We start from the raw sequence: 56,650 nt of genomic DNA, 5'->3' as shown, positions 1-56,650 counted from the left end.
TCGATTAAGGAGGCCAAGGACCCTGGTGGGTAACGGGGATGACGGCCGGGGGCAGGGGCAGGCTGAGGCCTGGGGGTGATTTAGCAAGAGTTAAGGGGTCTGAAAGGGAAAGAGCAGGGCTGTCGCCCCCAGGAGAACTCTGCAGTGAGAGCCCAGGGGCCGGAGTGCAGGAGGGACAGAGAGGCCCAGGGGCTGGGCCACCAATGACTTTCCTTAATCAAGAGCCAATGCCTTTTGTTCCCCTCTGGAAGGTCCTTGAGTCCCTTCGAGGCCCTGGCTTGTTCACGACAGTGGCGGCTTTGTGCTTCTCTCTGAAATAAAACTTTTATCTTAAAAAAGAAAATGTATCCAATGCAGTCTGTCATAATCACAGTATTCAGATCTTCCCTGGCTCTGGGGGGGAGGGTGAGGGGTGCCTCGGGTTCACTGGGGCACAGGCGAAAAGTACCGAAGAAGCTTGTTCCTAAATCTTTTTTCCCCTCTGGATTTCCGTTGTAACGGATTGAAGCTACAAAGGAAATTTAATCCCAAAACTTGGCTTTGATTTTTTTTTTTTTCCCAGCTAACCCTTTCAAAGTTGGGAAAGACCTGGCTATGCGGCCAGGGAAAGTAACGTTTGGATTAGATTCCCCAGTGTTTGGGGCAGCGTGACAAAGGGGCCGGGCACTCCGAGCGGCCGCAGCGCCGGGAGCATCGCGGCTGGCACAGGTGCGGCCTGCGTGGGAGAAGATGCTTCCGGGTGTGTCTCCCACGGGCTGGAGGGAAGCCTGACGCACAGGCCCCTCTTTGTCCTCCGAGCACCCGGTGGGAGCGGAAGACTTTGCACAGCTTCCCCCGAGGCCCTGGTCTCCCTCAGCAGATCCGGTCAAGCCGTTTGGACCCGACTCGCACTGGAGCCGGGCAGCAGCCTCAGCCCTCGCGGGCCGCGGGCTGGGGACGTGTGTGCAGACGGCGGGGAGGGTCTCTGCGCGGCGGCCAGGGTTTGCTCTCGCCTGGTGCAAAGTGCGAGAGGGCCTTGGGCGTCCCGCGACACAGCACCGAAGTGAGTCTGTCAATGCTCTGGGCTCCAGTGTCGGGAAGGTGGCCTGGGCCACACAAAACTACGGTGTCTCTAAAGACAACCCGAGGCCGCCCGCGCTGCGCGTGCCTGCAAATGCCTGGGCCCGGGCGGCGGTCTCACCCCGCTCCCCAGCCTGGGAATGAGGTCACCGCTGGGAGGGGCCGGCGGGGCGGGCAGGGCCGGGGAGGGAGGACCTGCTCGCCGGGTCGGGACGCTGGGGTTTGTGCCACCGGACACCGCAGGGAGCACGCAGGCCTCGGCGGCCGTGCCCACGGAGTCCCGGGGTCCCCTCCTCGCGGCCCCCGGTGCAGCCGCGCTGCGCCGGGGGGAAGCCCGTCGGTGACACGGGGACAGATGCCCGCGACCGCGCAGCCAACGGGAACCATCTTAGGAAAGACACCAGGTCATCCCTCGTCCCCTCCCGGGGGGCGCCGGGCTGCACCGGGTCAGGCCCCCGGGCCGCGGGCGGGCTTGGGCTGCGGGTTCGAGGGGGGGAGGGGCGGCGCTGGGAGTGGGGGCCACTAGGCCCCGCCCCCCCGGCAGCCCACCTCGGCCCCGGGCGCCGCCCCCATTTCCCGGCTCTGGGCTGTGGGCCTTTGTCTCGGCGGGGCCCGCGGCGCCCCCTGCTGGCAGGTCTGGGCCGTGCCTCCTCGGCCTGCTCCGGATCCGGCTCCGGTTTCTTGGGAGGCCGCGGCCATGCGGACTGAGGTGGTCCCGCCTTCCTCGGTGCAGCCGGGATGCTTCGTGCAAGTGCCCGCAGCCTTGCAGCGCCCGCAGCTCCCCGCGGACCCAGAGGCGGACAGATGGGAGGAGAGGCTGGGCCGGGAGAACCTCGTTTCCCCCCGCTTTTTCAGCAGGGCAGAAAGTCCTGTGTTTGTGCCCTCAACGGCTTTAGAAAATGGCCTCATCTAACCTTTCCAAAGATGTTATCCAAGCTGTAAAGTCTTGGCCATTGGAAGACCTTTTAAGTCCCGATACCAAAGCGCTTTAGTCTGGATTAAATGCAAAATGCCAAAATTTCACTTTTAAAAGCAAGCACAAGGGCTAAGTGCAACCTGAGCGTGTTTGTAAACCGTGCAAAACAGGCACTTCAGAGAGCCCCCCCACGCCCATTTTGTGCAAATGCTGTTTGCCCCGAGCATCAGGAACCGAAACTCCTGGGAACTCTCTTTTTCTGGCCAACAGCGGGAAAGTTTGGGCTCACAGAGGGGATTTTTAAATCTCTGAAGGATTTAAGTCAGTGTGTGTCATGGAAAAGCCGAGTCCCTCCCAGCTCAAGGTGGCCCCAAGAGGTGGGCCAGGGGCCCCTCCTCTCTGCATCCCGCTGCCAGTAGCCAGCACACCTTAGGAGCTCCATGATGAAACAAGGATTCTGCCGAAGAGATCCACTGCAATGCACCTGGCTTTCTAGAAGCAATAAATGAAAGTCTCTTATAGTAAAAAGAAAAAAAAAAAAGATTGATGAAGTCGTGAGGGAGAGGCAGAGAACACAGCATAATCCAGCGATTGGAGACTGGCTTCTGAAACTCCAGCAGGAGATGTTTTATCCCTTCCTGGCAGCTCTGCAGTGGCCAGCAAATAAATATTTCCACATGAAAGGCAATGGTCCTTCAAAACGTAGCTTGTTCCATTCAAGAGAGATACAGCAAGGTCCCCAGCTTTAGTGGCAAAGGGCATTAGCCTTGCCTTTAGGATTCGTGGATGTAAACACTGAATCCCACTCCCACCCCCCTTGATGCTTCAGGAAACAACGGAGGGACCTCCGTGGACAAATTACGCCTGCATTTAATGCTCTGATTGTCTGGTACAGTCATATTAAAAGCCTGGACCTGCCTCCTGTTTAATCCGCCCTTGTTACTCTTCCCTCTCCTCCATTTCTGTTTCTTCCCCAAAGATTAAAAAAAAAGAAACAATTCTGACTTGTGTTGCTTGTGCCCTGAGTTTGAAACCAGCACATGACCAGGTGGAACGTGAGATGGGTGGGTGGCAGAAGCCAGTCACCGGATATCATCGCTTGTGATTTTTTTTCCTTAATAAAAATATTCTGATGAAGGGCTGTGAGTTAGGGCTTCATTCTGCCTATGGCCAGGTTGGAGGCTCTCCAGGGAGCTGGGCAGTACAGGAAACTTCTGCTCTAAGGTTTCAGAAGGACACTTTTCAGCCAAGCTTCCAATCACTGAAATGAAAGTGAATTATGCTGGGCACAGAGGAGTCATGTTTAATTCAAGTGAAATTCATTCACTCATTTGTTCTATAAATATTTATCGAGAGCCTGGTTTGCGGCCCCTCCTGAAAGGCCAGGATTCCTTGGGCGGGGGGCAACCCCGACATGGCACAGACCCCCGGCCTCCCTGTGTGCTCAGCCTGGCCCTGCAGTGTTTCCACACAAGCCTGATCCCAGAGTTCTAGGGTGGTGTGTTGTTTTTGTTTTAAAAATCAGACTCTACCTGCTTGTTTAATCTAAAATTTCACACTAAACCTAGATCTATCTAAAATGTGTTAGTGGCATTTAACAGATGGTAAATATAGCGTCTTGGATGGGTGGAAGGACTAGAAAATATGAGCATTGTCTTTCCTTTTTCGGGCCTGCAGTTCCCCAGTTATCAACGTCCCCTGCTCGTTAATGAAGGAGGTTTCCTCCCCTCCCCCCTCTGTGCCCTCATTCCTATAATGTAAACAGCTGCTAATAGCTCCTATTTCTCTTTGTTCAAACAAACAATAGCCTTTATAACTAAGAAGAAAATTAGTATCAGGTGAAAGCCTCATTTTAGGGTGCTTAAAGCGTTCTCTTTTTTTTCCAGAAGAACAAAGTCCAGCAGTAATCTTGAGAAGAAGAATTCACATTTAAAGTTCGGAAAGTGACAGAACAAAGGTCTGTCTTTAATGATGCATAGACACTCTTGTGATTGAATTTTAAATATTTTTTTTCTTTCCTTCTCTTTAACTTCCTAACTGAAAAGCTGGAGCTTGGGGCAAAAGGGTGGTCAAAGGTCTGGGGAGTCCGCAGACCTTCCCCACTTTGGGGCAGACCTGCTCTCTTTGTTAGAGCCCAGGAAAAAGCCTGGTATTGGGGGGCTGGGTTTCTTCGCCAAATTAGGGGATTATGCTTATTAACGTCTGAGGAGTGCTTGAAAATGAAAGATGAGCTAAAATACGCCCAGAATCCCTGATTCCTTTCCAGCATAAAAGGAATCTCTTCCTGCTTGACCTCAAGTGCTTAAAAAAAGCACCATGTGATTTGAAACTTACATCTCTGGGGGAGATGTAGGACGGACTTTGTAAACATTTTATGTTATTCTGTGAAATAAATTCAACTGGGGGCCAGATTTCCGGAGTAATCCACGGATGTGCATGTCGGTGGGTAAACCTGAACCACTGTGTTGTTGCACTTTTATACATTTTGCTCTTTGTGTTTTTAACAATTATTATTCTGGAAGTCTTTGGAACAAGACCAACGAGCTGATCCTCTGCTTATCAGTGTTTTCAGGGTCTGAAAAACCTTTACCCTTTATTATCACACATTCTCTCCAAGGATTTGATGTAACTTTTCTTCAGGTTTGTGGTAGAATTCAATTTCCTCATTTTGTATTCTAATATACCCATAGAAACATAGTATTAAGAAAGAGTGAAGGTTTTTTTGGCCTCAAAATGGCATTTAAGATCTGGTGTTTGGTGAAGTTAAGCCACTCTGATGGATAAGCATTATCCTTTATTTCTTTAAGGCACAGAAATTGGGACTAGGTTAGAGCAACTTCATTTTTGTTGTTGTTAGCATTTATTTTTATTATTTATTTATTTTAAAATTAATTTTTATTGGCGTATAGTTGCTTTACAGTGTTGTGTTAGTTTCTGCTGTACAGCAAAGTGAATCAGCTATACATATACATATATCCACTCTTTTAGATTCTGTTTCCATATAGGTCATTACCAAGTATTGAGGAGAGTTCCCTGTGCTATACAGTAAGTTCTTATTAGTTATCTATTTTATATATAGTAGTGTGTATCTGTTAATGCCAATCTCCCAATTTATCCCTCCCCCCCCATCCCCTGGTAACCATAAGTTTGTTTCCTACATCTGTGACTCTATTTCTGTTTTGTAAATAAGTTCATTTGTACCATTTCTTTAGATGCCACGTATAAGCGATATCATGTATTTGTCTTTCTGTCTGGCTGACTCACTCAGTATGACTATCTCTAGGTCCGTCCATGCAACTTCATTGTTTTTTAATGGAAAATATGGGCTACATGAGGGATGGACTCTCATACCTTGTAAACGCTTTTCTTCATCTAGAGTGAAGAGAAGCCCACGTTAAAATGAGGTGGGATGAGAAGAAGAAGAAAGAAGGCAATCTGTGTGATCCTGGAGGAAAACCCTTTGAATAGAACCAAGGCAGAGATTGGAGGTGAAACCCTGGGGCCCTTTAGACAGACTCTGCCCCAGGCTGTTTGGGCTGCATCCCTTTGGGGCGGGTCTCACTGTGGGTCTCAATGTGTGATCCTAAAATATGACCCGTGTGGCTCTGGCTTCCAGAAGTTTCAGGCTGCATAAGGCCAGGGCCACTGTCTTCCCATTAATATGATTTTCTGGGGGACCAGTGGGCAGACAAAGAACACTGGATGGATTGCAGAACCGGGGCACTTGCAGAGATCCCCCCCCGGGCATGGCGGGGACATCTGGAAAGGGCGAGCCCCTCCTTCTCACGAACCCTGGGGCCAGGCTGCGCTGGAGAGGGTGCCATGTCCCCGTGGCCTCAGGAACTAGGGAATGACGCAGAGAAAAAATGACGGAGCGGAGTTGGGAGCAAGAGGGAAGTTTCCTTTTGAGCTGGACATTGGCCCCCGCCCTGGGTAGTTCCAGCGGCCTCTAGGGCCCCTCTCCTGGGGCCACAGGGCAGCACCGTGGAAGCAGGGCTTGGCCTGCTTTCTGCGGCTACATGCAGTGCGGGGTGGTGGGTGCCCTGCCAGAAGGGGCGCTGTGGTGCTCTGGGGGGTGGATGCAGCCTCCTGGGTCGCCTGCCTTCTAGGGCACTGGCTGTGAAAGAAGCTCCAAGCTCCCTGGAGACGTGTTAGAAATGCACGTTCTCACACCCCCGCCTGACTTACTGAATCTGAAGTTCTGCGGGCGGGCCCCGGCCATCTCTGCTTTAACAACCCTCCAGGTGACCCGGGCACCTGTAGAGAGGCCTGGGCCACGTCCCCAGAAGCCGTGATGAAGTGGCCGAGGGTGCAGCCTGGGCGTTGGGGTTTTGAAAGCTCCCCGTGACTCTCCTGCATCCAAGGTCAGCAGACACCCGTCTAGAGCCAGAGGTGTGCAATAGAAGCTTTTGCACGGGTGCAATAGACACCCGTCCAATAGAAGCTTCTGCAACAATGAAAAGCTCCCAATGTCAGCACCGTCCCACGTGGGAGCTGCCACGCGGCCACTGAGCACCTGAAGTGAAACCAAGGAGCTGAATTCAAATTGTATTTAATTAATTTAAATCTAAATAGCTACAGGTGGCTGCCGTACTGGACAGCACAATTCTAAAGCTGCAGAGAAAGGTTACAGCCTCCTTTGAGTTGATTTGAAGATGCAAGGGCGTCACTGAGGGAAATGTTTAAGGAGATGAGAAAAAAGGTATTCGGGAGTGTCAGGATTGTTTCCGAATTTACATTTGGTGACAAATAGGTAAAGAGGGTGTGCTGGGCCCTTGCCGTTCGTTCCTCCTTTCCTCCTGCTGGAGCTGGGTCACAGGTACCCCTGGTAGCAGCTTCGCGTCCTGAGTGAATGAGCAGAGACTCGCCAGGGTTGGTCTTGGAACATCAGAGGCCTGGGCTGTACCCTGGATGTTTGTATTCAGTAGGTCTGGGTTGGGGGCAGACATGGGGCCGATACAGAGTTCAAGACCCTGCCTTAAGAACTAGTGGAAGAGTTTAATGAGGTCGCTTTACAAAGAAGAAACAAAAGCGATTTCGACTCCGCTTGTGCATCTTGGAAAGCTGGAATTACCCCACTTGAGTGTAATGAACCTCAATTTGGGAAATGTCTGTATAACTCGTTCAGGACATCAGCAAACTTTAGAAGCAGTGCTATTTGCCTCACTGTGCTAAGCCAGGGGAGAAATCAGTGAACAAGCTTCAGCCCTGCCTTTTAACCAACGACGTAAATACACCCCTTGACTATAGCCACAGCGCTGAAGGTGCAGCTACTCATGGGCGAGGCCTCTGTGAACTCCAGTCAGCGTGTGATTTATCCTCCTTTCCACACTCCACACATGAATGGTCCTCTTTGGTTTGTAGCCACAGCCGTCAACTGTGGGCTCAGCCTTCGCCTCCCAGGTGACAGAAAGCCTTTACCCAAAACCTGTGGCCCCATTACTGAATGCTGCTTCTTTTTGATAATAGATGTTGCTACTTATTGAGGGCCTCCTGTGTATTAGACATTCACACACATTGCGCATGGAGCGACGGCATCATTTATTGTTCAAATGGAAACACTTTTGGGGAGTAAATGGGGACAATATTAAAGTGATGTCAGGGCAACAGGGGCTGTCTGGGGCAAACCGGGATGCACTGTCACCTGCGTTACACATCACAACTGCCGAGGGAGTGAGGATTATGAGGTCGCGAAGCTAGGGAGGGGCCAGTACCCTAGTTCAAGTCTGTGTGACTCTGAACTGGGTTGGATAGTCTCCCCCCAAATTCACGTCCGTCCGGAACTTCAAAATGTGATCTAATTTGGAAATAGGGTCTTCAAAGATGTCATTGGGTAAGATGAGGTCATCCTGGATTAGGGTGGACCCTATACCAATGACCAGTATCCTTATAAGAAGAGAGGAAGAGACGCAGAGACGCAGGGATGATGGAGGCCCACATGGGGCAGTGGGTCCACAAGCTGAGGGACCCCAAGGATCGCCAGAACGACCACAGGCTCAGAGAGAAGCCTGGAGCAGATTCTCCCTCAGGGCAAGAAGGAACCAACTCTGCCCACACCTTGATTTTGGACTTCTGGCCTCCAGCACTGTGAGAGCATAAATTTTGGTGTTTTTAAGCCACCACCCAGTTTGTGGTGTCACCCAGTTTGTGAACCAGCTCTAGGAAACCGATCCACAAACTAAAGGCCAGTGTCCAGGCCCGTGACCGTCTGGTCCAATAGTGCCCAGGACTGTGGGTGCTGGAGTCTGCAAACCTGAGTTTACGCCCAACCATTCACTTTTTATGTGAACTTTAGTAAATGACTTACTCTTAAAGATTCATTTTTCTTGTTTGTACCACGGGAACGATAATAATTATACCTGCCTCCTAGGCTATAGGATTGTTATTCTCTTCTTGCTTCAACACATATTTATTTTATGTGGGGTTTTTTGCGAAATAAAAGACACAGTCCCTTAGGGAAAAATGCTTCTTACAGAGAACTGCAGATAAAAATGTTGGACAAAGCGTAATACTTGCTTTTATGGAACTTACAGACAAGTAAACAATTATCCCCATTTAGATGTAGTGAATATTGTTAAAAATATAGTGAAAACCTGTCACCTGATGCAGAGTCCCAGCTCCTGATACCAAAGTCGAAAGGAAAAGTGAGCCTGCTCTCCTTTTCCCAGATAGCGAGAGCTCAGACATGGGAACTGGACTTGGCCAGCTGGACACCCACACCAGGACTTTGGAACTGGAGAATGCAAAGCAACAACAAAGGAACAATTGGAGTTTGTTCACAGATGCTGAGGTGAAGCCATCACGTCATGTCCAGGGCAGCCCAAGCTCCTTTTCTCTGGCTTCCTGTGAGTTTTACAAGTCTTGTTCTTCAACCTCCTGTGAGCCCCTGCTATCATTTTAACACATTCAAGTGTGTCCAAGAAGCTCAAACTTATCTTCAAGTTCATGTGGAAGTGCAAGGGACAAAACCGGCCAAAATCATCTTGACAAATTAAAGCAAAGGTGGAGGACTCACAAATCTTGATGTTAAAACTTAACAGAAAGCTACAGTAATCAAGACAATGATCAAAAGAATGCCCCCGGGAGTTCAGAAATAATGCCATCCATCTATGGCCGATTGATTTTTCAACAAGGAAACTAAGACAATTCAATAAGGAAAGAATAGTCGTTTTAACAAATGGTGCTGGGACACCTGAAAAAGAATGAATTTGGATTCCTACCTCACACCATATACAAAAATTAACTCAAAATGGATCAAAGAGCTAAAACTATAGAAGATTTAAAAGGAGTCATAGGTGTCGACCCTCATGGCCTTAGATTAGGCAACACTTTCTGAGATATGACACACCAAGCACAGGCAACCTCCAAAATACATAAACTGGCCTTCTTCAAAATTAAAAAAAACTGTGCCTCAAAGGACACTCTCAGAAATTGAAAAAATAAACCCACAGAATGGGAGAAAATATTTGCAAATCATACATCTGATAAGGTTATAGGATACAGAACATATAAAGAAGTGTTACAACTCAATAACGAAAAGACAAAGAACCAAATTAAAATATGACCAAAGGATCTGATAGATATTTTTTCAAAGGAGATGTACAGAGAGCCAGTAAGCGCCTGGAAAGATGCTCGCATCATTAGTGGTTAGGGAAATTGATATGAAAAGCACAATGAGATGCCCTTTCACATCCACGAGGACGGCTGGAATTTTAAAAAAACCTCCGAAAAGGGAAGTATCAGCTGAAGGCCTTTGGACCTGAACTGCGGCATCACCTGTCTCTGGCTGATGGTCCATCGTGCAGATTGTGGACCTGCTAGCCTCCACAATTGTGTGAGCCAATTCCCCAAAATACATCTCTTTCTGTATATACACACATCCTATTGGTTCTTTTTCTCTGGAAAACTCTGACTAATACAATCCTCTACAGACAGGACCAGCAAACTCTCAGATTCCTCAAGAATACATATTTGGGAAACCCTCGTGTGTAAGGACCTCAAGCCATTCGAGATGCTGGCTGAAGGCAAAACAAACATGATGGTAGAAAGAGGGTCATAAACGTCAGCTCTGGCCGCTGCAGAGATCATGCTGGAGCCTCTATGGGTATTCCCTTCCTCGCTGTGTCATGTAGATATTTATGAGTTAATTAATTTCCATTTTTCATTCCTCTCCTCACTGTTGTATACACAGTTTGTTGGTAGCTGGCCATAATTTAGTGCGCAGATTTCAGAATAGCAAGACAGCACACGGTGGGACGTGGGGAAGGAGGAACACTGGTGCTGAGGCTGGCCGCAGAGGGTGACCATCGAGGCTTTGGGTTGTTGCCCATTGGTGAAGGAGTGAGCGTATCTTCCGTGTGAGATAAAGAGAGCAGCAGTGTGTTAAAGAGAACTGGTTTGTTGTTGGAAGTGAACATCCAGGGAGAAAAGTGTGTGTGTGTGCGTGTGTGTATGTATAAATCCAGAAGCGTCGAAGGAGTCAGTTCAATGGGCATTTGTCACTCCTTGTGTCCTGGCAGAATCCCCAAGATGTGCTGTGTTAGTGGAATGCAGTGCATGGCCGTCCCCACCAAAGCTGGACGGGGAGTAACTCCCATTCTTAGCCCTGTGGCATCTGAACTTGGCATTGACCCACTGCGGGACCTGCTGGATGCTCCCACGCGGGAACTCATTGACTCACTGACGGGAAGTGGTACTTAGAATCCATTCACAGTCACTGTATTGTTGTCCACTGTATTGTTGGCCAGACTTTTCATGCAAAGACAGAGAGCCTTGCTGCTTCCTGCTCCTTGACCTTCCAGAAATCCGGAGTTCCTGGCAGCCTTCTGAGTCCTGGGTCAGTTCTGTGACCCTCTCTGCATTCATACCCCACCAATAAATTTCTTGTACTTAAAATAGCCAGACGTAGTTGTTCTGGTTGCAGCCAGAATGCCGACCAGCAGATGGGTTTGCACTAGGGGCTGTGGGAGCCCCCAGCAGGGAAGCACCAGAAGAAGGGGGTCTGATCGTGAGAGAAGGTAGGCTTGCTTCCTGGAAGTGACCTGGCTATTCTACTTCCTAGGACACAACTAGAAGAAGTGTACTGTTGGCCAAGATGGGGCTTGAGCTGTTTTCCTAGGCTGCTTCTTTTTAAAGATTCGGGGTCACCCTTAACCCCTACCATCTTGGTTTCTTCCTTGTGTAAAGTGTATGCCCTCTGGTACTTCCGCCCCAGACACCTACTGAAGGCCTTCTCACCTGGACAGTCAAAAGCTGCAAGGTGTTCGTAGGAGGATTAGCACCCAGTAGGGTGCTGCCAATAATATTGGAAGATGGAAAGATCATGGTATTAAAAGGTACACCTTTGGAGACGAAAGCCAAGCGGGCATCTGCCGTTGCTTATCGGGCTACACTTAGGTCACGTTCGATTTTGCACATAAACCTTTGTATTTGTTGTCGAATCCAGTTGGGAATTTTGCCCACTCACCAGGGTATTAAAACATACCATCCCACAAATGGAGACAGTTCTTCTGTGGCAGGTGGCTGAGATTGTGGATTATAGATTTAGCACTTAAACCTAGATCTCTTGCCTCCCAAATCAGTGCTCTTTGTGTCAGAACAGTTGCCAGACTCCAAGTGGTCCTCCCTCTCATAGTAACGTATCAGAGGGGAGAACACAGGCGGGGGGATGGTGTGGGCCGGCCCCTTATCTGAGAGACGGGGGCTTAGACTGAGCCCCTGGTGACACTCAGTGTTTTACGACCTTAAATAAGTTTCTTTACCTCCCTCTGCCTCAGTTCCAAATCAGAGGGGAAGGGAAATTGTAGGATACTCTCTAATTTGATCTTGTTGTATTCCAGAAAAATCATATAAAGGAAGAGAGTCAATAAAGATCATCTACTTTATTTTGTATGATTTTGCCAACACGTTCTGTTGAAAAATATAGACATCATCATCATCATCATCTTGGTTCACAATTGCTTTTTTTAGACAGAAACTCACATATTTGTGAATTCAGCCGCTTAGTTATACTTATTATTACTGGATTGTAATCATGGGGGTTAGGAATCATTTCTGATCCCGTTGTACAGAGCAGTAGAGAGCATGTCCTCTGACCCAAGCGAGTTTTTTCTGTGAAGATGGGAGGCCTGGACATCCCTGCTTGGCAGGAGCAAGTGCTGGGACAGCCCTGCCTGGACAAGGGGAAAATAAACGTTTGTAGGTAGAAAAAGAAAAGCAAGTTGATGGCCATTACTATGGTTCGTAAATACAAAAGAAGATATTAAAAAGTATACACAAGATACAAGGAATAATATTACAAACACCGCAGACCAACCACTCAGCTTAAGCATTAGAACTGGACCAATATTGTTAAAGGTCATAGTTGATATATTCATGCATATATATGTGTGTGTGTGTGTGTGTTTTATGTTCCTTATTTGCTTACTTTTGTGTTCCTTATTCACTTAATTTCCTTTGTAATTTTTGCACATAGCAATGTACCCTTAAATCATATATTGCTTAGTCTTGCATAGTTTTGAAGTCTCCACAAGTGGTATAATATTGTAGGCATTCTGCTTTTTCCTGCCTGTTTGTTTGGTATGTTGTCCGTGGGTGTTGATGTATGTAGCTCTAAGTCATTCATTTCCACTGTGATACAGAATTCCGTTGCCTAAATACACAGTAATTCATTTACCCATAGGAGGATATTATTTTTTCTCTTTTTTTATTGCTCACACTATTATAGTATTAATATTATTTATACATACATATAATTATTATACATTATTATTCCTAAGTTGTAAACATTCTCCGAATATAGGCTCCAATACATAAAAGACTGAACTGTGAATTAGTTAGTTTTCGACATAGTTTCTTTGGAAACCAGAGATTTGCGAGCCAGGGTTATTGACGATCTCCTCCTTCGGCCTCATTATGCCTCCCTTTAAAATCAGTCACCTGTTCTTCAAATGATATTTCCTCTCAACTGTGCCACCAACTAGATGTCAAAGCCTCAATGATATCAAATGGTATCTTTTGACATCAAAACATCAATTTATGTCAACTGTAATTTAAACTGAAGCTGAGTTTCCATTTTTAGAATGATAATGTCATTTCTCGTAACGTCTTTTCTTTCACTTTCCCCGACTTTAGTTATTAAGACAACACCCGCTTCCTGTGCACACTGTGAGGTGGTAGTGCCATGACTAATGGGGTCTGTTATCAGAGTACCCTACGAAGATGGTTTCAGAATCCATTGTGATGAACAGAGTGTTCTATAAATGGGTATTGAAAATAATCAAGACATTCATGAAGCCAAACAGGCCACAGAAATACCATAGCAACAGATGAACCATAATTGCGGCATTACGGGCTATTTCCCCAGCTACACTCTCATGGAATCGATGTTCAGGCGGCGTCCTCAGGAAGAGCCAAGGTCAGGTCTAGCTGCCTCTGTCCATGAGGAGGCAGGGGCTCAGCTGCTGGGCCAGGAGGAATGGGGGTGTGCTCCCCCTTGCCATCCTCTCTGCTTACTGCCCACTTACGCCCAACGTGTCCTCAGCACCAACGGAGATGTGGAGATTCTGGGCACCCCACACCCCAAGTCAGTTAATCCAAGTCACCCAATAAGATTTTGCTCTCAAGAAACAAAACTACGTGTTGGCCCAAAGTTCTTATCTTGGTGGACATGCAGCTAAGACCAGAGCAGCAGATGGGGCTGTGCGAGGGCAGTAAGGACACCATCCATCTCTCTCCAGGACCAAAGTCAAGAACGCAGGGTGAGGGCCGTGGCTCCTTGGGCCTCGGGGAGTCTGTAGAAGCTAAAACAGCTGTTTTTGCAAATGGACACAAGTAAATGTGACCCCAGCCCTGCTTCCCTAAGGCACAGAGGCTAGAAAGGATTCCCAGGATCCACTGGATTTGACCATGACTCTCAGTCATAATCCCAGGAACACCCAGGAAGCTGCCAACATGAGAAGGAAGGATTGCATTTTCCAGGGACGTCCCTCGGTGTGACCTGTCCTGCCGAGGTGTCTGCTGGGAGAGACAGTCAGGTTGATGGGGACGTCCTCTCTTATGGTGAGAGGGCTGTGGGAGCAGAGCTGCCGGGGAGGGTGGATTCTTTCCTGTGGAGTTCCGGAAGGGCACATCCTTCTGGAAAGAGAGAGTGAGCGCAAGACCTGTGACGTGAGTTCGGGAGAGGGGAGAAGGCTTCCTTGCTGCTCTTCCGTTAGAGGCTGGGGACTGACTTATCAGACACTTCTGTAGGTCACAGCTCTCCCTGTCTCCTGAGTCAGCCAGAATAATTGGTTTCATTAAGGTCTAGATATTTTAGAACTAGTTTCCCATGCATTAAGTGACTTCAGAGCTTTTCTCCCCCTTTGCCAACTTTGAAGGGTAATCTGGATGCTGGAGGCTTGCTCTCAGGCTTCTCAAACTCAGTTTGTTTCCATGGTTACAAAACACTGTGCTCTCTCTGACCCACAATGCATCAGGAGGGGCACGCCGGCTGCCTGGTAATGGCTATATTGTTTTCCAAATTTGCAGACTTCCTTAACTATCCAAATGTTAGAAAGGTGGGTACCCTCCTGTTGTTTGTGCTAGCTGGCAATCATCATTTTTATTTAAGTATTTTTCAGGGAGCAAGGTAAAGGATATTTGCACTATAAATTACAAATATTGAAGCATCGTCTCCCAATAAGTGGACATATCAAGGACAAAGGTTGGAATGCAAGAGAGTGTCAGCAATTGCCACGGCGTCCCAGAGGAATTTTCTCTTGCCCAGGCTAAGTCCATTAGTCTAGCTCTGTACTTGGAGAGAGGAAACCCTGTCAGGGAGGCCAGATGCTGTGATGGTCAAGGGCCAGGCAGCAGATCTGAAAGATCTGGTTGTAAATCTTTTTCTTACTGGTTGTGGACAGTTTATTCTCTTAACTTTCGAGGGCTTGTTGGGAGGATTAAATAAGTAAAGCATTCAGTACAGTACATATTATGCACTCAGTAAATGAGAATCGCTAGTCTTGGCACTATTATTTCAAAAATCATCAATTCCTGTGATACAAAACAGTGCAAGTATGTTGGTGTACAGTATATAGAGAGTGTTTGGTGGGGATTTGGAATTAATGAATTGACGATGTTAATGAGGATGAGATGATATGATGATGATGAAGATGATGAGATGATGATGATGATGTGATGATGACATCATGTTGATGATGATGAGATGATGATGAGGTGATGATGACATGATGATGAGATGATGATGATGATGAGATGATGATGATGAGATGATGATGATGATGATGATGACATCATGATGATGAGGTGATGATGAGGTGATGATAATGAGGTGATGATGGTGACATGATGATGATGATGAGGTGATGACGATGATGAGGTGATGATGATGATGATGAGGTGATGATGGTGATGATGATGATGAGGTGATGATGATGAGGTGATGGTGATGAGGTGATGATGATGACATCATGATGATGATGAGGTGATGATGATGAGGTGATGATGGTGATGATGATGATGAGGTGATGGTGATGAGGTGATGGTGATGACATCATGATGATGATGAGGTGATGATGATGATGAGGTGGTGATGATGATGATGATGATGAGGTGATGATGATGATGATGATGATGTGATGATGATGAGGTGATGGTGATGAGGTGATGATGATGTCATCATGATGATGATGAGGTGATGATGATGATGAGGTGATGATGATGATGAGATGATGATGAGATGATGACAATGGTGGTTGGGGTGGTGACAATAATAAAATTATTGAGGTATAGAAAATATGGAGCCTTTAATGTAAATTTGGTTGCATTTGCTTCACTTAATGAGAAGTTACAATAATATTTAATCACTTAATAGTGATTAAGTGATTAATTAATAATAATCACTTAAAAATGGTTACAAGAGGTGGTCCTGGAGCCAGAATGCATGAGTTCAAATCTTGGCCTTGCCTCACCGTAGATGTGTAATCTTGGCTGATTTACTCGACCTCTATGTGTCTGGGTTTCCTTCCCAGTACACTGGAGATAATGATAATATACCCGTGTACCTCACTGGGCTGTTGAGAGCACTGAATGCACTAATATTTGTCGGGGCCTCAGACCAGGGCTGGGATCTCAGGAACATGCAGCATGGCATGGAAGAGCAGGACACTCAAGACACAAGCAGGAAACAACCATATTCTTCTCGTCCGTCACGTGCCTCTTAATCTGCTTTGCCAGCTGTCTCTTTCCTGCGTGAAATCTCAGGCTGGTCCTCATAACTTTTCCAACCACTCTTGAATTACACAGTCTTCTGGTCACTTCTCAAAGTAATAATAGTCTTATATCAGAAATTACAGTGCCCAGTCCTATATGGTAAAGTACCAAACTTCATTTAGAATGACAGTGTCTCTCTTCCCCCAGTTTATCCTGGCTTAAAAGTGAATTTGTAGCTTCTGCTAAGAAGGTTGATGAGGGGCAAGAATCATGAAATTGACTTTCACCACCTCCTTTGAAAGCGCCCCAGAGGTCCTGCACCTGCGTGGGTATAGGACTAGCTGACACCTATGATCTTGAGGCCTCGGCGGAAACTGGAATAAAAGACTCCCATTTTTAACACTGTTATACATGCAACAAATATGGCATTATGACTGTTAGAATATATTTTTCTTAAATGATAAGTCCTTAATTTCACCCCTTCCTTGGGAGTTGAGGCATATGTGATGCTAATTTTCAGTTACCATATACATCCACTCCCATTCCAATGCAAGGTTGCCAGATTTAGCAAATAAAAATACGGAACCCCCAGTTAAATTTGAATTTCAAATAGGCAACAAATAATCTTTAATGTAAGTATGTCCCATGCACTATTTGGGGCATACTTATACTGGAACATCATTCATTCTTTACCTGAAATTTAAATATAATTGGTTAGCCTGTATTTTGTCTGGCAATCGTGTTCCAATAATTCTTGTATCTGAGATAGTTTGGATTTGCAAGCCTATGTCAGTTAGGGCATTTCAGTTGCAAATAACAGAATACCAGGTAAAAGTGTCCTTGGCAAGAGGCTGGGGAGGGTTTCTAAAAATCCCCCAGTGGAGACAACCTCCCCAAAGAGCTCCCCAATTGGCCTCTGCTCCCTTCCAGCCACTTCACAGCCCTTGGCCCCCTTGATCTCCTCTGAATTAAGCTGTGCCTTCCCAAAATCTGCCAGCAGTACATCAGTTACATTTTGTAACTCTCTGTTATCTTCCACGTATAATATGAGCTGACTAAAGGGAAAATGAAAGATTTGCAATCTGGCTGGACACCCTTTCCATGGGCTCTTCCCATAGATGACTGTGTCTTCCTAACCCTGTTCCTTCCAAAATCCATCCCCTCTCTCCATCCTCTCTCAAGCTGTTGTCTGCAAGGAGGTGTGAATCTTAGCTATTTGAAACCACCCAGTTAGTGAAGAATGTTGGAATCTACTCAACACTAACCCCACTTTACAACTTTCCAATGTCTTTCATCTGGTGTCTCAAACTTCTTTAAAAGGAAAAGAATTTCAGCCCTGAAAATGGCACCAGTAACTAGCAAGGACTTTCCTTGAGGAGACAAAGCCACTTCCTATCTGTAAATTAGCTTTTCCAAGACCCCTGCCCATACTACCCATGCAAAATCACTTGAGGACAAATGGTATGATTCATGTCTGATAATGAAGCAGAAGCTCAGACACCACTATACTTGCTCATGTCCCAAATTATGGCATAAATGTCTTTACTTTTGGAAGCAGAAAGGGGCCTCAGCTGTCTGGCCATATCCACCACGAAAGCCTCAACCATCACAATTATCTGGGTAAGTCCAGGTTTTCCCTAAGTAGGAATAACAACCAGTTGCTGTGTTAAGTGATCTTGCACACGTTCACTCACTTAATCCACACAACAACCCCCCGGGGCGGGACAGGTTTATCGCCATTTCACCCTAAACTTTGAGAAAGAGTGTCTACACAACCAACAGATGGTTGGGCCATGGTTTGAACTTCGGCGTCTCGCTGGAGAGTCTGTGCCATTCTGCCTCCTGCTCAAATCAAGGCTCTGGGGTCCTTCCCATACTGGCTCGGAAAAGTCTCAATACAAAATGAGTGGGATCATGTAGAGTGAAATTTGGAATAAGTTTAATATTCATACACCTTAAACTTGTACTGTGTGCCTATTATATCTCAATGAAGCTGGAAGAAAAAGTTTTCAATATTCCCTTAGCTACATCCGGAAAAGACGAAAGCTCTCATTCAAAAAGGTACCTGCATCCCAATGTTTATAGCAGCACTAATTTACAATAGCCAAGACATGGAAGCAACCTAAGTGTCCATCAACAGAGGAATGGATAAAGAACATGTGGCACATATATACAAGGGAATATTACTCAGCCATGAAAAAGAATGAAATAATGCCATTTGCAGCAACGTGGATGGACCTAGAGATGATCGTGCTAAGTGAAGTCAGTCAGAAAGAGAAAGACACTTATACCTGATATCACTTGTATGTGGAATCTAAAAAATAGGACAAATGAACTTATTTACAAAACAGAAACAGATTCACAGACATAGAAAACAAACTTATGGTTACCAAAGAGGGGGGAGGGATAAATTGGGAGTATGGGATTAACAGATGCACACTACCATATATAAAATTAATAAACAACAAGGATTTACTGTGTCGCACAGGGAACTATACTCAGTAAATTGTAATAAAATATAGTGGAAAAGAATCGAAAAAAAAGAATATAGATATATACATATACGTATATGTGTAACCGAATCACTTTGCTATACACATGAAACTAACACAATATTGTATATCAACTTCACTTCAATAAAAAAATAAAAAATAACTCCAATGACCCAGTTTAAAAAAATATTCCCTCATCAGCAGGACATAAATACCTATGTTTCTAAAAGTTGAATATTAAAAAGCCATTGCTTTTATTTCAATAATGATCCATACCCATATATACAGAAAAAAATCCCAGATGATAGCAAGACCTACAGCTCCAAGAAAGACATCACTTAACTATGCTATTTTTCTCCTTCTAAATGCAATTGATCCTTTTCCGTTCCATTTAGGAAAATAAACTTTCTCCCTTACCTGAACACTTACAATATATTTTTAGAAGCAACTGATTATACATTGGGCATAAGGGTGAACTATGTACTAAAACTGTGACTGTGTACTGCTACTGAAACATCTATACAGGGGAAATTTGTCGGTGATTGAATTATTTTGGGACTGCAGTTTGATAAGCGCGTCAGGCTTCAGCTGTATTTCCTGTAGTCAGGAAATGCTCAGACACAGAAGTCTGTTGATTTCACGGGTTAGTTCCAGCCTCTCTGCTCAAGGAAGAACAGAGACCCCGCCAGTCGCCCGTCAACGGGTGAGACCAGCATATGCACCAGCCTGCTCTTTTCACATCTTCTTTTCACTTCTCCCCTTGCTTGTTTGAAAAACACTCCGTTCTCACTTTTCAGATTAACCAAATGATCTTCAAACACTGTTATGACCAAATAGAGCACAAAATAAATATAATAGGATGACACAGATCCACGAATTTGCCTAAAAATGTAGGTCAACTGCTTTTTCAAACATGTTCCAAATGTATGTAGTAGAAGTAATATTTAATTTTTTTATTCCAAAAGATTAAAAGTCTTACTGCACCTTTCTTTCAGCACCTCTAGGATGTTTTTTGGCCTAAATGTAGCTGCCATTTATTGTCATCGGTGTCAGGCAGGAACGCTTTGTTCTGGCCGTGCAGTTATCTGGGTCTGGGTCGTTTGCTTTACCGCGGCCTTTATTGGTGCTCAAAGGGTGAGGCTGGGCCCTTCTGGCTCAGAGAAAACAGAGCAAGTGAAATACAGTTGCCAAAGATTATGAGGAGCCTGGCTAAAACAGGAAGTGATAATAATCCCTGCATGGGCTTTTGAGAGTTTAAAGTACTTGAAGGAAGTTTGAATCATGGCCCAGTATGTATTTAACCCTTTTAGTGCCAGGACGGAAAGAAAAAGACTGTGAGGATGGAAGGGGTGCCAATGTCCAGGAGAAGCACGTGCAGAGCGACCACTGACATTCAAAGTGTTTTGGGTTTTATCAGCGTCCTCCCTGTTTCCTGAAAAAAAAATTTTTTTTTTGTTTGGAAACTTGAACAAAAGACACCATTTTTTAATAGTCATCATTTCTTTTCTCCCCGCCCGCCCCTTCTCCTCCCTCTGGTAGCTTTCTTTTTCTTTTTTTAAAATTTTATTTATTTATTTGTTTTTGGCTGCGTTGGGTCTTCGTTGCTGCGCATGGGCTCTCTCTAGTTGCGGCGAGCGGGGCTACTCTTCGTTGTGATGCGGGGGCTTCTCACTGCGGTGGCTTCTTTTGTTGCAGAGCATGGGCTCTAGGCGCGCAGGCTCAGTAGTTGTGGCGCACGGGCTCAGCAGTTGTGGCTCACGGACTCTAGAGTGCAGGCTCAGTAGTTGTGGCTCACGGGCTCTAGAACGAAGGCTCAGTAGTTGCGGCGCACAGGCTTCGTTGCTCCGCGGCATGTGGGATCTTCCTGGACCAGGGCTGGAACCCGTGTCCCCTGCATTGGCAGGCGGATTCTTAACCACTGCACCACCAAGGAAGCCCCCTCTGGTAGCTTTCTGAAAAGACCAGACCTGAACAATTTGGTGATCATAAAAATTTCTTCAAGTTAATGAGAAATTCAGTTCTTTCCTTGCTGGGGAGAAAATCCTGCACATTCTCACATTCTACCATCATGGCAGGAAAGCTCCGCGACAGTGGGGATAAACGCCATGATCCACGGAGTAAAATCTCTCAGGACATCTGAGGCCATGAACCAGACAGTGCTAAGGCCAAAGAGATTAAGATTGAGGGCCACAGCTTGATGGAATCTATTTATAGGCATCCACACCGAGAAGAGGTTGAGGAAACCTTTTTTGGTCAACTTGCCAAAGCATTCAGTTACATCTACTTACGATGGGGCGTTTAATTCCATTACATTCTGGAAAAACAATTCAGCTGACCACAGACCACCAAATAGCTTTTTGGACTACACTGGAGAGAATTTCCTCTTTCAGAATGTTGGAGGAATCGAACAGCACAGAGGCTGTAACTGCTCCTTAACAGGGAAGAAACAGTGGGAGATTTAAAGATAAAGCAGGTGGATGGTTTGGAGGAATCAGTCACACACGTAACCAGATGCGATATTTCAAGGGAAGGAAAAAAGTGAAATCAGACAAATAAGAAGAACTCTAGGAAACAAACAAATGTTCTGTTTAACATGGTAGATTGAACAGATGCATTTATCTCCTCTCTACCCAACCCGCTGCAAAAGAATTTTAAAAGTTTTATTCACAGTAACAAAGAGAATGGGAGAAAAGACAGCAGCAGGTGAGGTATTTCAACAAGTATATGGAACTTAGAGGACAGAGTGAAAACTGGTAAAGGCTTTGAGGATCTGAGGAAGTGTCTATAGATGGAGACGTTGACGGAAGAGAGGTAGTTTATCTCAAGGAACCCACTGAGAAGGGTCCCCTCCAGCATTCTGAGTAGCAGGTGAGAACCACTGTCCCTCGCTTCTGTCTCGCAGGAAACTGAAGGTTTATTCAGTGGAGAAAGTGAACAGTAGGTGCTCTGAATGTGGGACCCCAGACACCGCCAAAGGTCAGCATGGGGAGTGGTATCCAGGCAGGAGATTTTGGGAAAGGCCCTTTGCTCTTTGAACCCCTTCCCCACGTACTCCCAGACCTTCAGAAACCAGGTGTGGCGACCCTTACCCATCCACAAGCCCCACCATGAGCTCAACCAATCTGGGTTTTAGTACCTCAGTTATCAGTATGAGAGGATAGTCAAGCATTACTAGAAATTTGATGGGGAAAACATACAATAGGACAAATTAACCTAGAGGAAATAGTCAATGAAAATGAAGGAAGCAGAAATAAACTTTAAAAAATCAATATTAATATTAGATAGATAAGCAGAGGCTGCATTCATGAAACAGAAACAGATGAATACAGGCACCCATGCACCCACACACATATGTATGGGCAAGGAATAAATAAAAGGCCTTGGGATTTGTAGGTGTGAGAGCTAAAATAAAACACAATTTCTATAAACAGTTTGAAGGATAAAGTGAAGGGAAATTTCTCAGCACTGAAGGATGTACAAATGTAAAAAATAATACTGGGTCCACATTTGGGTCCATCATCATGAAATGTGGGGATACCATCACCAAATAGAAGATCTGAAGGGCTTTGAAACGGGAACAGCAAGCAAACACAGTTCACACACAGAAACGGTAGAATGAATAGGACTCCTCAGCACAGGGAAGGGAGAAGACAAAGCCTTCAAAATCCTGAGTGAAACACAAGATGGTCCATGAACCGGTCATTGTCTAAGCTGGATGATGGGCATACCTGTGGGTCTCACATACTACTCTTTTTTATTTATGTTTATAGAATTTTCAAAAATAGAAATTTTACAAGCTGCCATGAAAATCAACCAACCAACAGCAAGACAACAGTAAGAGAAAGCTGAGGAACCAAGAGTTACCAGTACGCATGTATCATTTAAAAGTGTGTCGTCCATGATCAATGCCAAAGAAACAGCTACACGTGGGGCTGGGACACACGGTTGGGTCAGGGCCCTGGCAGTTCATGTTATCAGGCCATTTGAGATTTCCCTTTATAAAAACAAAAAGACAAAAATAAAAACGAGGGAAATTGCAAGAGGAAAATTATGTTCAACCTATAATTTTATCCCCGACCAAACCATAAAATATGAGGGTAAAGTAAAGACATTTTTAGGCATGCCAGAACCTAAAATCTGTGCTTCTCTGCACCCTCTTTAGGACACATGAAGGACGTGCTTCCTCTTGGAGAAGATGCAGCCAGGAAAGAGGAAGACGTGAGACTGAGGACACAGGGGTCCCACCCGGGACAGAAGTGGAGGGAACTCCCAGGAGGGCTTCACCTGTCGTCAGACCCAGACTGCTCTGCCCCTTCACCCGGCCTCTCGTCGCCTCCCCACCTTCCTCCCACCCGACGACGTCACCAACGTGCCGGGGAGGGTAGGGGAAGCATGGGGTGTGAGTCACTGGCCTGGCAGGCGTCACATGACTCCCAGTGGTGTCTCCTTCCCCAAACCAAGGTAATGGGATTGCTAAGCCAGCGGGGAATTGGGGCAGTTTTCAAGCAGGGAGTAGAAGGCTTGCTCCTTAGGAAGATGCCCATCAACCAACCCAGGTGTATTTGAGGGAGAGACCTGAACGGGAGAGAGGAGCAGGGAGAGGCCGTCCAGAGCCCCTGCCCTCCCGCTGGCCCAGCGGTGAAGATGGTTCCTTTCCCTACGACTGGCAGACTACACAGACGGTAGGCAGAAGGGGCCGCCTTGTGGCGCCCCATCCAGAAAGGCTACCTGCTGGGTGAAGAAGGCCTGGCAGCAAGAGCCGTGGGGTGTGCGGACCCAGGCAGGGGCGCAGGACCGGGAGGGGGCTGGGATGGCGTGGACTTGCCTCTCCGGGACCTGAGCAGTGGGCCTGCCCCTCCCCCCAGCGCATCCACACTGAAGAATTCATACTGTGCCCGGGAGGGACCAGCGTTTAGACACCTGTAGAGCTGACTGTACCCCCATGTTATCTGGAAGAACAGCACTGCAAACCCGGGTATTAAAACGGCTTCCTCATAAAGTCACAGTCACACCAGATCATAAAGACAGGTCTTAGTGAACAGTAGTTATAGAGTGACAAGCTTTAGACGATTCCACAGCATAGGAGAGATAAGAAATCTCAACATTTTTCAAATATATTAAATGAAGGGGAAAATAGAGGAAAACGCCTTCCCCTAAAATGGAAAGCAAAAAAACAGAATATGTATTTTTCATGTTTGAGTTCATTATTTTTGCTGAAGAGTGCTTCTGTGAACAGTCTTGCACAATCCCCGTGAGAGATGGATGGATGGAAAGGAAAGGTTGCAGAGGAAGAGGAATAATGGACCATTACCCAGCAGAGGATCGGTTCCCTTAGGGGTCTCTGGGCCACTTTAGGCATTGGCAGGCGTCACAATGGGGCATGAGCTGTCATGTGAGGGGTCCCAGAGGACAGAAAAAGTCTCCTGAGGTGCCTCGAAAAGAACAGTATTGCCACCTTTTAAAAGGGATGGCCTAGGACCTAGTTATAGACTGTTCATCTTGGAATCAGTATCTGGGAAGTTACTGGAACAAATCATTGAGTAATCCGCTGGCCACCCACCAGGAGGGCAGAAGACACTGGGAAGGAACAACAAATGTTTCTGGAAGAGCAAATGTAATTGGCAAAATCCAAGGCCCCCCTCCAAGTCTTCAGGGTGCAAAGGGACCCCGGGAGATGGGCCTGGGGGTCGAGCACTGTGGTGACTAGGGAATCTGCTAATGTAAAAAAACTGTCCCAGAGTATTGTGAGACACACTTGAGTGAGTACAAATAGTGTATTTAGACACGATACCAGTTTCAGCAAATCTTTCCAAATGTGAACGAGAAATGCCACATGTATATAATAGGGTATGAAATTTAAAGGGCAAAATCCGGGCAAGGCTGACCCTGGACAGCTTGGGACAAGAAGCTTTAGGGCCACGCGGGGGGCACCAGTTTCCAGACGTGAAGCTATTTGTTTTCTACCCAAATCCAGAGGGCCCTACAAATCAAAATCCAACCGTAGCAACCAAGAGGGGGAAGGCAAGATGCGGCGTGAATGTTGGAGAAGAATTGCCTGAACACTTTATTATCCTCCTTAATCACAGCGGGAAAATGGTTCACGTTCTCTGCCAAACAGTGTTCTAAGGGCCTTCATCTTCTAACTCATGTGATCCAGACAGTAACCCCCTGAAGGTGGGACTCTTATTATCTCCATTTTACAGACAGGGACATTGAGGCTTTGAGAAGTAAAGCAACATGTCTGAGATCACACAGCTAAAAAGTTGCCAACAGGAAGACCGTTATTGGAAACTCAAGAACACAGTGGAAGTTTCTGTTCCTTAATGTTTCTCAAACTCGTTCATGTGGACTGTCAACCTATCCAACGAAGTATCATTAAATATGACTTTCTGTGTGAGATCAAATAGTACATTTGCTTTTACTCACCTCTGCGTAAAAAAGCAACAGGTATCAGAGAAAAGTAAAAGGCATTTTTGTAGGAGAAAGACACAGAAATGAAAGACATTCAAACCATTACCTTTGTGTTTTCCTACACAGGCGACGTCCGCCAGCTCCAATTTCAGCGGGAGGACAGGCTGCCCCAGAGCCAGGCTTTGTGCCACGGAAGCAGAGAGCCTGAAAGATCTGAACCTGAGGACGGAGACGAGCACGGTCTGCACCTCACATCCTCTGGTGGCGAAGGAGTCGTGGGTCCGTGCGGGCTGCTGGCCGGCAGAACACAGAGGCAGATGATGGAAGCAGCGGGAGGGAGGCCAGGCCCTCCCCCCTGGTCCAGCACAAGGTCCCCCGCGTGCCCTGCGGGCTGCCCTGTGCATCCACTTGTGCCCAAGTTGCTAACCCGGCCGCCCAGCAGCGGCTCCGAGCTCACGGCCAGCACTGTCCACGGTCGCCAGCTAAGAGCCCCTGTGCGTGTGCTCCAGCCTGGGAGGGGCAGCCACTGGGGGACACCCACAGGCGATCTTCTGAGGCCCGTGGCAGAGACCCCGTCGGGGTAAGATGTGGCTCCTTTGTGTTTGCCACACTTTACAAGAAAACTTGATGGGAAATGTAGAAGGCACTCACTCACCTCGGTCAATGTCACACTTCCACGGGGCTCTTGTCACACAGGGAAGCTTCTGGAACACGCAGAGCAGTTAGTGCTGGATGGAGACGACGCCTGCCATCGTCCGCTGTGAAAATCCCACCGTGTCCGCGCTGCCCGTGGCCGGCCTTCTGTGCTGAGACCGGTAGGTGGCTGGGCGAGTGGGCCCACAGGTGCAGGGGGCCTGTGTATGAAACTTTTACTGCAGGTGTCAAATCACAAATAATTGTCCTTTGAAGATTGTGTGTGTGTGTGTGTGTGTGTGTGTGTGTTTTACAGACCCGATATTAAACTGTGAAATCTGATGCCAGCGTAAGGGAGAGTGTTGATGATACCAGCCCCCACTCTCCGGGAGCCTTCGGTTCCATGCACTGTGCGTTGCTGTGAGTGCTCCAACCTTACGAGACAGGGAGCGTCGTACTCATTCACAGAGGAAGCGGTTGGCATGCAGGAGGCCGGCGGTCTACCCAGATCACACAGCACCTAAGTCACAGAGCCGGAGTGAAACGTGAATCTGATTGCGAAACACACGTTCGTCCTGGTCTACTCTGCTGTAGAAGGTCTCAGACAGGACATGCTGAGCTCTGGAAAATGGGAATAAACAGGGAAAGAGCAATATTTGACGGAGCCAAAGACAATGATATGATAAGACAGTGCAGGGGGTTTGCAGTTCAGGACTTGGATGGGATGGACACACATCACCCTGTCCCCCCTCTAAGTAGAGCCAGAATCCCTGCACGTGATGTGAAACAAACATGCAAAGACTCTGAAAAGTGAAGAGAACAGACCTGCCAGGCGTGAGAGTGCGCTCCTAGACCCTGAACTGGGTACAGGGAACCAGCAGCCCAGGAGCCCCAGTGGGCACAGACCAGAGGGCCCAAGAAGAGTCTGCTGTCTCTGGCCAGAGGGGCGGCCTAGCAGGACAGAGGATTTTGACTCAATTACTGCCCTACACCTTCCGAACTCCATGGAGAAATCCACGACCATCACTCCCACCCCCGACCCCAGCAAAGGCTGAGCGGGGACCTAGGGCCAGAACGTTTACTACCATCTAGTGGGAAGAAGGCTGACACCAGCACAGCCAGGTGGTTGGAGAGGCCCAGAGCAAGGCTGGGTACCACCCTTGCACCCCTTCCTCAGGGAAACTGGTCGTCCCCTGACCTGGCAGCAAGAACAGCACCCCTCGCCCTGTTAGTGTGGTATCAGAGGAAGCCTTCCGAAGCAGAAGTCGTCATAACAGAATAATCCAAATATCCAGGTTATAATAAAAAGGTTACTCATCAGACCAAGCACCAGGAAAATCTCAGCTGGAGCGAGAAGAGATGCTCAGCAGATACCAACACCAAGATGACCCAGATGTTGGTTATTTGACAAGGATTTTAAAGCACCCTCAAAATAAACTGCTTCAACAAACCATGACAAACACACTTGAAACGAACAACAACAAAAATAGAAACTCTCAGCAAAGAAATAAAAGACACAAAGAAGAACCAAATGGAAATTTTATAACTGAAAAATGCAATCACTGAAATGAAAACCTCAGTGGATGGGCTCAAAAGCAGACTGGAGAGGACAGAGGAAAGAACCAGTGAACTTGAGGATGAACAGCAGAAATTTCCCCATCTGAGGAACAGAGAGAAAACAGACTGGAAAAAAAAACGTGGGCAGAGCCTCAGGGAGCTGTGCACCTAGAACAAAAGAGCGAACATCCTGTCATCAGAGTCCCAGGAGGAGGAGAAAGAAGTGGGCCCAAAAAGGCATTCCAAGAAATGTGGATGAAAAGTTCCCCAATGCAGCAAAAGACAAACACCTACAAATCCAAGAAGCAGAGTGAACCCCCAACAGTATAAACCCCAAAACTGCATGACAGGAAGATCATACTCCAACTCCAACCCCCTTGCAGGGCTTCCTATTGCTAAATGGTAAGAACATTTTATTTTTTATATCAGAGAATTAAATAATGATATAAAAATTTTCCATTTAAGATAGAATAATTTTCTGTCATGTATCTAAAAGCATATTAACTAAGTACATGTGATAGTGGACATATAAAAATATAAATATTATAGACATATATCAATTGGCTTTTAAATAACAAAATGCAAGAATTCCAAATAGACTATGTGCTTTTTGCTGTTTTTGATATTATGACATGAAGATATATGTCCATCTACATTTTAGGATATGTAATGAGCTGAAACCAAACAGGATATAATATCTTATTTGAAAATGCATTTGTCAACAAATCATGCTTTTACCACGTAATTATTTTAAAATAAATTAAATGGAGAATATCACTGTTGCCATAGGGACAGTTGAAATGCATCTTTATGTATAATCAAAATGATCAACATTTGTGTTAAAATGAACATTATAATGAAATCTTTAGTGACATACCAATCAAAAAATGCTTTTTTAACTTACTGCTTCTTCATTATGCACCATGCAAAAATAATCATATGATTAAAAAAATTCTCCCAGGGCTCTCGAGATTAGATATTATTGTAGAAGAAGTTGGCAGGACCAAAAGAGGTTGGGAAATTGCGCATGCCTGTTTAATCGTGGGCTCCTTCATTTTTCCCCAACCACAAATGTGCTTTCACTGCTTCATCTCCTTGCTGGGAGGTGGGCAGATGTTGCTTAACTGTGCAGGGGCCCTGATTAAAGTAAGATGCTCACCCGAGGTTTCAAGCCAACTTCATAGTCAACAGCCCAGCCTTCTTACCAACCCGAGAAAAGGGTGCTGTCCACTCAGCCCTGGTGACGGGGAGCTGCAAGATTGGGAAAGAGGAGGTGAGGAAGTGGGGCCTCTAACCGAACCGGCTCTGGCTGAAGCAGTCAAAGTTGGTGCGGTTTAGAGGAACATGAATTTATCAAGGCAGGTAATACAGCATCCCCACAAACAGAGCTGGGGTTTGATTTAGGCTCAGTTGAGGTGACTCCACAGTACATCCTTGCTTACCGCGTGGATGCACATGACTGCCGTGTACTCACACCCGGGCACGGGGGTCATTTTGGTTTTTTCTTGCATTTATGCAGGTAGACTTAATGACACTTTACATCAACAGCAGCAGAGCGGGTAGATTTGCCATCCATCTCTCCCACTTCCCAGCTACGTGGTCTGCGTGAGCTACTTTTCCAGGCTGTGCCTATTTCTTCATCTGCAAAGTAGGGTTGGTAAGGGTGCTTACCTTTATCCTAAGAGCAGAAAACAAGCGAATATCTGCAAAGCCCTGAGAACAGTGCCTGTCACATGATAAGCACCACAGAGAGTCTACTATATCAACTAAAAATATCTGACACAGATGCAGTCGTGTCCGGAAATGCTGGAAACACGAGGGTGTCGGGAATCGGAGTTCAGCCCAGTGAGGTCGTCCAAAGGGTTTTCTGTAGATTTAGGTCTCCCTAGAGTCTAATCTTTGACGTTCTCGTTTCCCTACTTTTTACTGTTTCCCTTTCCTATTCCGCTGACTGAATTAGCAGGGTGAGCTGAGTGTCACAGAGGAAACAGAAGGGTCAGGAGGGAGAAGCAGCCCCCAAACTGGGGGTGCACAAGGAGGAAGGTGTCCACTGGGGCACCATCTTGGTTCCAGGCTGCCGTGGAGCACACGTGTGACCTCCTGTCTCCAGCAGGGAGCTGCCCTGAGGGGAGCCCAGGGTCTCCTTTCCCCCAGTGGGCCCCCCCCGGCCACCAAGGAATCTGTAGACAGGGTGAGGGGGGCCTGAGGACCAGGGGCCCAGAACTCCCCCCTCAATTCCCTGCTCTCCTCGGGACCCAGGAGGGAATGACAGGCAGCTTCTGCCCTAAGAACACTTCCTCATGTTCTAGAAAGGAGCTGTCATCTCCCCTGCCCCTCTCCTCTCCAGACAAAGCAATATTCTTTGATGTTTTCTCAGCCGCCCTCTTCTCCAAACTTTAACGAAACATAGTTAGGAACACGATAGGCATTAATATTTATCTCCTCAAGACTTCAAGCTTTCGGCTTCCTTAGCCTTTGAACATCATTATAAATTTTGTTCACCATCAGAACTTCCGATTACAAAAATGTTAAAGCTAAAAGCAGAGTTGGGTGGGAACAGGGAAGGGACCGCCCTCTTCAGAAACACTGTGTCTTCAAAGGATCGTTTCCCACTGGTTTTGCCAAAATTCCCTTGGATGCGGTGGCCTCTCCCCATTACTCGGAGTGGTTCTGGAACCGAAATGGGGTTTCCACAGTTTCCTACCTACCCCATCCCCCGGGGAAGGGGCGGGGACGTCTCTCTGAGCTTCCAATGAGCTGGAACTGAATTTCTTATTGCTAGGCTCTCAACTGCAATGTAAACATCTTTTTATTAACTTTGAAAACATATGCTACTTAAGTTTTTGAAAAATATCCAGGGACTCCAAGCTGAAAGAAAAGCCATCATCCTGCTCATGGCTACATTCAAACCATATCTACTATCGGGGTGATTCGTCCAAAAATGAACCCCCATCTTCAAATTCTCGATTTCTATTTAAATTTACAATTTAATGCCATCATCAGGGAAAATGCAACCATGTGTAGGATATACCCATACTTGGAGAGTCTGTAGGTTTTAAACAGAGCTGATTTAAGATTGATTAACATGGTGAGAATGTGTTTATTTGCTTGCTCAGGGAAAATGAATTCTTAAAAGCACTCTTCTTGGGCTTCCCTGGTGGCGCAGTGGTTAAGAATCCGCCTGCCAGTGCAGGGAACACAGGTTCGAGCCCTGGTCCGGGAAGATCCCACATGTCGCGGAGCAACTAAGCCCGTGCACCACAACTACTGAGCCCACGTGCCACAACTACTGAGCCTGCGCTCTAGAGCCCGTGAGCCATAACTACTGAGCCCGCATGCCTAGAGCCCGTGCTCCGCAACAAGAGAAGCCACTGCAGTGAGAAGCCCGTGCACACAATGAAGAGCAGCCCCCGCTCGCCGCAACTAGAGAAAGCCCACGCGCAGCAACAAAGACCCAACGCAGCCAAAAATAAAATAAATAAATTAAAAAAAAAAAAAAAAAAACACTCTTCTTTGTTTTTACTACTCGCAGGTAAGTTTTGGTCCATGCTGTCAATGCCATGTGAGTTTTGAGCTGTCTTCTCCAGTCTCCAAAGAACCTCCACGTTCTGTTTCATTTCCTCATCCTGATGGTCCCGGGAGGATGGAGAGCAGTGGGCAGTCACCCTGCTGCTCAGATGAAGACCCCACTGCCCAGGGCCACACTGAGGGACCCAGAGCCCAGGTCTCCCGAGAGCGAGCCCTCCAGGCTGTTCCCTCTCGGTTCAAATCCTCATAAGGTGGCTCTTTTCTTATTAAGCAACTTATCATGTCAGATTCTGTCCCACTTTATCTAGAGATGCAGCCCCCTCGTCCAGAAGCCCCAGCCCAGTGTCTCCCCTGCCCCGCGTCGTGGTCCAGCCCTGCTGTGCGGTCCTGGGTGGGTGCTTGCTGGGTAGTAACTGCTTTTCCTTTTAAATAGATTTATGGTGGTGTATAAACATTTACTTTTAAAAGTTTAAAAGCATTCATAATCCTACAAGGATAGGAGACTTTTTGAGTTTTATCTTTCAATCCTTGTGCCGACGCCTATTTTACATTCTCACCGTGATGCACTGGAGACACACTGTTAGTGTCCTAGGGCTCCAGCCAGGCACGCCTGTTCCTGCCTCAGGATCCCACCCCTGCAGTTCTTCCCCGGTGGATGTCATCCACGTCATTCTTCAGGACTGAGCCCAAATGTGCCCCCTCCTGAGGCCTCCTGCCCCCTCCCTCTCTGTAGAAGACTCCAGTGCTTCCCTGTTTATTGTCCGTGTGCTTCCACCAGAATGTCCCCTAATAGTAGCAGGACTCCCTCCTAGCCCAGCGCTGTCTCTCCAGCGACTAGGACGGGCTCAGATACACGACTTCAGGGAGGAGCTGGCAGTTGGTCTCGCGCACGCCCGGCTCTCGGCAGTTCCATTGTTACAGTTCTCATGTCAAAACAAGTCAGCACGCGCTGGTCTCCCGGGATGAAACGCGTCCCGGCGTTCACCAGCCTACCTACCCCTGGTCCGGCCCCCCAGGGTGGACATTTGCTGTTTCAGGCCACCCAGCTTCATTGCCTACCACGGATAATGGCCCCAGTTCACTCGGGGGGTTCATCCTCCCCCCTTCTCACTCCTTGTGCTTTGGGTGGCACTGAAGGCTGGCAACTCACTTCCCACCCGGGAACGGGACCACCTCGAGGGTAGACACAAAACCCAGACAAGCCAGGGACAGTCAGGAGGCTCAGTTCCAGGACGCTTATAAGAGCTATTTGGTGAGCAGGTAAAAATAATGATAGTAATAATAACAATAATAATGATAGTTGACACGTATTAAGTGCTTTTTGTATCCCAGACACTGTCCCAAGCAACTTGCGTAAGCTAGCTCATTTAATTCTGAACCAGCTCGCGTGAGGTAAGCCAATGTTCTCCTGGGGGTGGTAGCGGGGATGCTGATGGATCTGAGAGGACTGCTTTGAAACAGGCGTTATATTTCCACGCTCTACAGTTTTGTGGTTGCAACTGGGGCTCCTCTAATGTGTCTTTTTGGGCAGCTCATCTCGGAGTTGTATGCCACAAGATGTTCTTTTTACCATAAATAGTTCAAAGACCCAATTGTCATCATGTGGTAATGTTACTTTCAACATAATATAGACATTTTCCTCCCCTGCTTTTTACATGTAGTGTCCAAATTGCTCAGTGAAGGCAAATTTTGCTTTCATGAAGCTTAAAAGCAAGGGATCCTGCTACCCTGACATCTAAAATGTTCGCAATTACCGAATCCACCTACCCATCAATATCCATTTACCAATGTCAATATCACACTCCCACTGTGTCACAAATAGTGTTTCCTAATTTAGGAGAATTCTAAAAAGAGTTGTCAGTACAGTAGCATTTTTATAACTGTGGGTACGGATGAGACGTAGGAGAGAAAAGTGAAGGTCGTGAAAGCAGCTGTCAGTTAAGGTTCTTATCTCAGGAAGACTGTTACTGAAACATGAAATACTTTTTCATTTTAACTCTAGCAGAAGCTGTCTGACTTTGTAAAAAAAGAAAAAACATCCTAAATTGTCAGAGTCCCGGACCCAATTATTTGGATAATTATCAGAAAAAAAAAACATGGAAATATCTTAAAGGAAAAGATTCTTAAATGTAGTGATTCTGAGCTCTTTGCAGGTAGGACCTGGGGTGCTTAACTTCACTGAGATACATCATGGCATTCGCGCACCATTGAAGTCACCCACTGAAAGTGGACAATTCAGTGCTTTCAAAAATATATTCACAGGGTTGCACAGCCATCAGCACACTCTAATTTTTAGAACATTCTGTCCCTCCTGAAAGAAACCCTGACCTATCAGCAGGCACACCCCACTCTCTCACCCCAAACCCAGTCCCAACAAAGCACGTTCTGTCTCCATGGATTTGCCTGTTCTGGATCTTTCACATAGAAGGAACCATGCAACCTGTGGCCTTTTGTGACCGGCTTCTTTCACTCAGCATTCACATTAGCCAGGTTCATCTCTTAACATGTGTCACACTTTATTCCTTTTGTTAGCCTGATAATATTCCCTTGTATGTATATACCACTGTTTGTTTATCCATTCATCCCTTGACAGACATTTGGGTTGTTTCTACTTTCTCACAATTATGACTAATGCTTCAGTGAACATTCGTGTCTTTGTGGGGACATGTTTTTGTTTCTCTTGGCTACATACCTAAGAGTAAAGAATTATAATTAGAGAGAGAAATCTTCATCTAGTTACTCTTGCAAACTTGTGTATTAGCAGTAAGCAGCATTTCAGTCTTCATATAGTTCTTGTTTCTTTGTAGGAGAACTGGAAAAAATAAACAGGCATTTAAGTATTGAATAAAGATTTCTGTTAACATTTGTTCTCCTTCATTTGAAAAAGCGCAAATGGGCTCTTCTTTGCTTGCAGACACATGCATACACTTAAAGAGATGCTTTTAAGCAACTTTTAATTTATCTGATGTTCTCAAGAAGGTTCTAATAAATTTTTCAAATAACTCAAGTCCTCAACTTTTAAAATTTCTACCATTTTTTCATGAAAATAATAAACAGATACTTATCTTTTAGAGGCTTATTGCCCCTAATGATTTGTTGTTACGAACACTAGCATTTATTGATCATATTACTTGCACGCATTCGTAGCACAAGAACTACTGACGGCTTGCTTAGGATCTGCCCAGTTCAGGGCAGCCTCTACTCCCCAGATCAGACCTTACTTGAGTTCTTTTCATTTCGGAGGCTCTATCAGGACTCCCAGGGCCTGGAGCCTGTCAAGGGGTCTCACATGTCCTGTATTCCCAGCCCTATTCATTCTTTACAGACACTGCTTTCATCCTCTGTCCAGAGGTAGGAGTCTTCAATTGCCCCAAAGGCCCTGGGTGCCATGGTTAACTGTCCTGCACCCTTGGGTGACGGGCAAATGACAGAGGGCTTGGTCATACAACCAAGTGCCTTTTTAATCACTTTTTCCCAAAGCAGAAAAGTTCCTTTTGCCTCATGTTTGAAAACAGAGGGTCCCACTTCTCCTCTATGGGCCCATGAAGGCAGGCCTACGACACTTTGGGCGATAAAGGGGACCCAAGTGGAGCCCTACACCAGGGAAGGGTGGATTGGCCACCTCAGGCACAGCAGCACTCCAGGCACGGGGTGCCTTTGGGAGACAGCTCTGACGGGGTGTCTGGGAGCCCAGGGACCCCACCCTGGGCTGACTCCACTTTATCTGTGAAATGGTGGCTCCAGCACCTGGCGATTCCTCGTCCGACCCAAGGTCAAGGGGTATATTTCCTCCCTTACTGGCTGTGCTATTTGGCTGAACACATCTCAGAAGCAGGAGAATGGTGGAGGCGGGTGTTCCTCCAAAGGAAAACCTGGGAGCTGGTAGGAAGGAGAAGAAGAGGAACGGGTAAAGGATGGGTGTACTGGACCCTATAGGGTCCCCCAAATTCATGCCTTCCCAGAACTTCCGAATGTGACCTTATTTGGAAATAGGATCTTGGCAGATGTAATTAGTTAAGAGGAGGTCATTTGGAGTAGGGTGGGCCAGTGTCTGGTATCCTTATAAGAGGTGGGAATTCTGGACAGAGAGAGGCAGGGATTGGAGTGATGCATCCACAAGCCAAGGGATGCTGGGAACCACCAAGAAGGACCATCCCCTAGAGCCTTCAGAGGGAGCGTGGCCCTGCCGACACCTTGATTTTGGACTTCTGGCCTCCAGAACTGTGAGAGAATAGATTCCTGTTGTTTTCAGCCATCCGGTGGAGGTACTCATTATAGGAGCCCCTAGGAAACTCCAGCTGTGAGGAAGCAGCAATTTCCACCCCCCAACACACATGGGTGACAGAACAGATGCTGAAAGCTATTGCTCTTCTGTCAGTAGCCTTCAGCCTGTCTTCCAGAAAAAGGCACAGCTAAGTGGGAACATCCTCCAGGGAGCAAATGTCCTTAATCTCTGTCACAATAGTTCCAACGAGAAGGAAAAATTCATTCCTTTTTGGGGCCACCATTTCTGATTTTCTCTTGGATCCCCAATAATGTTGCATGAGATTGTTTGCTGCAGTAAATGACCTAGATGACAAAGCTGTTAATTATTTTACTCCTGTGTAATGCTTCGTCCCTCCTTTGCTGTCAGGGTCACGGCGTTGTCTTCACCTGTCTCAGGCAGCCCCCTCAGTTCCTCCTCCGAATTTTTCATTTCTAATATACCGTGAGCTGGAAAATCAAGTAACCAGACTTGGGTGAATTGTCTGTAAGAGTGAGATGGTTGTAAAGTGACAGCCCAAGGGCTCTATTATCAGCAAAAGGCACAAGATTTACCGCAGGGACGTTGTAACATTTAATCTGACTGCTCAGAGGTCTCTAGGAAATTGCTTCCTGATCCTGGATCCTGGCCCTGCTGAATGCGGTTGCCAGTGAGTTAGCCCTGGTTAAGAGGCTGTCACCGCCTTCCTGGGCTGTTACAGCAACTCCAGCCTCAGAAACAGACCCTCCTGGCATTCCGCCTCCCGCCCACATTGTTCACCGCCGTGCTGAGCGCCATGGGTCCTTCTCTCTAGTCCGTCCTTACCCCGAGAGAGAGAGGTCTGCGGACCCCACCTCCAAATCTCTCATCTCCAAATCTCATGGGGGCCTGCCTGGAATTCTCTTCATTCCTTTGGGTTGGTGGTTTTCAGTGGTCGTAAATTTCTGGAATCCAGTGTGGAAATGAAACTCGAGGGTGGAGCATGATTGGTGAGGGGGGAGCCCGGGATGCAGGTCGCAGAGGCTCTGGTTCAGGAGAGGGCGATACAGCCCCAGAACGGCTCCAGCAATTCCAGCGGGACCCTGGGGCTCAGCCCAGACTTTGCAGGACGCACGAGAGGTGGCAAAGCATGTCCTCTGAGATGGTTCATGTCACTGCCCAGGTGATTCTTTTCTTTCTTTTTTTTTTTTTTGACCCTGGGTCTTGGCACACCTGTGATAAATCAGCACCAAGGCTGTGCTTCCAGTTCTTCAAAGGTGATTCCACAGCCCAGTTCTATAGAGAAGAGCTCTGGTGCTCGTGTGTGTGTGTGTGTGTGTGTGTGTGTGTGACAAAACACACACAACACAACATTCACATTCAAGTAATCATCTCCCGCATTTTTTCATCTTGTAAAACTGAAACTGTACCCATTAGACACTAACTCGTCACCCCGCTGCCCCAGGCCCTGGTCCCCACCATCTGCTTTCTGTCTCTATGCCTCTGACGACTCTAGGTGCCTCCTATGAGTGGATTATACAGTATTTGCCTGGCTTATTTCATGCAGCATAACGACCTCAAGATCAATCCAGGTTGTAGCCTGTGTCAGAATCTCCTTCCTTTCTAAGGTAGAATAATATCCTGTTGTCCAGGTGGTTCTTAGACACCAAAGTTTGCAACCACTGGTGCACGGTGGCTGCTGCCCACATCAGCTCTGAGATGCAGGTCAGGGCACGCCCTCACCCACCTCTCCTGTTCCCTCCAAACCCTCCTCCCCACCTGGAAGCAGCTGCCGGCGCCCAGCACAGCCTGCAGAGAAGGACACCCACTCGTTTTGATCCTCTCTATTCCTCGTGATGCTCACAACAGGTCCTAGTGTCCCTACTGGATAAAAGAGGAGGCACATTGGAAAGTTCCCCAAAGTGAAACAGGGGGTCAGCGTCTGTCTGTGTGCCCTGCAGGCCAGTGAGACCCTGGACAGCAGGCCCAGCTCTCTGTCCTGCCCCCAGTCCGAGTTCTGGGCGCCCTCAACTGGCACGTGGGAGGGGCCCCAGGAGTGCGTGCGTGGAACACAGGCTACGGGGGCCACTCAGATGGAGGTGTGAATATGCTCAGTTGGGTCACCTGCCCTGGCACCTTGATTAGGACCGTTAGCCCCTATCGGATTCTGGTTTCTTCATCCGTAATATTGGGAAAATAATCGTATTCACTCCATAGGATTGATCTGAGAATTAAAAACTGATAATCTATAGATGGCACTAAACACTGTGTCTACAAATAGTAAGGGCTCAGTGAGCAGAGCCAAGATTAATATGATTAAAATCGTAATTTAAGAGGGAAAAAATTTTCAGTTTTATGCAAGCATTAAAAATTGTGTTTACATTTTGTGTTTACAAAATTGTAATACATGAGGAAATTTTTATGCTATGTTAAATTTTTTAAAGTTCCCAGAATCATAGATACTGTATGATTTCAATTATGCTTAAAAAAACAATAATAATGACCCCAGAGGAGACATGGCAAAATATCAACCGTGGGTATATCTGGGTAATGAGATTATGCCTAACTATTTTTCTACTTTTTTTTACTTTAGTATACTTCCCATAAAGAAGATAACTATCTCTATAATTATATATACAATAAATCAAAAATGCAAGGAAATGCAGACCTACACTCCTCAAGCTTTATTTTTCCATCTCACAGGGGTCCCCGGCTGGGACTGCCCGCGAGAACTGCCCAGGGGGCCTTTCACACCCCACGTCCAGGCCGCAGGCCGGCCAGTAACATCAGCGGCTGGGAACCCGCATTACAGCCTTGGTTCTGATGATAAATACAACTGACATTTTTTTTATCAGGATCTTAAAGTGGATCACTCGTGTTACCTGCAGACAAGTAGTGTTCTTCTTACGTTACAGTCCCAGACAGAGATTAAGCACGGCTCCGGAATTAGAACTTACTGGTTACACATTTTGTGGATATGAGCTATCAAGACCCAGAGGAGAGAAGGGCGTCTGAATCACCGTTTATCTCCGCGCCCGTGACTCCTTTAGCCCAGCGCTAAGCTGCCTCACCGTCTCTCTTCTCTGATGCATCCCGGCTCTTTCAAAGAAGCAGGGAAGAGTAAGGAGAGCCTCCAAGGACCCTGTCGAGACCACGAGGCCGTTCTCTGCTGGGACGGCCTTGGGTTCGAGGAGGAGGACAGCCAGAGTCTGGAGTCTCCTCCTGACCAGCCAAGGAGAGAAGGGTGGTCTCTCCGACGTTCTTGCTCTAACCTCTGTGGTCCTGTGACGAGCCTTCGTCTGCAGCTGCTGTCCAAGGCCGCCCACGGGAAGGCCCGACTGGATCCCTCCCGCGTGTCCGCCTGCCCTGCGGGCTGCCGAGCATCCCAGCGCGGGGCCCGCCTCTGCTCCAGCCCTCCCCCAGTTCCCGTCTGCTATCCTTTCCCAGGATCCGCATTTACGTTCCTGACTTTGACAACCTGAGGCGGGAGAGGGTTACCTTCGGTGACTTCTCATCACAGGTCAGTTGTGTAGCTTTCTCGCAGAGAGCCCTAGAATGTACTGCCGTGGGTGGGACCCTTCGGGGCTCTCGGCTGAGGGCCTGTGCAGACGCCTCTCCCGGCCCAAGCTCTGCTGTCCTGGCAGCTCAGACCTGGCCAGGTGTGTCTGAGGGTGAGGCCGTGGGCCCGCCAGAAGCCTCCCTGCGGGTGGCCCGAGGGCCCTGCGGGAACGGGAACCCTAGACCCATGGGGCCTGGGGGCCGTATTATTTAGTGAGACCTGGGGGGGATCTTCACCCCCCCACACCCCTCCCACACCTCCTCCCCTCCGACCCGGCAGCAGGCACTATGCTCTCCCGACGGGGGACTGTCGGGGTGCAGGGGGCGCCCAGGGCTAAGGGGGCAGGGCAGGCAGGAGAGTCCTTCCCCTCCTGTCACCTTCATTTGGTGACTCTCGAACCCTCTTCCTCTGCAGTTTTCCCCAGACGCCCCTGCTCCATTCAGGGCAGGAGACCGACATCAAGGTGGACTTCCTGGAAACCACACGTCTCATAAACACTACTGATTGAGTGATTGATGAAATGGCATGATCTCCGCAGTTCCTTTGAGTTCTGGGATGCGCAAATCTCTGCTTTCCTCCCACAAACACAGGAGACTTCCAGGGTTTAACATGCATCTTCCCAACACCCCATGAGGCCAGCGAGATGTGTTTCCAGTGAAGCCAGTGCCCGGCGGCTCAGCAGGGCCCGCCACGGGTCCTCCACGCACCCCTTCTCTCTGTCCTCGCCAGGCCGTTGTTTCCCGGAGGCCTGAGAAGGAAAGGGGGAGAATGCAGCTCTGCTCACTAACTGATATGAAGCCTCCATTTACTAGTTCTTGATGCCATAAGTGCCAGTCACGCCATTTTTTTTTCATATATATTCCTTTTTAAAAAAAATATTTATGTATTTATTTTTGGCTGTGTTGGGTCTTCGTTTCTGTGCGAGGGCTTTCTCTAGTTGCGGCGAGCGGGGGCCACTCTTCATCGCGGTGCGCGGGCCTCTCACTATCACGGCCTCTCGTTGCAGAGCACAGGCTCCAGACGCGCAGGCTCAGTAGTTGTGGCTCACAGGCCTAGCTGCTCCGTGGCATGTGGGATCTTCCCAGACCAGGGCTCGAACCCTTGTCCCCTGCATTGGCAGGCAGATTCTCAATCACTGCGCCACCAGGGAAGCCATGTCACGGCATTTTGCTGAATCACTTACATCGAGAGAAAGCACTTGCTCTCTGTCAACTCGACTGTGATTTACAGAGTAGTCGTTCCTTCTGAGGTTGTACTTTTAAAGATAATTTTCACAGGAGTAAGTTATGGAAGCGTGTGGAACTGGCAGGCTTTTCTTAGAGAATGAGAAGATCTGTGTGCTTTGCCAGGACAGTCCCAACACTCCAGGTAAATGAATACCAGCCGTGTTGTCCTGTCCACACCCATCCGGCCTCACGTTGGAGACCCTCCTGCCGCTGGGTCCCCCCATGGCCCGTCCACGCCCTGACACCACCGTGTGCCCGCCTGCTCCTGTGAAGCTCCCTGGAGGGCGCGTGACCACAAGACTGAGGGAGAATCGCACCTCTGGATTTCTGGGGTTAGACCAGGCGATGGTCCTGGAACCTACAACCAGTGCCAGCTTCGACATTCAACATTAGACTGTTTTCTGTATTTGAAATAAAACTGGAGAAAGTGAGATTGCCAACTCCGGATGGTTTTGCTAATTTTCCAAAAGTTTGGTGTTGAGAAAACAGAGCAGCAGGTTGGAGGCCCCGGGCCCCTCTGGGTGAGAACATTCACCAGCACTTCACGGAGGGACACGCGGATAACAGGGGTCTCGGGGCCCTAACTGGGGACCCTGTGTGCAGGGTCCTCACCTGGCACCCAGGCGGTGGCGTTGATGCCCAGGTCCCGGCTGCTCCCTGACACTTGCTGGCACTGACTTGGTGAGACTTGGCCTCTTTACCCAGGAAACGGGATAACAGCCCCTCTGGGTTATCTGACATGAATGAACTTGAACTCGGCAGACTGTCTGGTCCATCACGAGCTCAGGAACGTGACCTCCGCCCTCCCACGATCTCGAGGCCAGCCGTGCCTCCCAGAGGTGCCAGGCACCCAGACACCCCGAGCCATTGCCTTTTAGTCTTCGTTTTTGAAATCTGGGTTGCTGGCTTTTGTTTTGTTCTTGAGGTGGCAAAAGAGGGTTAAATATTGCTTTTAGAGCCTGAGTGATCCCCAAAATGCTTGAAAAAGGATATGATGATCCCTACTCGTACGTAAGACCACTTTTAAAAATCACATACTACAAACACAACTTATACTCCAGTATAAAATAAAAATTAAAAAAAATAATAAACCAAATCTGAAAAATAAAATAAAATAAAATCACACACGGTTTTCTGGGCAGACCTTGTACTGTGTGGCTGCCTGTTATTCCTGCCCCTGGGGTGGGTGGGTCAGCCTGCTTTTAGGACAAGACCAGGGTTAACCGGAGCATTTCCAGCTTCCTACTTTCCCACAGCTGCCCCCAGGGTTCGCAAACTCCCCCCTCCGTGTGCCTCGGGAGAGGGAAATGGGAATATCTTGAAAATTATTGTCCAAAAAGCAGATGCCATCTCCTGGGAGCCTGCGAAACTGCCCGACCCCGGAACCAAGCAAGGCCTTAGTAACCGTGTGTTTTGTTTCTTCCTCTTCAGAGCACACGGGTAATTCCAGGGCCACCTATCAATTCGTAGGTCATACTGACCCAGATCCCACACTTGCAAAACAATAACGCAGAGTATGTCTCTCCTTTTGCCAACAAATAAGTTATAAAAGGCATTGACGTCAACAGATCTTCGCCATGATAAGTTTTTGTGTTGCCGGGATGCAAGTTTCATGAGCTACATATTGTGTCAAAGTTGCTTATAAACTCAGACTTTGGGGTTGCAACTGTGATTGCATTGTCCTAAAAACATGAAAACGCCAAGAAGTCCAGGAAAAGATACTTTTGAAAACTGAATGTCGGGCAAATCCATTAACAACCAGTTTTTTGTGCAGGTACCAGTGTGCGTGGCAGCTGCAGACAGCAGACTCTCTGTTCTCTCACTAACCTCTGACCCCGTCCTCCCCCAAATACCAGTGAGCGCGCGCTGGAAAGGGAGGCCAAGCAGGTAGGAGTGATTCCTTTCTCACGTGAATAGACCCTTTATAAATATGAGTCATTTTTCCGAGAATAAGTCTTTGAGATGAAATTGTACAATCCGTCGTCTTTCTAAACACCTCAGGCTTAAAGGCAAAAGGAGGACCTCGGTGTGTGGATTTGTACAGGTGACCAGAAAGGGCAAAGCGGGGAGGGGTCCGTGGTCCCATTCAAGAGTTCCAGAGAATGAAACACGGTGTTTAATAAGTCATTTTTAATTAGCTCTCATCTGTTACGGTGCATCACTGGTGGTTATTTGTGCCGCTTTCCTGGGCTTCCCACGAGAGGCCCTGTTTTATGGCCACTGATACCATGTCTGCTCAGAGCTATTACCGGAAAATATGGTGGGTGTCACCCACCCACCCACCCACACACACACACACACACACAGAGCAAGCAGCACCAATGGCACCGCAAGAGCAGTTCAGCAGGTGACGTGGGGGTCCCCGCGTGGGACCACAGCCTTTGCAATTCACCCAGAGCAGGTCTCCTCCAAGGGCAGAATGCATCCTTGTCTGGGGCCCAGCTCCAGGGACATGTGGCTCCTGACTTTCTGATTGTTAGAGAGATGCCAGATGCAAACTTCCCGCAAAGGGCTCTCGGGGAAACGGCATGCCCAGGAAGAGCATTCTGAGGGGCGCTGCCCTGAACGGGGGTTGGCAGGCAAGCGAGGGAGGTGCTGGTGGGAACCAGGAGTGACTCAGCTGGACCCCGATTCTTCAGCGCTTTTCTCAGGCTAAAGGTGCTGGGCACACGGAGGGCCGCCGGGGCCCGCAGGAGGACAGAGGGAAGCCCTTTCTTTTATAGGCTGTCACTGAGGCCAGTTTCTCCTTTCTGAATTCCCAGCAGCCTGAGCCGGATGTGTGGGAAGAGTTTGGGGTCTTCACAGACAACTCACTAGAGGAAGTGTCTGTCTGCACCCTGTGTCCCTCCACCCCAGAGCTGGACGTGACCCTCCAGCTGTCCACTTCTCCTCTGCGGCCAGCAGCGGGCGGCACGGGGCCAGCACTGGAGAAGCGGGGGCTCCGGCCCATCCAGCCTGGACCCACGCTGCACAGACCCCTGTGTCCCCTCCGGGTGCTGGACATGGACGGGAGAGTCTGGAGGGGTGTGAGCAGCAGGTTGGAAACCCCCATCTCACACAGACAGGCACCTTCTGCCAGGCCTGCGGGGCGGCGGGGAGCACGCTCGGAGAGAGGGTGGTGGGCTGGCGTCAGTGTCTGGGAGTTTGCAGGGTTGCAGGCTGTGGCATAGTGGGTGCTGGAGGGTGGTAGAAATCTCTAGACATCAGGTGAATCTCGAGGAGCGTCTGTCTAACTCTGAGGTTCCCATCCCCATCGGCTTCCTTTCTTCCTGCTCCAAATCCAAGCCTGTGCGAGCGGACACTGTCAGGACCCCCAAGCCGGTGTGTCCACCCGGGTGCTGATGGGCTGGGGGGCAGCCTTGAGCCCCGAGTTCCCTTCCCTGGGTGTGTGTGTCCGTGCATGTGTGTGTGTGCACGTAACAAGTAGCCCCTAGCTCCCTGATCCCCAACCTCCCACCTCAAAGTTCTCCCAACGTGGAGATCAGGCCCCACCATGGAAACGACTGGAAAAGGCTTTCCCCCCTCCCTCTCCAGGGAGCGCCACTCCCCAGCCCCTCCCTCCGGTGAGGGCTTCCTGCTCCTATTTGGAGATTCTCAGATGCACGTCATCTGCATCCTTGCTCACAAAGACCTAATCGACGAAATGAACATGGCTGCATATTATACTAACGAGATGAACTGGATTCCAAATACCTCTCACCAAGAGCACACTTCACAGTAGCAAATGTGAAAAAGAAATGTGTAATCTAGGAATTACTTTGTTACTTCATTGATATGCGTGTTGTCACTGGAGGGGCTTCTAGCAACGTATTGATACCAACTGAAAGGAAATCTTGATTAAATATGGGCACCCATGAAGAAGTGGCAAAAGACAGTGGGGCTCAAGCAATCCCACTTCTGGGTATATATCCAGACAAAACTACAATTCAAAAAGATACATGCACCCCTATATTCATGATTACAATAGCCAAGACGTGGAAACATCCGAAATATCCATTGACAGATGAATGGATAAAGAAGATGTGGTATTTATATACAATGGAATATTACACAGCCACAATAAAGAATGAAATAATGCCATTTGCAGCTACATGGATGCAGTCAGAGATTATCATACTAAGTAAAGTAAGTCAGACAGAGAAAGACAAATACCATATGATATCACTTATATGTGGCATCTAAAATATGACACAATCATCTCACACCAGTCAGAATGGCCATCATCAAAAAATCTAGAAACAATAAATGCTGGAAAGGGTGTGGAGAAAGGGGAGCACTCTTGCACTGTTGGTGGGAATGTAAATTGATACAGCCACTATGGAGAACAGTATGGAGGTTCCTTAAAAAACTAAAAATAGAACTACCATACGACCCAGCAATCCCACTACTGGGCATATACCCTGAGAAAACCATAATTCAGAAAGAGTCATGTACCAAAATATTCATTGCAGCTCTGTTTACAATAGCCAGGACATGGAAGCAACCTAGGTGTCCATCATCGGATGAATGGATAAAGAAGATGTGGCACATATATACAATGGAATATTACTCAGCCATAAAAAGAAATGAAATGGAGGTATTTGTAATGAGGTGGATGGAGTTAGAGTCTGTCATACAGAGTGAAGTAAGTCAGAAAGAGAAAAACAAATACAGTATGCTAACACATATATATGGAATCTAAGGGGAAAAAAAAAAGGTCATGAAGAACCTAGTGGCAAGACGGGAATAAAGACACAGACCTACTAGAGAATGGACTTGAGGATATGGGGAGGGGGAGGGGTGAGATGTGACAGGGTGAGAGAGTGTCATGGACATATATACACTACCAAATGTAAAATAGATAGCTAGTGGGAAGCAGCCGCATAGCACAGGGAGATCAGCTCGGTGCTTTGTGACCACCTAGAGGAGTGGGATAGGGAGTGTGGGAGGGAGGGAGATGCAAGAGGGAAGAGATATGGGAACATATGTATATGTATAACTGATTCACTTTGTTATAAAGCAGAAAGTAACACACCATTGTAAAGCAATTATACTTCAATAAAGATGTTTTAAAAAAAAATAAAATAAAAAATAAAATATGACACAAATGAACTTATCTACAAAACAGAAACAGACTCACAGACATAGAGAACCGACCTGTGGTTGCCAAGGGGAAGGGGGGGTAGGGCAGGAAGGATTGGGAGTTTGCGGTTGGTAGATGCAAACTATTATATATAGCATGGATAAACAACAAGGTCCTACTGTATAGCACAGGGAACTATATTCAATATTCAATAATGGAAAAGAATATAAAAAAGAATGTATATATATATATATGTATAACTGAGTCACTTTGCTGTACAGCAGAAATTAACACAACATTGTAAATCAACTCTACTTCAAAACAGAAAAAGACAGTGGGGCTCACACATAAGGTGAGGAGAACATGTTTAGTTATAAAACTAAACCTCAGGGTCTAACTCCTGTATTTCTCATGTAGGTCATACTTGATCCGATGATGCTGCAAAAGTGCTGATTCATTTATAGTGAAAAGAAAAGATCCACGTTTAAAGTGGACTATTTTGAAAGGGTGTGTTAAAATTACTCTCACATCTTCTTCAAACACTGGCTGACAAGCAGGAGTTTCCAGGTAGAGGCTGGCGTTACCCCACCAGCACGCTAATGTGAGGTTTGTGAAGGGACGGGTCAGTCCGGGCTCCAGATCCTCAGACACTGGGTGTCCCAGCACCGGATACAGACGCTGAATAAGTTGCTCACTCACCTGAAGCGCCACCTGCTGCCACTACCTAGAATACAACTGCTAATCAGAAGCCTGATGGAAACACCGGTTGGAGTAAATTAAGGATGGAGAGAGGATACTCCGAGCTCTGTTTCTGTTAAAGACCAGCATGAGCTCCCTCAGAAGTGCCTCGGACATCCGCGGTTATGCAGGGTTCAACCCCACGTGACTCCTCAACGGCAGGTGGCCTGCAGTGGTTGCTTCTGTTTATAAATGAATTCCTGTGCAGAGCAAGTCAAATGCAGCCTGGATGAGTTTCCTCTCCGTGCCAGCAGTGCCATCCACAAGGCCTGGTGACACGTGAAAACTGCCCATGGGATATCTTAGCTCTCATTTCCGTCTTTAATCATTAGCTGCCTACTCTCGAATTACACCTGGGCAGGTGGTCTGGCACGCAGGTATTACTCCACGGGAAACCATTTGATGACAACCATCAAACGAGCCACCTCCAACCAGAAAGGGTGGGCGGACTGAGCACAGCCGTGTGGGCCAAGGGGTTCCCAGCTCACATGTCACTGACAGAGGGCCTTCGTGGTGCCCCTCCCCCTGTGGGACTCAGGCCCACCCATCACACTCTTTCATAGAATCCTTTACTTTTCTTTCATGGCACCCAGCACAAATCCCAACGAGCGTGATTTGCAGGACGCTGCACTGGTAGACAGTCCTCCACCTCTGGTCGCCAGACTCCAGGAGCTGAGGGTTTTCTGTTCTTTCCTCACTACCATCTACACAACACACAAACACGTGGAGGGCCTGCAGAGACGGTCCCTGGGTGAAGGGCCCAGAGACGCCTTGCACAAACCACATAGTCAGGAAACACTGTGTCTTGCCAGTCTGGCTCCTGAGCCCTGAATGACGGGATTCTGTTTCTCAAATTGAAACATTCGGTCAGCAAGTTCCTTTCAGTAGTTGACCCTCAAAATAGACTCTGTCATTTGCGTCTAACCTGACCCTGGGCTTCGTGGATCTGACTCAGAGGGTGGGTCAACCACAGCCCCGTGGGCAGCTGCATTCAATCAGCTGTCACAGCCGCTGGGCACAGAGTTTCCAGTGAACGATGTCGAGAGTAATTTTCTCATTTGCACTAAGAGTTTGACTTCTTAAAAAGTGTACTTCTACTCACACTGCTAATATCAAAATACACACAGCCTATTTCATAAGGGGGATTTTTTAAAGCCGATACCTGCTTTTCACAGGTTATAACGCTGGCAGTTTCCAGACCTGCCAGTTCTCAGACTCGCCTCCTGGCAGGGAAGCTGTGCCTTCTAATAACAAACGACCTCTCCGGACGAAATCCAGGACCGACTTTTCCACTGACCCAGATATTTCACACGCATAAACAGGGAACATTCCCAGTTGGAGGATTGTGAGTACAGGCTTGATGTTGTATAAAGGCAACACTTCTCAACTCGGGGATTGTTTTCATTGTTTTTGGAATGTAATTTCTGGGGGAGAAGATGCTAATTCTGGCCACAAACCATCCCCCAAACAATAACTGCTTTTAAGTACAGTTTTAAAGAGCGATTTCTGAGGCTTTGTTCTCACAACAGCGATTCATTCCTATGGCAATTGTATGGTGCCTTACCGCTCACATTGATAAAATCTATGTATAAAACATTAAAACAAGGGAGCCGGGATTGAGGCTTGAATAAGCAAGAGTGACGTGACAGAGGGGCAAGTTTCAACATTAGGGGGAAGAAAGGCCCTTTTAGACGTCTGCCTTTTATTTCGAGGAAATTACACACACACCGATGACTCTTGAGGAATGAATACATATAACAATGGGGACCCACAGAGACACGTACAGACCTGGTCACTACTCAGTCGTCCAGAGGCTAAGGGAGGAAACAAGTGTCCGCCGAACTTGACCCAACGGCTTCATGCCCGGAAACGACAAGTTTTGTAGTTGGAATGTTTTCAATGTGCTAAGACTTGCGATGGGTCTAAGTAGAAGAAACAATGATTTTCTTTTCCGAGAGTAAAATAAAATGATAGTAATGCACTCAGTTGGACTGTAGGATGCATGTGATTCACGCACAAGCCTTTATAAATCTGCCAAAGACTAAGGAACAGGCCTGTCAACTTCAATAATATAATAGCCAGTTATTTTTCTCAGCTAAAGTGAGTTTCTTTGGGAACAGCCAGAGGAATGGCAATTCGGGATATGTAAACTACAGCAGACCATAGGCAAATCCAAGGAACAAAGAAGGGAAACTTGCTTTTATAGGGAAAAGGAGAGAATTAGGAAGAGGTGGGACGACCAAAGAGTTCACTGGAGAACCTGGGAGTCCAAAGCATGAAGCTTCCCGTTGGTTGGGCCGCTGCGGCCTCTGATTGGCTGGGCCATCGTCCAGTGGAGCGATGGCGTCTTCCTCCTGCTGGATGGGAAGTGGAGGCGCCTTCCTGTCCGAGATGTGAGCCTAAGTCTCTTCCTATTTGGAGTAACTGATGGTGATGGCGGGAGTGAGAGCTCCCCCTACAGGCCTGTTCTGACTCCAGCTTCAGCGGAGGTTCCCTTAATTAATTCCAAGGCCAGACGGGAAGAGGCAATGGCGCCTTTCACCAGAGGGCCAGGTCCTCTCAGAAATGTTCCTTTTCATTATAACTTGTCCCGCAGTTGATGTAGCCAGAATATCAAGGAGTTTCCTGTCCAGGTACTTGATCTTCGTGTAAGTTCCAGGCTCTGGGGAGAGTTGCTTGCTGGCTGGCCCGTAGACACAGGAGAGCAGAAGCTGCCTGCCCGAAACAGCTTGGCCTCCTTTCCGTCCTCACCCTGCACACCTGATCTAAGCTACCTTCACTCTCAATCCGTGCTAAATCTTTCGTCTTAATTAGAAGCCCCTATTAGGTCCAGAGTCCTTTACGCTTGGCTGAGAAAGAGTTATTCAAGGCTGATATTTTCATGAAAAGCACCTATCCAAGTTCAAGTGTACTCTCAGAAGGTAAAAACAGTTTCTTGTTTTGATGTACAAAGTTTACAGTAAAAAGAAATATAACATCTTTCTCCCATCAAGGTTTTCTTATTTGGAAAAAAACCAAAGACCACAGTTACTAACTTAGAAAAAAGCAGGTGATCATTGAAGGCGGGGATCAGAAAGAGGTTGCGTGGGCCCATCTGAGTTGAGAAAGACGGTAGTACCTTACAGAGCCGCGTTTCCTGCAGGATGTTAACGCACTTTATAAATATTAATTATCTCATGCATTCTCATCACTTTGTATGAGCCAGAGACATTATAGATGTCCAGTCACCCAGCTCACTAAACTAAATATCTCAAGCCTCCATTTCCAGTTCAAAATACCATCGCCTCCCTGTTATTCAGAGATGTTATTGAGTTTATGAAGGATTCAGTCCCCTCTGGTTCTTTCTGTCTGTCTTACTCAACCCTTTTGAACTGCTAAACATCTCTGCCTTTGCTGCATCTCTTTCCCCTTTCACACATGTTAATTTCGCAAAATGAGAAAATGTAGATACATAAAAATAAGGGTAAGCTGCCCATAAGCTCATGATCATTAAAAAATTACCTGTGGATATTTGGTGTGTATCTATCCTGAAGAGTTTCTAAATGCGTGAGATGCATCTTTATTTCCTTTAATACTGTTTCATGTTTATTAATATCATTATTTTTAATATATCATATATACTTATTTTCATGTATTATATACCATTATTTTTAACAGCTGAATATTATTTCACTACAGGCAGACCTTGTTTTATTGTGCTTTGCATGATTGCACTTTGCAGATACTATGTTTTTAACAAATTGAAGGTTTGTGGCAACCCTGCCTTCAGCAAGTCTATTGGCGCCATTGTCCAACTGCATTGGCTCACTTCCTGTCTCTGTGTCACATTTTGGTAATTCTCACAATATTTCAAACTTTTTCATTATTATTATATTTGTTATGGTGATCTGGGTTTAGTGACTGACCTTTGATGTTACTATTGCAAAAGGATTACAACTCACTAAAGGCTGAGATGATGGTTAGAATTTTTTAGCAATAAAGTATTTTTAAAATTAAGTATGTACATTGTTTTTTAGACATAATGCTATTGCACACTTCATGGGCTACAGTATAATGTAAACATAAGTTTTATATGCACTGGGAAATCAAAAAATTCATGTGACTTGCTTCGTTGTGATATTCGGTTTATTGGGGTGTCTAGAACTGAAGCCACAGTATCTCCAAAGTCTGCCTCTATATGAATGTGCCATAATTAAATTAACTAAACTCTTAAACGTAAACACTGAGGTTGTTTCAACATTTTTGCTGTTATAAACTGCTGCCTGCAACCCAGGCCATCAGCCTGGTCTGTATCCTTCTGAACCATTCTTGGTGGCCAAACAATTATATAGAAACTGCATATTCATACAAAGGTTTTTTGTTTTGTTTTGTTTTGTTTCTTTGCTCACTTAAAAAAATACATCATGAAACTCACTTTGCTCACTTAAGAAAATACATCATGAAAGTTCTTCCAGAGAATTCTTTAAATACCTGCACGTAATATGTTATGTATGAATATACCATTATTTGTCCAACCATTTTCCTTGATAGGCGTTCAGGTTATTTTTTGATTTTTGCCATACAAATAATCCTGCACTAGACACCTTTGAACATAAATGCTAGTATATTCGTGTGTTTACTTCCATAGCATAAGGGCAAAGAAGTGGGATTGCTGAGTCAAGTGGCATATTTGTAACGTGACTAGATTTGTTAGACATGCCTCTTAAAGGCATTCACACCAATGTGTATAAGAGTTTAAGCTGCTTTATCAGTTTCTTTCATATAGATGTTCCAGCTAGAAGTATCTTGTATGCCGTCATACAGACAAGGAAACTGATGCTCAGAAGAGTAATGGGACTTGTTCAAGGTCATACAGCTAAATGTCTGAGAGTCAGGACTGGGATCTAGGTCTCCTGATTCTTTGACCCGGACTTTTTGCATAAGAGTAAGCCTTTACTGGGGGATGGAGGGTTTGGTAAAGTGAGAGAGAAAAGGTGTACCAGATAGCTATTGCCGTGTAACAAAGTAGCCCCAAACTTAGTAGTTTAAAACAAGAGCCATGTATATAGTTATGATTCTATGGGTCAGCAATTTAGTCTGGGCTCTGCTAGGACGATCTTCACATCTCTGCAGTCAGCTATGGGTCAGCTGGGGTGCCTCAGTTCTCCTCCTGCACTCTCACCATGCAGTACAATACCCCAGGCTTGTTTGCATGGCAGTGGCCCTAAGAGAGTGAAAGTGTGTAAGACCTCGTGAGGCTTAGGCTCAGAGCTAGCAGATCATCACTTCTACCATACTTGAAGGTCAAAGAGAAGGGCAGTGAAACGGACTCTACCTCTTAACGGGAGAAGCTGCAGAGTCACATTGCAAAGGGCAAGGACAAGGAAAATGTGGAGAATGGGAGCCATGTTTGCACGCAATCCACCACGTTTTCAGGTGAAGATTTTCCCCCTTTCCAAACAATTGCTTTGGTATCATCTTGACATGGTTGTTTTAATATCATGGCTCTGTTAGAGCATAAAGAAAGTAATGTTTGTAGTGAAATCACAAAAATTTCTCCCAAGATACCTGGGGCACATTTGGAGCACTACCACATTAGGTCAGAGCTTTTCCCATTAAAAAAAATAAATTTGTCAGATAAGAAAAGTTCATCACTATGACCACTTTACTCTCGTTATTCATAACACGTTATACAGAAGGTTGGAGATTTATCTCTTCTTTATTTCTTTATTGCTCTCTTGGAGAGTGTTGCAGCTGTGTAGAGCACTGTTTGGGGTGTGTGTCTTTTCTGTCTTTTTTTTAAACCTATTTTTGTATGTGTGCCTTTTTCCCCCTTTTATTATGTCTCTGTAATTTTCCATCTCACACAATAAACAAGTGAAGAGGAGGGATTTACAGGTCATAAAAATAGCAGGCTATCAATAAAGTTAAACACAGTATACTTCCTTCTGATATTTCAACAAGAGTGTGTCCTTGGAGATGAGGGGTGGGATGTGGTACTGGGGCCGACACGCCACCCTTTGCTGGTTTAACGGGGCTCAGGCGAACATGACATGTGGCTGCACAGACAGCCCCGCGGGGGACTCGTGAGTGCTGGGGAGAGAGCCAGTTCTATATTTAGAAACTTCTGGCTTCAGCCAAATATAAAATGGATTTAGGATGTGGGTTGAGGACAAGGAAGGGAACACACACATGTTAATATTTCGTTTGTTCTTCCCTGAATCAGCAGCTTAGTGTGGAAAATGACCTTCTGTGACCTTCTTATTTGTCTTTAATTACAGATTGGCGTGGCAAGAAAAGACGCTAAAGTGGAACTCTGCTGACTTATTACACCGGGCGTCTCGTGACGTGTGTGCGTGCACGCTGGCCCAGCATCTGCATCCCTGCATCAGCGGATCCCCACCTCTGAGCAAGGGTGAGGGAACATCTGCCAAGAGTGCCCAGGATTCTAAAGGATGGAGCTGAGTGTCCCGGGCGCCTTCCGTGGCAGAAATCCACAATGAGGCTGAGAATGTTTGTAACAACTAAAATAAGCATGGAGGGAAGGACTATAGGTTTCACTAAAAAGTGCTGTAGAGACATTCTGTACCAGAAACTCCCGTCCAAAGGGAACAGGATACACAGAAAAGTGGAGACCCTATTGTTTACTTGGAGGTATGAAAAGAAATAGGTCAGTGATTTGTTTCCATAGTGACTATTATTGAAATAAGACAAACTGACACCAATACTGATTTATTCTCCTATTCAAGCCCTTTTAAAAGAACACTTTAATCGAGGTTGGTTCTTGAATATAAACAAGAAGACCAAGTTATCTTTCACAATGATTATCTTTTGCCACCTGCAAATGAGACTTTTTTAAAAACAATAAAATTAAAATAATCCAAATTCATGCCACACCAGTTTATGGGTTTAAATATAACATGGGTTTTACATATAATAGGAATCATGTCCCGGGCATTTGCAATTTAATCCTAGTTCTTAAAGTAATATTAGTTCTTGCTTTACCCCCGAACTACAGGATGCTTATTTGCTGTTGGTGATCTCTGCAGCGACACGACAAGAGTTTGCGTTATAAATGTGGGCACTTAAGCTGCCTCCTGGATGACCAGTTTTAATTTGACCTTTAAATCCAAGGGCAAGATCAGACCCAGAGTGTGGAATGCAGCTGTACACGGGGGAGCCCAAGCCAATCATTTTGCCCATTTTAACCACCAAGTTGAATCACTGTCTGATGGTGCCTTCTAAAGTGATCAATATCAGTTTTCAAGACAGCCAAGATATCCCGATCAGCCCCATTAGGGTGAAACGGAGAAAGAATCTACGGCTGGACCCCTCCCCTCCGTGGAGGCTGGCCGTCAGGAATCTGGGGCAGGAGGATCTTGTTCCTTATGGTAGGTTTTCTACGTCTGGACCGTTTCTTTGCCTCAGTGACTAACCTTTGTAAACACAGCTTAAGTGGGTCAGTTCTCAGCCATGGGACATGGAAATCAAGTCTTATCATTTGCTCCAGACTCACGGGGCAGAGCACGGGAGGGCTGCATGTGCAAGTGTGAGAGTGTGCTTACACGTGTGCATGGATGAGTGTGAGACTGTGTGTATGAATGTGGACGTGTGTGAACGTGGGAGTGTGCAGGGTGTGAGTGTGCCCGAATGCTCTCCAGGAGGGAGATGCGGTGGGGAGGTGGGCCTTCAGCAGGAAGGGTTCCGTGGCACAGAGTTCCCACTATGGGGATGGCTCTTCACCCGCCCCTCAGTTATCTGGGTCTGGACCCCCCAGGTAGCAGATGACCAGGGTCATTCGCCCCTGGCTCCATCTGCCTTTCAGCAATTTTGCTTCTATTTGGTCTCTTCACAGGTATGTCGACGGGAGAAGTGATTTCTTGAGTAAGATGGGGTGGGGGGGACGGGGGCAGAAGCTGAACCTTTTGGCTAAAATTAGGTGAGAAGATTATCAGTGGATCCGCATACAAGTAAGGCGCTTAAGTGACCGGCTTCACTCCTGCACTAGGTCAAGACTCCTGTCTTTCCTGTTTCTCCAGCACCAATGTTTGTCAAATAAATGCATTTTCTCTATATTTAAGCAATTACTATTTTCTTCTAACATAAGAGACAACATTAGACTCAGCGCTAGTGAAAATGGCAGGCTGTTATGGGAAAGCGCTTTGCAGAGAGAATGGAGATGCTTGGTCCCCTGGGAGTAGCCCTGCCCCCCCCCCCCCCCCGCCCCCCCCCCCCCCCCCGTGTGATGCTCCAGAGGGAAGGGCCTGCACTGTGTTGTCTCTGGAGTGTCCCCACGGCAGGGCCACTCTCTGAGGATGGCATTCTGCTGCTTTTACACAGGAGGGATCTAGCAGACACAGTTCAGGTTATTGGAAAGTCGTAAGCCAGTGCAGTTCATCTGTATATATATTTTATGTGTTTTAAATATTTATAGAATTAATATGATATGTTGACTTTATTTTATAAATGGTATATATTGTTACCTCAACATTTCCCTGCAGGTTTTATCCATGTGAATATGTGTTTCTTTCATTCATTTCTCTGTTGGATGTGGTCCACTGGGTAGAAATATCACATTTCATTTACTATCCATTCTCCTGATCAAGATTCTCTCTAAACAAATATTTAAAATGTTATTTTATTGAAATCTCTGTTTTTAAACCTAGTTTTGTTTCCCTATTCCTCAGAAGCACTTGTTCCGGTAACTTAGCCATAAATATTCTAAATCAACTTAAAAAAAAAACTATTTTTTTTCTGACTATAAAACTAATTCATGCCCATTTTAAAGTAAACACACAAAAGTATAGTTCTCCACTCCAGCAATAACCACCGTGAACATTTTGGTGCATTTCTTTCCAGCAATTTTCCTGTACTTTTATATTACTTTTGATTTACACAAACCTAATGCTATCAAAAGAAGCAATCTCCCTCGCCCTTAAAATTCTTTGAAAACAAACTTTTAATGATTGAAACACATTCCTTCCTGGGCTCCAACTGTTAGGCATTTAGGTACTTCCAGTATTTCACTGTATTCCACTTAACGAATGTTCAGGAGCACCTGTTCTGTGCTCATATTAGGTGTAGAAAGTGCCAAAAAAACCCCACAAAAAACAACAACAACAAAAAAAGTGCCATAGTAACAGAGACGAGATTGTATCCTTCACAGAACATTAACCAAAAAACAAAAACTGTACAGATGATTACATGATTACCATTGTGATTTGTACTGTAAAGAATAAGCCAAAGATAAAACAATTATCACAGGGAGGTAGAAAAATAGTCACATGAGTTAGGGAAGACTTGCACCAGGAGGAGAGAGATTCAGGCTGGAGTCAAGGATGAACAGAGGTGGCTAATTGAAGGTGTGTGTGTGTGTGTGTGTGTGAGAGAGAGAGAGAGAGAGAGAGAGACCCGTGGGTGGACACATCTGTGTTGGCGTCGGGCATGTCCGCTGGCATCGAGAACAAGACCTGAGCTGGGCTGGAGTGAATACAAATCATCACCCCCTTATGAAAACCTACGTACCTAACTCTGCCCACATTTCTGGTTGTCTCATAAATATAGCATCCTAAATACTGAATTACTGGACCACAGTGCTTTGAAGGAATCACATGTCCGTTAAGATTTTGATACATGAAAAATAAATTATTGCCCGAAGTTCTATATTTTGGATGCCAATACCAATGCCTTATTTCTTTGCAATTGGTGCCAATGACACTTGAGTATTGCTCTGACAAGGTGGTGGCCTGGAAAAAAAGTCAACCTCAACACTGCATTATTATCAGTTTTTACCGTATATCAGCTAAGGTGAGTGGCTATGAAACAAATGAGTAGAAGAAACAAATTTATTCTTTTATCAAAAACACATCGAAAACCATATTATTAAAATAGCAAAGGTATGTTGGTGTGTGTATCTTTGTTATTTGAATAATATACACACACACAATACTCAGGGATACCTGGAAGAAGAATTATCAAAGATGACGTGGACGATGTGGGAGGATTTCATAGATTCACCAAGGGGCATGGAAGATTTAAATAAATGGGAAGACACTTCAGGAAAGAAAGCATCAGTATTATAAATAAATGATCTCAAGTTTAATTTAACAAATTTCAATAAAATTTGAAAAGGAACTTTTTTATCAAAATAATTCTAAAGGTTATTTGGAGAAATAATAAGAACAGCCAAGAAAATTGGCAGGAAAAAAATCCACTAAAATCATTTAAAATACTTCTTCTGATGCATAAGAATGGGGTGGGGGAAGGGTGAAACAGAGGCTGCTGTTTTTCATATAAGTCCCAAACTTTTACCTAACCCTCTGTCTGCACTACTATGATTAAAAATATAAAAAGATGTACTTTAAGATATAAAAAAGAATGTCTGCTGCATTGAGCTGCACAGCAATAGGCAGACATATTAATGGACAAAATAGAAGCCCAGAGTTTCTATAAGAATTAAAGATAAAAATAACATTTTAAATCAGTGGCACAATTGTTAACACTTTGCAAATAAAGTCAAACAAATTTAGAGCACTACTTCACAAAGCAAATCCAAGAATACTTAGAGATGAAAAGGAAAGAAAAAAGGAAGAGCTATAAGACAAGGAAGTAAATATATAGATGAATATACCTCTGTGTTTGGCATAATAGTAAAAGAAAAATATACAGTAAAAGGTAAAGGTATTTGACCCCTAAAAACTTTAAACTTCTATATGCCAGGGACTTCCCTGGTGGCACATTGGTTAAGAATCCGCCTGCCAATGCAGGGGACACAGGTTCGAGCCCTGGTCCGGGAAGATCCCACATGCCACGGAACTACTAAGCCCATGCGCCACAACTACTGAGCCTGTGTTCTAGAGCCTGTGAGCCACAACTACTGAGCCTGAGTGCCACAATTACTGAAGCTCGCGTGCCTAGAGCCTGTGCTCCACAACAAGAGAAGCCACCACAATGAGAAGCCCGCGCACCGCAATGAAGAGTAGCCCCCGCTCACCGCAGCTAGAGAAAGCCCGCCGCAGCAATGAAGATCCAACACAGCCAAAATAAATAAATAAAAA

General features: G+C 46.4%; 1 long non-coding RNA gene across 1 annotated transcript; it reads left to right on the top strand.

Moving 5' to 3' along the window:
- The first annotated feature begins 1,255 nt into the window (after nucleotides 1-1,255).
- Nucleotides 1,256-30,738, top strand: LOC133075264 (uncharacterized). The gene is made up of 8 exons (XR_009697342.1): nucleotides 1,256-1,463; nucleotides 3,862-3,932; nucleotides 5,352-5,463; nucleotides 22,841-23,139; nucleotides 25,216-25,669; nucleotides 25,786-25,904; nucleotides 26,039-27,681; nucleotides 30,396-30,738. It is a non-coding gene; the product is annotated as an uncharacterized LOC133075264 (long non-coding RNA).
- The last annotated feature ends 25,912 nt before the right edge of the window (nucleotides 30,739-56,650 follow it).

This window comes from Eubalaena glacialis, chromosome 15 (assembly GCF_028564815.1).
Source record: "Eubalaena glacialis isolate mEubGla1 chromosome 15, mEubGla1.1.hap2.+ XY, whole genome shotgun sequence".
Classification (NCBI taxonomy): domain Eukaryota; kingdom Metazoa; phylum Chordata; class Mammalia; order Artiodactyla; family Balaenidae; genus Eubalaena; species Eubalaena glacialis.
Note: the sequence above shows the minus strand (reverse complement) of the source record. Positions and strands in the feature narration are given on the sequence as shown.